The 72,089-nt window shown below is 42.2% G+C and overlaps 1 protein-coding gene across 1 annotated transcript; it reads right to left on the bottom strand.

Annotated features, from left to right (window-relative positions):
• Positions 1–25,794: 25,794 nt before the first annotated feature.
• On the bottom strand, positions 25,795–58,497 carry LOC137301270 (cystathionine beta-synthase-like protein). Its single transcript, XM_067970728.1, has 16 exons — positions 58,412–58,497; positions 52,506–52,674; positions 49,205–49,311; positions 47,989–48,123; positions 46,456–46,535; positions 44,787–44,921; positions 44,416–44,485; positions 42,669–42,760; positions 41,425–41,550; positions 40,548–40,632; positions 38,304–38,409; positions 36,627–36,695; positions 35,981–36,115; positions 33,797–33,905; positions 32,234–32,318; positions 25,795–26,087 (listed from the first exon to the last, which is right to left on the bottom strand). The coding sequence occupies exons 2-16, from the start codon at positions 52,646–52,648 to the stop codon at positions 25,948–25,950; spliced, it is 1,617 nt and encodes a 538-aa protein (XP_067826829.1). The 5' UTR covers positions 52,649–52,674; positions 58,412–58,497; the 3' UTR covers positions 25,795–25,947.
• Between the last annotated feature and the right edge of the window lie 13,592 nt (positions 58,498–72,089).

Genomic DNA, 72,089 nt, shown 5'->3' with positions numbered 1-72,089 from the left:
CTTCCTTAATGTCGCATCTGAAAGGCAGCACCTCTGTACTGAGGAGGTGCTGCACTGAATTGTCAGCCTAAACTATGTGCACAAGACTCTGGATTGGGGTTTGAATCCCTCTGACTCAGAGGCAAGAGTGCTGCCATTGAGCCAAGTCTGAGATCTTAATAGGTTTGTTTTCACCCAAGAGCTTCTGACTCAGAGGCAATAACCAAGGATGGAAATTTTCTATCTTCCTGAATCACCTGGGTTTCTAAGTAGCACTATTTACTCCTTGGGCCCGATTTTACCAGGGGTGCAGGTTGGCAGCGGGTGGTCGGGCGGGCTCGAGGAAAACGCGCCGGCCAAATTGAGTGCGTTGCGCACGCGATCGCGGGATGATTGATGTGATTAGCCGGCAGTTACGGGTTCCGCGCTTCTCAGCTGCGTGCCGGCGGCCTGCGCATGCGCATGCGCATTGACGTCTGAGCGATGGTTGCGCTCTATTTAAAGGGGCAGTCCACCAAAGCCCCTCCAGCCACAAACTACACTCCATCAAGGATAGAGGAGCACAGGGGTAAGGCTGCTCCCCGTTTCACGGACCACGCCCTCCAGGTGCTGCTGGACGGGGTCCGCATGAGGAGGGAGATGCTGTTCCCCACGGATGGAAGGAGGTGCCCTGCCAGCGCCACCAAGAGGGCATGGGAGGAGGTGGCCGCGGAGGTCACAAGCAGGGGAAACACCACCCGCATTTGGATTCAGTGCCGCAAGAGATTCAATGACCTCACCAGGTCCGGAAAAGTGAGTAAACTAACGCACTCTGCGTCACTCCGTCTTCCACATCACCTCAAACACCTCACAACCCCATCTCCACTGACAGCACTGCGCTCCCGCACCAATCCTCACAGCCACCCAACTATCAGCCTCACAGTGCCTGCATGTACCCACCGTCCCTGTCCCCACTCGACCACTACCACACACCCCAATGCCCATACAATGGGATGGCCATGTGGCACACGCATCCTCCCATCCATCTGGCACACGCTCAACCCAATCACACCAATGCTTGAAGCGTCTCACATTGTAATCATCACTCAATAACGTTTTTGTGTTTTGCCCTCACAGGAGAAGAGGGCCAGGAACGCACGCACCGGAGGGGGCCCGCCACACGAGATGGCCCTGACAGACGCCGAGGTCGAGGCACTGGAGATCAGCCGCACGCTGCATTGCCTGTCGATGGCGGATGGCGAGTCTGGTTCTGGCGAAACGGCCGGTAAGGGAAAGCTGGCACTCATCACTCATGATCGTGAATGATCTTAGCATCACATGGCATATGCCGCACCGCCACATTTGGTCACATGCCTGATATTTCCCTCTGTTCTCTTGCAGGACCGTCTGCGATCGACGTCTCGGTTGAGGGCGATTCCTCAGAGGACATGCCCGTCTCTGAGGGTGCATCGTCACACATGAGCCTTGCATCCACCAGCGCAGATACACACACCTCGGTGGGTCCCCCCCCTCAGCTAGTTGGGATTGCACATGGTGAGTCACCGCGCACACGTGAGCATGAGCAGACCCTGGTGGCAGGGTCAGCCGCGGAGTGTCCGCGTCGGTGGGAGCACTCTTCTCCAGGCTTTGCTCAGCCGGACCCAGATGCTGAACCCAGGGGGCCACCTGTCAAAAGGAGAGTCGTCGAGGGGCACCAGAACATTGCTGAGGTACTGGGAGAGGTGCCACGCGCACTCTCCACAATCGCACGGAGGATGGAGGAGTCCAACTCCTGCACGAGGGGAATGGTGGCACAGGTGCAGGAGGGTATCGCCGAGATAGTGTCGCAGGGACGTGAAGGCATCTCTGAGATAGTGTCGCGGGTAGGTGTGGGAACGTCTGCGATGGAGGACAGGCTAGCCTCCCTCGAGCGTCACGCACAGCTCACCAATGAGTCCATCCAGGCCCTCACAACGGCTGTTCGGATACAGGGTGAACAACATTCTGCCGCCATCAACAGGTTGACAGATCCATTGGAGGTGGCCTTGCAATGTCTCACCCACGTCATCCAAACTGCCGTCCAGCAGGGTGGAAGGGGTGATGTGGGCCTTGGCCATGAGAGGGAAGATGGTGAACGGGGAAATGGAAGTGTGGATGCTACTCAAGGCACCCCCAAGTCTCACCCGTTGCCCCCCTCTCAACCAGTGCCCGCAATAGTCCATCCTCTCCAGGTGGCCGAGTCTGCCCCTGCACAGGTGCAGGAAGAGCAGTCTGTGGAGGTGCCCTCACGGGCACCAAAACCCAGGGGGCGTCGGCCCAAAGCATCTACCCGGTCAGGGCACGAACAGAAGCAACCTGCCACCACCTCTGCTGGAGCCACAGGGGTAGCACCACGTAGGGGGTCCTGAAAACGAACGCCTAAAGTTCCGTGAGCACACAGGGATTGCACCAGGGTGTTTGTCGTTTTTAAAAAAATTTTCTACTCTTTGAATGTCACCACAAAATAAACTCACTTTTTCTCACCAATGCTGCCACCTCTTGTCCATAATTCTGCGGCTTGTGCAATATGTCCCTTCCGTGCGCCTCATCATGACGACGACCACCCCGTCCCACCCATTGGGCATAATCCAGTGGGTGCAGGTGTACAGGCACCACTCTTCTGTGGAGGGAGCCTGTATGGACCCTCGTCTGTGCACGTTATGACATGTGAACGCCTCACACAGTGTGATGTTAGGAGAACCGTTGGCATATGAGTGCCTCCCTGGCCTGACGAGCACGCAGGTGAGCCGGTGTTCGGCGCATGGGTCGTTCCTCCTCCTCTCCCTCTTCCTCCTCCTCCTCTTCCTCCTCCACCTCCTCCTCATTGTCGTCCTCAATGTGGGTGGCGGGTGTGCATGGGGCCTCCTCCAGCGGCACCCCTCTCTGTAGTGCCATGTTATGCAGGGCACAGCAGACAACTATAATTCGTCCCACTCTGAATGGAGTGTATTGGAGCGCTCCCCCGGAACGATCAAGGCACCTGAAGCGCATCTTGAGCAGCCCTATAGCCTGCTCAATTGTAGACCTGGTAGCAATGTGGCTGTCATTATACCGACGCTGTGGCTCGGTAATGGGGTTCCTCAGAGGTGTCATAAGCCACGTGTGCAGGGGATATCCCTTGTCGCCGAGGAGCCAGCCGTTGCCGGCGTTTGGTGCGTGGAAGAGGGGCGGGACGGTGGACTCCCTGAGGACGAAGGCATCGTGGCAGCTGCCAGGGTATCTGGCGCACACGTGTAGGAATCTCTGGCGGTGGTCACAAATGAGCTGGGCGTTCATGGAGTGATACCCTTTCCTGTTGATAAACAGCCCTGGCTCATGTGGAGGTGCCCGTATTGCTATGTGGGTGCAATCGATTACACCCTGCACCCGTGGGAAGCCAGCCACAGCATGGAATCCAACCGCCCTCTCCGTCTGGCTGCGCTCATCCATGGTGAAGTTGATGTAGGTCGAGGCCCTGCGGAACAACCCATCGGTGACCTGCCTTATGCACTTGTGTGCAGACGACTGACAGACCCCGGTGATGTCCCCCGTGGCACCCTGGAAGGATCCGGAGGCGAAGAAGTTGAGGGCAGTGGTGACTTTGACGGCGACGGGTAAGAAGATGCTGCTTGGTCCATCCGGGAGCAGCTCGTCATTGAGGAGGCTGCAGATGTCGGCGACTACCTGGCGAGTGACTCTGAGCCTCCGTATGCACTGCTGCTCAGAGAGGTCCATGAAGCTATGCCTCGGTCTGTAGACCCTGTGCGGAGGGTAGTGCCTCCTGCGACGCATCTCTCTCTGCGGATGCCCTCCATCCTGCTGTGCAGGTGGATGTGCCGCAGCACCGTGTTGTGGGGATGCACGTCTCTGAGGCGGACGGCGTGGACTGCGAGGCTGCTGAGGCTGGTCATGCTGTTCGTCCTCCGAGGATGTCAACGCAGCACCCATCTGGCAGGTTTAGGTTTGCGGGGTTGTGCACGCTAGAAAAGTGTGTCCTCGCACAGGGGTTGGACTTCCACGCCGGTGAATCTTCTTGCTTGGAGGAGGGTGGTGGAGGGCAGGCGTTGCCCAATGTTACGGAGTGTCCTCCTGTGTTGGTGAAGGCTCTCCCCCCCCCCCACCTGTGGAATGCACCTTGGCAGCTGCCACAGGCTACTGGCTGCAACACGTCCGTTGAGAGTGTGAGTGTTTCCCCCAGTACGGGAAACAGTCTCATTTCACTGTAAAATCCGACACCTGTTAAATAAACAGCTCAATCAGGTCATTTAATGACCTGAAATACCAAGATAAATACACTCAAGTGGAACCCCGCTGGCTTTAATTGCCTGCGGGATTCCCACCAGCGGGGCCAACGCACGCACCCCCGCACGTCAGCGCGCAACCCGGAAGTGGGCGGGATCGAGGCGCGATCCGGTCCCGCTCCTCGAAACCGGGATTTTAGAGGCCCCCCCGCCGAGAACGCACCCGGAACCGGGTGCTAAAATCGGGCCCCATGTCTCTGAGAATCTCCTTGTTTAATGAGAGAAAGATATTCATCGCCTGCTGTTATTAATGTCCTTTACAGACCCGCTCATACCATTTTCATCTTCTCCCTGCTTCACTCCAATCTTTGATTGCTTTGCATGAAGCAATTTACTTGCAGAATACCCATTGCACCCTGTAGGAATATTTAAATTTCTCTACTTATATACATACGAAGCTCAACCTTTGAGTTCTAGGCGCAGAAAACAGTTAAAAACCAAAGCAAGACTTTGCAGTTGTTTTGATAATTGGAAGATGAAGGGTAAGGCTGTTTTATGCAGCATGTTTACTGTAAATAGGGGCTCTGAATGCAGTGTGGTAGTCAATGGGCAAAGTTGTATTCTCTCTCAATACTGCAGTTAGTAATTGAATACGATAACACATTAACCTTTTAATTTCATTATACTGCAAGAAAAGCATTTCCTACATAAGTATAAGTGTGAAAAGCTATGACTAAATCATATAGCGCTGTAGTTGACCAGAAATAAATGTGTTTGCCCACTGTTCTCACCTGCTGTCGAGTGACAAATTGGCTTTGCTAGTTTTATTCACTGGCCCCCATTATGTTCAGATATAGTGACCCAGGGAGATGAACAGCAGGTTGTAGTATGTAGCCTGTGCATATGCACATACCATTGTTACAATAGTGCACCAGTAAGTGGAAAATCTATCAAGCTCCCAGCTTTCAGGAATCTTAACCTCAACTCGCTTTGTGCTGACTGCAAAGCTCAGTCTAAATCTTGAGCCAACATTGAGTTGTTCACAGTTGTTCATTCTCAGTCTGTCACATCACATGCAGAAGCAGGATTTTTCAGTGTAGGCCACACTGATCAAGGACTGTGCTCCCCACATAATACCATCTAGTTGGACATCAGCACTTCATAGTGGAAGCTTTCTGACTTTTTCTCGGTTATTGCTGCATGCTTCAATTTATACTACTGTTGATTTCTAAATTTTGTTAATATTTATTCTCAGCAATGGTTTAACTTGAATTTTTTTTGCAGAAAACCATCTGTAAAACTTTAAAATAACTATAAAGAAATTTGAAAGAAACTTTAAAAATAGAACAAAAAAAGGAAAAAGTTAAAAACACACCAGCACTACTGAATTTTTAGTCAATCAATTGAGTATTAGTCTGTATTATTTTGGTAGGACAAGTTCCTAATCTAATACCTTTCAATAAGAGGATATCATCTGAGTTTATAAAGTAAAAAATAATAATTTAACCTGTTTACTAAATCCAATATTGGTTAACTCATTTACTTGACTTAGTTGGTAGTACTCTTGCCTGTAAATCAGCAAGTCAGGGGTTCAAGCTGTACCCAAGGTGATTGAATCATTATCTAAGTGGACATTGTCATTTCACAGTGGAAACTTTCTGAGTTTCTTCTCCTGCTGGCATTGCCTTCCAGTACAATAGACACAGAAAACTAAGCACATCTTTGACTGCTGTGCAAGAAGCACTTCATATGCTATATGAATATATATATATATATATACACATATACATACACACACAGCATGTATATCTTCCATTTGATTCATGTCTTCATCTTCATTGTCTTTATCCACTACTCCCACAGGTCGAAAAAGGAACTGAAAGGTAGAGTCATCTGACTCCAGGGCCTGAGCATGTAATTTAAGATTACACTTCAGTGCAATAATGAGGAAGTTTTTATTAATTCATTCTTGGGATATGGGTGACACTGAAAAAGCCAGCATTATTTGCCTAGGGGTTGCATTACTATAGATGCTATCCTTTGGGTGAGATGTTAAATTGAAGCCCTACCTGTCTTTTCAAGGTGCATGTGCACATTAACAATCCCATGATAATTTTTTAGAAGAGAAGAGGGGAGTTCTCCTGTTGTCTTCGCTTAAACCAACACCACCAAAACAAGTTAACTGTTCATTCACCTTATTGCTGTTTGTGGGCTCTTGCTGTTTGCAATATGGCTGCCACATTTGCCCAGCTATAATGGTCACTGCACATTAAAGTTATTAATTGACTGGGGTGTTTGAAAGAGACACAATAAAGTATATTACATAGAATTACATAGAATGTACAGCGCAGAAACAGGTCATTCGGCCCAATTGTTTCATGCCAGTCTTTATGCTGCACACGATCCTTCTCCCACCCTTCTTCCTCTAACCCTATCACCATAACCTTCTATTCCTTTCTCCCTCATGTGTTTATCTAGCTTCCCCTTAAATGCATCTATGCTATTCGCCTCAACTACTCCTTGTGGTAGCGAGATCCACATTCTAACCACTCTCTGGATAAAGAATAAATGCAAGTTCATTCTTGCTACTCGGTTCCAATTTTTTGTTAACTTTGTACATTGCAAGTAACATAGAGGACCAATAATGAAACAAAAGAATATAAGATAATATTTTATTCTAGTGCAGTACAGATTCAATGCAATACTTAATGCATTTTAAAGGGAAAATTGATCACAGGTGTCAAAAATGGCAACTTAGTTGATTGCAACAACATTTAAATCTGAGCCTTTATGTTGAAGAACAAGGAGGGGGGATATTGGGCAGGAGACAGGAAGGGTAAGAAGGTGAAGGAATCAAAGGTATGTTCAAAGAGATAGATTTTTAGAAGGCTTTTGAAAGGAGGGAGGGAGATAGAGAGGCAAAGTGATTTTGGGAAAACATTTTAGAAAGCAGCTTTGCCCATTGGATTTGGCAGAATAAGATAACCTTGACTCTTAATGGAGCCAAACATTCTTAAATGTAACATGAATACTTAGCATGTGGCACCCATCAGCAATGGGCATGTGTCTCTCCTCTGTACCTTGTTCCCATTAACCCTATTTATTAGGAGAGTCATAATGGCAGGAAGGCATTTGGAGGTTTTAGTGGGAGCATCATAAAATGTATTACTTCAGAGATAGATATTCTGTGGCAGTTTTAAACTGACTGCTCCTGGTGTGCTTCCTCCTAGTTTCTGATTGTTCTAGTTTTACAGTTGTTTCTCCAAGGATGTCTGTCTCTGCCAATTCCCGTTTTACTTTTGTTTGAGCTTTTTATAATTAAAATGTGTAAAATATCCCAACAATTTTCAAATTACAAAAGGCTGGCGGGCATGAGGAGACTTTGAGCAAAATAGTTGCCTCTGTTATTTCAATTTACATCATTAGCACATCTTCAATGCAAATGAGCAAGGCTTATATGTTTGAAAATGGCAACTACGAGAAAGTACTTCACTGACTCAGAGCTGTAATTTCTATGTTCCTGAAGGCGTTAATAATGCAGAGACTGCAGAAAGTGCACCGATGACCTTAAATGTCTTATTAACATGAAGAGAATATAAGAAAAGCTATAGATCCCTAAAGATAAGCAATATGTCCCTCACCTCCAACCCTCCCCCTCCCCCCATCACAAAATAAAAAAGCTGACCTGGGTGGAAAAAAGGTGAATAATTCTGTGCAATATTCTAGGTGAAGAGCTCAGCAGATTTTTCTAACTGATATTTAATGGGTTTTTTGTCACAAACAATTTTTTCCTTCAGGAAACAACTCGTTTTAAAAACACACAAAAATTATAGAAAGTCGAAAGTGAATTAATAAAAGCCATCCAGTTCATATCTTCAGAGAAAATTCTTCCACATCTCTGAATTTGCAGCAGAAGACACCATCTTATCTGATGGGTGTAAAATGAGCATGATGATAAGGAGACAATTTACAAAGGGAAGCTCATCCAAATCCTTGCAACAAATGCTGCTCTTAATTGGCCATTTGAAGGTGCACAAATAAGGCTGATGTTGACTCACTGTCCAATTTTGCTTCCACTTGTCCCCCCATAAAAGAAGACATCTAGCTTCTGCTCAACATCTCCTGGGGCAAATGAGCAGCTCAGTTGACCTTAAGAATTTGGTAGAGTGGGATTCAAACCTTCGCTTTCCCACTCTGTGGCATTATCTTCATAGGAACATAGGAACAGCCCCTCAAGCCTGTTCCGCCACTCAATTAGATCATGGCTGATCTGTACCTCAACTCCATTTACCAGCATTTTCTCCATATCCCTAGATATCCCTATCTAACAAAAATCTATCAATCTCAGTCTTGAAAATTTCAATTGACTCAGCATCCACAGTCTTTTGGGGGAGAGTTTCCTCTCCCCTTTGTGTGAAAAAATGCTTCTTGATTTCACTCCTAACTGGCCTAGCTCTGACTTTAACATTATGTCCACTTAAGAACAGAAGAACATAAGAAATAGGAGCAGGAGTTGGCTATCCGGCCCCTCGAGCCTGCTCTGCCATTCAACAAGATCATGGCTGATCTTCTACCTCAATGCCATTTTCCTGCACCATCCCCATATCCCTTGATGCCTTTAATAACTAGAAATCTATCGATCTCTGTTTTGAATGTACTCAATGACTGATCCTCCACAGCTCTCTGGGGTAGAGGATTCCAAAGATTCACCACCCTCTGAGTGAAGAAATTTTTCCTCATCTCAGTCCTCAATGGCCTACACCTTATTCTGAGACTGTGACCCCTGGATCTAGATGCCCCAGCCAGGGGCAACATCCTCCTTGCATCGACCCTGTCGAGCCCTGTCAGAATTTTGTACATTTCAATGAGATCATCTCTCATTCTTCTAAACTCCAGATAATACAGACCTAGTCTAATCAATCTCTCCTCATACGACAATCCCGCCATCCCAGGAATAAGTCTGGTGAAACTTCATTGCAAGTATATCCTTTCTTAGGTAAGGAGACCAAAATTGTACACAATACTCCAGGTGCTGTCTCACCAAGGCCCGATATAATTGCAGGAAGACATCTTTACTCCTGTACTCAAATTCTCTTGAAATAAAGGCCAACAAACCATTTGCCTTCCTAATTGCTTGCTGCACCTGCATGTTAGCTTTCAGTGATTCCTGTACAAGGACACCCAGGTCCCTTTGAACATCAACATTTCCCAATCTCTCACCATTTAAAAAATACTCTGCATTTCTGTTTTTCTTACCAAAGTGGATAACTTCATATTTTTCCACATTATATTCCATCTGCCAGTTCTTGCCCACAAACTAAGCCTGTCTATATCCCCTTGAAGCCTCTTTGCATCCTCCTCACAACTGACATTCCCACCTAGTTTTCAGTCATCAGCAAACTTGGAAATATTACATTTGGTCCCCTCATCCAAATCATTGATATAGATTGTGACTAGCTGGGGCCTAAGCACCGATCCGTGTGATACCCCACTAGTCACAGTCTGCCAACCTGAAAAAGACCCGTTTATTCCTACTCTCTGTTTTCTGTCTGTTAACTAATTCTCAATCCATGCTAGTATATTACCCCCAATTCCATGTGCTCTAACGTTGTTTACCAACCTCCTGGGCCCGATATTACCAGGGCAGCGGGGGGGGGGGGGTGATTGGGGGCATGGGTAACGCGCCCGGTGAAATCAGTCTGCCCCACGTGCAATCGCAGGCTAATTGGATCCACTTACTTGTTCTTCCGGGTTCCCCGCTGCTGAGCTGCGCGTTGGGCGGACTGCGCATGCACAGTAAGGTCTGTCAGCTGGAGGAGCTCTATTTAAAGGGGCAGTCCTCCACTGACTGATGCTCCAAGAAATAGGAAAAATTACAGCATGGAGCAGCCCAGGAGGAAGGCTGCTCCCAGGTTGAATGATGCCTCACTCCAGGTATCATTAGATGGGGTGAGGAGGAGGGGGAGGACAGAGCTCTCCCCCCCGGTGGGCGGGAGAAAGTGGCCTGCCTCTGCCACCAGGAAGGCCTGGCTCAAGGTGGCAGAGGAGGTCACCTGCACCACCAACATATCGCCCACCTGCATACAGTGCAGGAGGCGCTGCAATGACCTAAGTAGGTCAGCCAAAGTGAGTACACTTACTCATTCCCCCACACTCCGTCTGCCACATCACCGCCCCACCCCACATCTCCTTCTGCACTGCCAACACTACTCTGTCACATCACCCCTCATACCCACTCAAACCTCATCCTCATCTTACCTGCACTTACTCACCTCGCCAGTACTCATCCCGCCACTACCACTCAACCCAATCCTCATACAATCTCATGGCTCTATCTCATACTCACCCTCTCAAGCATCTCTTTCACGGTCAGCCTCACTCAACCTGCCACTACCTGTGCTGTAGCCACAGGGCATGCATCACATATGTGCAGTAGGAAGCGTAAGGCAAACATGTCGTGAGCATGAAGGGGATGCACAAGGGTGTTTGAGGGTTTGTCATGGTTTTTAACTATATTTAATTTCTGATCAACTCACATTACATATTATATTGTCACCACTACTGCCATGTCTTTGCGAATCTTGTCTGGTTTGTGCAATAATGCCCTTTCCTGAGGATCACAATGAAGACCCACACCTGATGCCACCCATTGTGTCACTGCAGAGTGGGTGTAGGTGTATTTGCAGGGCTCTTTTGTGCAGACAACTGAGAGACGTTGGCGATGTCCCCGGTGGCACACTGGAAGGATGCGGAGGAGAAGTTGTTGAGGGCAGTGGTAACTTTGACAGCGACAGGTAAGAAGATGGTGCTCGGGCCAGCCGGGAGCAGGTCGGCATGAAGGAGGCTGCAGATGTCCACAACTACATGTTGAGTGACTCTGAGCCTCCGTGCGCACTGCTGCTCAGAGAGGTCCAGGAAGCTGAGCCTCGGTCTGTTGACCCTGTGGCGAGGGTAGTGCCCTCTGCGACGCATCTCTCTCTGCGGTTGCCCTCCCTCCTGCTGTGCAGGTGGATGTGTCACAGCACTGTGTTGTGGAGCTCCACGTGTCAGAGGTGGACGGCGTGGCCGGCGAGGCTGGTGATGCTGTTCGCCCTCCGAGGAGGTCATGACTGCAGCTACGGCGGCCCCCATCCGGAAGATGTACATCTGAGGGGGTCCGCAAGGTAGGTACATGTGTCTGGACCCCGGGGTTAGTGTGCAAGTTGGTGAATTTTGTTATTAGGAGGAGGGTGATGGAGGCCAAACTTTGTCCAAAGCGACAGAGTGGCCTCCTGCAATGAGTGAGGGTCTCCCCCCCACACCTGTCAAATGGACCTTTGCATCTGTCACAGGCTGATGGCTGCAACATGTCCATTTGAACTGGGAGTGTTTCCCCCAGTACGGGAAACAGTCCCGGTTGTTTGTAAAATCCCATCCCTGCTAAAATATCTTGTTAATCAGGTCTGTAAACGACCTGAAATACCAAGATAAATAGCTTAAGTGGCACCCTGCCGGCGGGAGTCCCACATGCGGGGGCTGCGTGCGCATGTCAGCGCGTCTGTGGGAAACCCGGAAGTGGGCGGGATGGAGCCGGGCTCCCGACCCGCTCCGGGAATCCCCAATTTTCGAACCCCCCCCCACCAGGAACGGACCCAATCGTGGGTGCTAAAATAGAGCCCCCTGTATGAGACCTTACCAAAAGCCTTCTGAAAATCTAAATACACCACATCCACTAGTTCACCCTTATCTATTCTATTAGTTCTCCCGCTTCTTCTGGACTCCCCCACAAGAGGAAATAGCTTCTCTGTATCTACCCTGTGGAATCCCTTCATTATTTTGAATATTTGATTAGATCATCCCTCAACCTTGTGCACTCAAGGAAATTCAAACCAAATTTATGCAACCTGTCCTCATAACGTAATCCATTTGGGGATATCAAACTTACTGCTTTGTAATCATTACTAGGTATTCATCATTCCCTAAGTACATCATTCCTAGGGTATCTACCGTTCTTTATGTACTTACTTCCAAGTGAGAATTGACAACACTGCTTGCGTTTATATAATGCCTTTAATGTAGATAAATGTCCCAAGAAGAATTAAATCATTGTATCAAGTGTTTGCTGTAACACCATAAAGATATGGTCAGATGGGGTACTGTTGTCCTAAAGATATATTGAATTCAGTTTCACTGTAAAAATAGAGTCAGCACAGCGGAGATGTCGGTGAGAAAAGGTTTGTGCAGGAATGGGTGCAGCCCAGCAGACACAAACCCACATATCTACCTTCAGTTACCTTTCACCAACTCACCAAGGCTTTGAGATCAAGTATGTGAATGGCGTGACTTGTCACATGGGCGTCTGAATCAAAGCAATTGTATGCATGAGGGATTATGGGTAACTGCAATACCATGGTTACCTTTTGGAAACTTTTGTTAACGTGACAAAACATTTAAAATAATACACTAATAAAAATATTAAAATGTTTTCAGGGAATTGCACCTGTTCTACCTCACCCCCCAACCCCCCCCCCCAAATTACAGAGGGCACACTATTTTGAAGCATCATAGTAATAGCACTGTGAAGGTCATCAGGAAGCTATGATTCTAAAGCTGACCCCAGGGTTACTCTAGCAGATCTATACTTAGATCCTTACGCAGTGAGTTGTTATGATCTGGATTGCACTGCCTGAAAGGGTGGTGGCAGCAGATTCAATAGTAACTATCAAAAGGGAACTGGATAAATACTTCAAGGGGAAAAATTTACAGGGCAATGGGGAAAGAACAGGGTCAGTGGGACTAATTGGATAGCTCTTCCAAAGAGCCGGCACAGGCATAATGGACCAAATGGCCTCCTTCTGTGCTGTACCATATGATACTACTACTACGATACTATGAATTTATATATGTCCTGTGGTTGCAATTGTTAACTTGCAATTGTACTGACATGTGACCTTCAGGCTCAGTGACCAAGGCAAATTAATTTAAAACTGCTTGAAACTTTATAATTAATACTCATTTTTGAGATGCTTCCTCAAATAATGAGCTCCAGGAAAAAAAAATCAGCTTAGTTTCAAAACCATATGTGCAATTAATGGTCCTACTTATCTTAGTTAAGCCCTCCTAAATAAATAGCACGCTGATTGATAGCACAATGTTTTATCATGTGTAAAATAATCATTTTTGTTTCATTCAGCACTCTTATCAATGTATGTAAGATCTAGTTAGGCTTTGTTGTCTTTTGCCACAAATAATTTGATCTAAAAATAATAATGACATTTTATTATTTTAAGATCTTAAATGGATGATTTTCTATCTTGTGATCAATAAGGTCCTTTAGACGTGTTTTTTTTTAAATTGTTTAAAGTGTTGAATTAAAGCCACGGTGGGGCATGTTCTGACAAACAGTAATTTAACTTACTGCCAAAAGCAAATGAGGACATTCGATTGAAACTATCATCTTAATGAGCAGTGAATGAGTCTGCTGGCCCCTACTGACACAGGGCAGCCTGTAATCCTGATATGTTGATAGCAAAGTTTCAAATCAAAAAGGCAAGATTTACCAAGACGGAAGTAGCCCTCACTGTTAAGGTTTGGGAATCTAGTTCTCTAATCCATACACCATGAAGTAGACATGGGAGGAAATAACAAGGTGGTTGAATGCTGTCTCAATCCAATGAAGGACTTTGCAAGAGGCTAGAAAATGTTAAAAAAAAAGACTCGTGAAGGACGACTATCAAGACAACCGATGCTTTTCATAGACCGAGGAAAAGATGTGATCGAACAGTTTGATCTGGAGAAGGTGACAGAGGCCAATGTGGAGTTTTCCACTGATGAATCCAGTGAGTTTCTTTCATTGTAAACAATATTATAACACCACAATTAATATTTAGTTTAGCCCACGGTAATAGTTCAGAAACAAATTATTCCCTAAGATTGCTTGCTTTGTATGCAATATTATCATTAGTATACATGAGCAATCCTTTTGACTGTGAAATAAGATATCTGTGATCCCCTACTAACATATTCCCTTTTCTGCTCCACAATGAACCTGTACTATTGCCCCATGTCCTGCACCAGAATGCATGCACACATTCATCATAACTATGCCAGGTACCAGTGAAGATACTGCGCCAATTATACCTCTAGAGGTTTGTGAATTAGCAGTACGTGAGCACTCACTGAGCATGGAGGGTGTAGCTCTTGCACTGGTTAAGGCTTTATTAGCTCGGTCAGTGAAAGGTCACAGATGTCCTAGAACTAAGCCAAGCAGGAAGACAGGTCAGTACAGAAATTATTGGACCTGTCTTCAAAATTAGATGCTGTAGCACTGAAAGTAAACTGTAGTATCATACCCACTATAATTGATCAGAGGTTTAAAAAAAATGGAAAGATCCACCTCAAGGATGAATAATGTGCTGAACCAAAAAATGGGTGCACTGCAGTCCATCATGGAGAGAATGGCAACCAACAAGGCAGCTGAAATGTGATCTTTTGTAATCTAATGTGTAAATGACTGTAACATGCTGAGATTTTTATCTATATCTCCTAGAAAGCATTTTGTTTGAATTCATCTTATGATATTGCCATAAAGTTAGATTCAGCTTACAGAGGGTTAAATACCAGAGCAGCACAAGCCATTTAGAATGCTAATTTGGATGATTCCTGGGTGGGTAGACCAAACCGGGTAGCCATCGTACACCGTTTATTTTTGCATGTTACATTACTTTTGACACAATGAGATCCATTAAGGTCTGCTCCTTGGTATTTCTTTCCATTATGATAGAATAATTTTCATTCATTGTGACCAGCGGGGTGCCTAGCTGAACCAGGTGTATGGGTATCATAAGTCCCCATAGGAAGCAGAAGTGCTAATTCTTTCAAGGTGGTAATCAAATCCTTGATGTACAGAGTTGAGGGGGGAGTCAGAGGATTGTCTTTGTTTTTCTCTCTCTGTTGTGATCTGTCCCTCTCTCTCTCTCTCGCAGGTGAGAGGGAGACTGAGAGGTGCCAGGCCTAGGTATAAACATGTACAGCCTGTAACAGAACCAGTTAACTTCGGGATAGTCTGTTTGAAAGTGAGGTTCACTTACTGTAATTTGCTTGTAATTATAGAGTCACTTATTTTTATCATTTTAGGGTCATTATCATGATCCTCATAGCTTTTCACTCCAAAATGGCAGCCAGGATCCAGTGTTGTCATTTACCTTGAATAGTTTCTTGGGAGTCCAGGTTGTTGACAAGGGGAACTGCATCGAGCAGTGCTCAAGTGTTTGTCTAGGCTTTGCATTCTGCGATCATTTCACAGCTTCCACGTGGTCATATTCTCAACCCAGTGTAACAGATTCGGAGGTGACACCAATTGGTAATCAATGTCTCATTTATTAATAGCCAAATCAAACATGTAGAGGTATCAAATATTTAGACAACAAAGATCAAACAATATTACCCTGTTTGATCTCTGGGCAGAGGTCATAATTAAGTTGGCGACGTGGCTGTTTCAAGTTTTCCCACAGTGAGGTAATCTTCTGATAGTCAAGTGTTCTTCTGACTGCGGTGTCATCTTCAGACTAAACGCTTTTTCGACAGCTGATGGTCTTCGCTGATTCCTCTGCCCTGAGTTCAAAAGACGTTGGGTTTTTATGCTCCCCCCCAAGCAGGAAACTCCCACCAAATATGGAACAACACTCATAAGACTCTTATTGATTAACAAAGTTGTTTTTGAAAGAATTCCAGATGGTCAGCTTGTTTTAACATTACTCATTTCACCACAAGAACCTTTTGCATACATTTTTCAAAGAATTCAAGATGATCAGTTTGTTTTAACATTAATCGTTTAACCACAAGACCCTTTTTAATGTAGCATTGACTATCTATCTAGCCATGGTCCTGGTCTTATTGCTATCTTTGGATTATTGTTCCTCCTTTTTGGGTCATTGTTCTCTTATATCACGAAGTTGCCATGTCTAGCAAGGAGGGTAACACGGATCAGTCACAAGTCATAGCATCATAGAATCATAGAAAGGTTACAGCATGGAAGGAGGCCATTCAGCTCATCGAGTCTGCACCGGCTCTATGCAAGAGCAATCCAGCTGGTCCCACTCCCCCGCCCTATCCCCGTAGCCCTGCAAATCTTTTCCTTTCAAGTAATTATCCAGTTCCCTTTTGAAGGCCATGATTGAATCTGCCTCCACCACCCCCTCGGGCAGCGCATTCCAGATCCTAACCACTCGCTGTGTAAAAATGTTTTTCCTCATGTCGCCTTTGGTTCTTATGCCAATTGCCTTAAATCTATGTCTTCTGGTTCTTTACCGTTCCGCCATTGGGAATAGTTTCTCTTTATATACTCTGTCTAGACCCTTTTGATAGTCCGTATACACCACATCAACTGCATTGCCCTCATCTACCCTCTCTGTTACCTCATCAAAAAACTCTTACCAGGATCATTAAACACGATGTGCCTTTAACAAATCCGTGCTGGCTTCCCCTAATCAATCCACAGTTGTCCAAGTGACTGTTAATTTTGTCCCAGATTATCATTTCTAAAAGTTTCTCCACCACTGAGGTTAAACTGACTGGCCTATAGTTGCTGGGTTTATCCTTACACCCTTTTTTGAACAAGGGTGTAACATTTGCAATTCTCCAGTCCTCTGACACTACCCCCGTATCTGCAGATGTTTGGAAGATAGAGTCATAGAGTTATACAGCACGGATAGAGGCCCTTCGGCCCATCGTGTCCGCACCGGCCATCAAGCCCTGTCTACTCTAATCCCATATTCCAGCATTTGGTCCGTAGCCTTGTATGCTATGGCATTTCAAGTGCTCATCCAAATGCTTCTTGAATGTTGTGAGGGTTCCTGCCTCCACAACCCTTTCAGGCAGTGAGTTCCAGACTCCAACCACCCTCTGGGTGAAAAAGTTCTTTCTCAAATCCCCTCTAAACCTCCCGCCTTTTGCCTTGAATCTATGTCCCCTTGTTATAGAACCCTCAACGAAGGGAAAAAGCTCCTTAGTATCCATCCTATCTGTGCCCCTCATAATTTTGTACACCTCAATCATGTCCCCCCTCAGCCTCCTCTGCTCCAAGGAAAACAAACCCAATCTTCCCAGTCTCTCTTCATAGCTGAGGCACTCCAGCCCTGGTAACATCCTGGTGAATCTCCTCTGCACCCTCTCCAAAGCGATCACATCCTTCCTGTAGTGTGGCGACCAGAACTGCACACAGTACTCCAGCTGTGGCCTAACCAGTGTTTTATACAGCTCCATCATAACCTCCTTGCTCTTATATTCTATGCCTCGGCTAATAAAGGCAAGTATCCCATATGCCTTCTTTACCACCTTATCTACCTGTTCCGCCGCCTTCAGGGATCTGTGAACTTGCACACCAAGATCCCTCTGACCCTCTGTCTTGCCTAGGGTCCTCCCATTCATTGTGTATTCCCTTGCCTTGTTAGTCCCTCCAAAGTGCATCACCTCGCACTTTTCTGGGTTAAATTCCATTTGCCACTGTTCCGCCCATCTGACCAACCCATCTATATCGTCCTGCAGACTGAGGCTATCCTCCTCGCTATTTACCACCCTACCAATTTTTGTATCATCAGCGAACTTACTGATCATACCTTTTACATTCATATCCAAGTCATTAATGTAGACCACAAACAGCAAGGGACCCAGCACCGTTCCCTGTGGTACCCCACTGGCCACAGGTTTCCAGTCACAAAAACAACCTTCGACCATCACCCTCTGCCTTCTGCCACTAAGCCAGTTTTGTATCCAAAGTGCCAAGGCACCCTGGATTCCATGGGCTCGTACCTTCTTGACCAGTCTCCTGTGGGGGACTTTATCGAAGGCCTTACTGAAATCCATGTATACCACATCCACTGCATTACCCTCATCCACACGCCTAGTCACCCCCTCAAAAAATTCAATCAAATTAGTCAGACATGATCTTCCCTTGACAAAGCCATGTTGACTATCCCTGATTAATCCTTGCTTCTCCAAGTGGAGACTAATTTTGTCCTTCAGAATTTTTTCCAATAATTTTCCTACCACTGATGTTAGGCTCACTGGCCTGTAGTTCCCCGGTTTTTCCCTACTCCCCTTCTTGAATAATGGTACTACATTAGCGGTTCTCCAGTCCTCTGGCACATCCCCTGTGGCCAGAGAGGTTCTGAATATATGTGTTTGAGCCCCCGCAATCTCCTCCTTTGCCTCACACAGTAGCCTGGGATACATTTCGTCCGGGCCTGGGGATTTATCCATTTTTAGGCCTGCTAAAACCGCCAATACCTCCTCCCGTTCGATGTTAATATGTTCGAGTATATCACAGTCCCCCTGCCGTATTTCTATGTCTACATCGTCCTTCTCCATAGTGAAAACAGATGCAAAAAATTCATTTAGAACCCCTCCTACATCTGCCGGCTCCACACACAGATTGCCATTTTTGTCCCTAATGTGCCCTATTTTTTCCCTAGTCATCCTCTTACCCTTAATATACTTATAAAACATCTTAGGATTTTCCTTTATTTTGCTCGCCAGTGTTATTTCATGGCCCCTCCTTGATCTCCTAATTTCTTTTTTAAGTATCCCCCTGCACTTTTTGTACTCCTCTAGGGCTTCCTCCATCTTTAGCCTTTTGTATCTGCCAAAAGCCCTCCTCTGGCCATTACCTCTGCAATTTCTACCCTTACTTTCCTCAGCAACCTAGAATGCATCCCATCCGGACCAGGTGACTTTTCTACTTTCAGTACAGCTAGCCTTTCAAGTATATCTTCTTTATCAATTTTTTGCCCATCCAGTATCTCAACTATATCTTCCTTTACTGAGACTCTGGCAGCATCTTCTTCCTCGATCAAGACATATGCAAAGTACTCATTTAGTACCTCGGCCATCCCCTCTGCCTCCATGAGTAGATGTCCTTTATGGTCCCTAATCGGCCTCACCACCCCTTTTACTACCCATTTACTGTTTACATGCCTGTAGAAGACTTTTGGATTCCCTTTTATACTGGCCACCAGTCTATTCTCATACTCTCTCTTTGCCCCTCATATTTCCTTTTTCACTCCCCCTCTGAACTTTCTATATTCTGCCTGGTTCTCACTTGCGTTATCAACCTGACATCTGTCATACGCCCCTTTTTTCCATTTCATCTTACTCACTATCTCTTTTGTCATGCAGGAAGCTCTGGCTTTAGTTGCCCTACCTTTCTGCCTTGTGGGAATGTACCTAGACTGTACCCGAACCATCTCCTCTTTAAAGGCCGCCCACTGTTCAATTACAGTTTTGCCTGCCAATCTTTGATTCCAATTTACCCGGGCCAGATCTGTTCTCATCCCATTGAAATTGGCCCTCCTCCAATTGAGTATTTTTACTTTAGAGTGGTCCATGTCCTTTTCCAAAGCTATTCTAAACCTTATGATATTATGGTTAACAGTTTACAATTCAGCAAAATAAGTTGTATACTCAGCAAAATACGCAGCATAGCCTGCGGAGCATGATGGTTAGTAGCTTTAAGAAAAAGATGTCAATTTTTTCCTTATTTCCAATATTCTTGCACCAGCTCGTGCTCAATTTAGAGTACACTAGTGTTTGAGGTCAGTGCCTGGAAAGAGTTGTTCTGAAGGAAACAGGTTCTCCAAGATCATCAGCATTTTGTTACTCTGTAGCCTTCGACGATGGTATTTTGGGGTAAGGAATTTTCAGAGGCAAAACTTTTTCTTGGCAGCAGCCTCTTAGCCGGTGGAATATGTCCATGCAATGGATCCATACAGTGGATGTCTAGGATCATATGTCTGTTTTTGTCTCTCCTTTTTATTGAAGGTATCCCACTGATGGTGGTCAATCCCCACGAGGCAGTATAGCAACAGTGCGGAACTGGGTTTCAAAGTCCCTGTGTTGATCCTACAGGATTGAATGTTCAGTTTAGATTTTCTGTGCATGACTCAAACATGACCATACTGGGGCACAGTAGCACAGTAACACAGAGTGAGACTGGTTGCTCAGAATGTTTTGGGGTCAGCTTCCTATCTTTTGTTGGCCAGTTTCTAGAGTACACAGTTCCTGGAGTTCAGTTTCTTTTTCAACATTTAGATGTGCGCTTTGAATGTCAGTGTTTGGTCTATTGTGACCCCAAGGTACAATGGATACTCATAATGCTCAAGAATTGTACCATTCCACATTATCTGGAGTGTTTGCTCGGTCTGACTGTGTATCAGGTGGAAGGCACACACATGCGTTGGCATTCAAGAACAACGTGCAATAGAATTCTCCAAGGAAATTCAGGGAGTCCGTTCGAATGTGCTGGATGTCCTCAAATCTGTCCAATTCATGGCAATGCAGAGATCATTTGCATAGATGAATCTTTGCACATTGGGGAATTCTGGTTCGTCATCTCTGATAATACAGGCAACTTCGAAAGGAGGGCCATTGGAGCAATCCTGAGCTCACAGCATAGACCAGTGCATCGAGTACATCGAATCTACAGCACAGCAACAGGCCATTCAGCCCAACTGGTCAATGCCGGTGTTTATGCTCCACACAAGCCTCCTCCCACCCTACTTCATCTAACCCTGTCAACATAACCTTCTATTCCTTTCACCCGCATGTGTTTATCTAGCTTCCTCTTTAATGCGTCTATGCTATTTGCCTCAACCCCTCCGAGTGGTAGCAAGTTCCACATTCTAACCACTCTCTGGATAAAAAAGTTTCTCCTGAATTCTGCATTGGATTTATTAGTGACTATCTTATACTTATGGCCCCTAGCTCTGGTCTCCCTCACAAGTGGAAACATCTTCTCTATGTCTATCCTATCAAACCCTTTCATAATCTTAAAGACCTGTATCTGGTCACCCCTCAGCCTTCTCTTTTCTAGATAAAGGTGCCCCAGCCTGTTCAGCCATTCCTGATAATGTGACAACAGAGGCTGCAGTTCAACCCAGGAAAACAAAGTACCTGCTGAGATTCAACTTCAGAAAGGCTGACTGGGAAGGCCTTATCTCTAAATTGGATAAATCCATCTGTAATATTGCTCCGCCGCCAGAACACTATGGAGAATTTGTCTCCATGGTGTGCGAGATTGTCCAAAAGCACATCCCGGGGAATGTCAGACACTATTTGTACCTGGACTTCCAGAACGAACAAGGCAACAATCTAAAGGTTATTCAGAAGTGTTTGACCCGGATCCCTTCATTGAAGAAACCATTAGGCTTGGGGAAATTCAGAATGGAGAGACATCAGAAAGGAGTGACATGACCGCTGATTGAAACTACAAATCTGTGCTACAATAGCAAAAAAAGCCTGGGTCACCATTTGCAAGTTGAACACTTGCCAGGGCCATCATGGTGCTATGAGGAGTGTGGAATCTGGACTGAAGGCATTCAAACAGGAAATTTGGGGGAAGGTGGGTACAAAGCAGATTGACAACATATTCAAAGACTCTAGAGAGGAAAGGAAGGTTAGAGAAAGAGTGGTAGTTGGAGAGGATAGATAGAGTTGGGGTTTTTGAGAAGAAGCTGCTGATGGCAGTTTTGAAAGGGAGAGGAATGATACCTGAATAAAATGAGCCATTAACTATGTTGCCTGGTGAAAATACAATGAATGGGAATTTCCTTGGAGCTGCTTTTGCTGCACTGATGTAACGTCAGTGGAAGTGTAGCGCAAACTCTGTTTCCACACGTAAATGGGGTTTCCACCACTCTTTGGGTGAAGTTATGGCAGTGGAGTGGGAGAAGCTTCGAAGAAATTCCCTGTTGATGCATCTAAAATTTATTGAATCTGTCGAAGCAGTAATTTACCAGCTTGCTATTTTTGATGCACCCAGTGGTAAAGCTTCACTGCTGCTTTAAACTCATGCTGTAAAATGAAAACATTTCCACCAACACGTCTTAAGTGAGAATTTATATCTCATTTACTTTCATTTTCCACTGATGGAAAATCATCAATATCTAAAAAAAACTACCCTGGATCTTTTCATATTGTTTTGAGTTCATTGTGATGATGATATGATGTTATCTTTGTTATTGGCTGAGATCTAGGCCACGATAATGGTAACCAGGAGTTTTGAATATTACCTACTGAGTTGGTAACAAAGACCTAGCTCAGTTATGAAGGGGGTCGAATTTGAGTGCCCTCGCCTGGCGTACTCGGGACAGTAACAGCCTCAAAATGGGATCGGTAGCCTTACTGTCCCATTAAGAACATAAGAACATAAGAAATAGGAGCAGGAGTAGGCCAATCGGCCCCTCGAGCCTGCTCCGCCATTCAATAAGATCATGGCTGATCTGATCCTAACCTCAAATCTAAATTCATGTCCAATTTCCTGCCTGCTCCCCATAGCCCCTAATTCCCTTTACTTCTAGGAAACTGTCGATTTCTGTTTTAAATTTATTTAATGATGTAGCTTCCACAGCTTCCTGGGGCAGCAAATTCCACAGACCTACTACCCTCTGAGTGAAGAAGTTTCTCCTCATCTCAGTTTTGAAAGAGCAGCCCCTTATTCTAAGATTATGCCCCCTAGTTCTAGTTTCACCCATTCTTGGGAACATCCTTACCGCATCCACCCGATCAAGCCCCTTCACAATCTTATATGTTTCAATAAGATCGCCTCTCATTCTTCTGAACTCCAATGAGGAGAGTCCCAATCTCAACCTCTCCTCATATGTCCGCCCCTTCATCCCCGGGATTAACCGAGTGAACCTTCTTTGTACTGCCTCGAGATCAAGTATGTCTTTTCTTAAGTATGGACACCAAAACTGTATGCAGTATTCCAGGTGCGGTCTCACCAATACCTTATATAACTGCAGCAATACCTCCCTGTTTTTATATTCTATCCCCCGAGCAATAAAAGCCAACATTCCATTGGCCTTCTTGATCACCTGCTGCACCTGCATACTAATTTTTTGATTTTCTTGCACTAGGACCCCCAGATCCCTTTGTACTGCAGTACTTTCCAGTTTCTCACCATTTAGATAATAACTTGCTCTCTGATTTTTCCTGCCAAAGTGCATAACCTCACATTTTCTAATATTGTATTGCATCTGCCAAATCTCCACCCACTCACCCAGCCTGTCTATATCCCCCTGTAGGTTTTTTATGTCCTCCTCACTCTCCACTTTCCCTCCCATCTTTGTATCATCTGCAAACTTTGATATGTTACACTCGGTCCCCTCCTCCAAATTGTTAATATAGATTGTAAAGAGTTGGGGACCCAGCACCGACCCCTGCGGAACACCACTGGCTACTGGTTGCCAGTCCGAGAATGAACCATTTATCCCAACTCTCTGCTTCCTGTTAGATAACCAATCCTCCACCCATGCCAGAATATTACCCCCAATCCAGTGATTTCTTATCTTGAGCAATAATCTTTTCTGTGGCACCTTGTCGAATGCCTTCTGGAAGTCTAAATACACTACGTCCACTGGTTCCCCTTTATCCACCCTGTACGTTATGTCCTCAAAGAACTCAAGCAAATTTGTCAGACATGACTTCCCCTTCGTAAAGCCATGCTGACTTTGTCCTATTAAATTGTGTTTATCCAAATGCTCTGCTACTGTCTCCTTAATAATAGATTCCAAAATTTTACCCACCACAGATGTTAGGCTAACTGGTCTATAATTTCCAGCCTTCTGCCTACTACCCTTTTTAAATAAGGGTGTTACATTAGCAGTTTTCCAATCTGCCGGGACCTTTGCCGAGTCCAGAGAATTTTGGAAAATTATTACCAAAGCATCCACAACCCCTACTGCCACTTCCCTCAAGACCCTAGGATGTAAGCCATTAGGTCCAGGGGATTTATCCACCTTGAGTCCCATTAATTTACTGAGTACCAATTCCTTAGTGATTTTAATCGTATTTAGCTCCTCCCCCCTTAGAGCCCCCTGTTTGTCCAGTGTTGGGATATTCTTAGTGTCCTCTACCGTAAAGACTGAAACAAAATATTTGTTCAGCATTTTTGCCATCTCCATGTTTCCCACCATTAATTTCCTGGTCTCATCCTCTAAGGGACCTACGTTTGCCTTAGCCACCCTTTTTCTTTTTATATAACTGTAGAAACTCTTGCTATCTGTTTTTATATTTTTGCTAGTTTATTTTCATAATCTATCTTCCCTTTCTTAATCAATCCTTCAGTTACTTTTTGCTGTCTTTTGAAGACTTCCAAATCTTCTATCCTCCCACTAAGTTTGGCTACCTTATATGTCCTTGTTTTAACACCAGTAATGCGGCTGGCTCCATTTTAAAATGGGCCTGATTCAGGCAAGAGGCTTTTTGAACATGGAAATCGGGGTCCAATGACGTAAATTGTCATTTTAGGTTGGAGCAGGTTGGATCCTGCACTTTGCAGGCTCCGATAAGTTCCATGGGCGATAGAAGAGAAGAGGCCCAGCTTAGTTAAATGTTCATTTATCTTGTAGGCTCCAGGAGGAGCAGGTTCTAGCCGGGCAGAAACGTGTGTGCACTGCTTGGCTCCTAAGTGGTTGGAGCCTTAATCATCCTGCCCAAGAGAGAGCTCTGTCTGTGCCTGGATAAAAGCAAATGTAGAGTTTTCTCCCAACAGTTAATTTGCTTTTAATGTTCAGAGAACGGGGGGTGAATTAAGATCTGGGAAATTTAAAAGGTGCCACTAGGGAGTCTCATTCCACTTTGCTATGAGGTCAGGTTGGACCCTGACTTTGGATTTACATTGCAAATTTAACATTGATGCAAAATGATTGCTTCACACTGACACGAAACTTACAGTTTAAATGCACCCGAAGTTAACGTCACAGATAAATAGGTGTGGCTGTTCAGTGACCTTTGTTCTGTCTGATTCAGAATAAATACTTACCCACAGAATGATCTATTAAGTGTTCTAATTGACTCAGCAATGACCCCCCCAACTGTCCCACAACATAGTAAAAGTAAAGTAGAAGATAAATGTGTCTGCGAATGTGAAAGACGGTTTTATTATAGAGTTTTTGATCAGCTCCTGGTCTCCTCCCAAATCTCTACTTAAAGTCCACAACGTTGGCCGCTGAGGTTGAGTTCACACTGAAGCAGTTGTTATATATGCAAGGAAAAGTTATACCAGGCATGCTCAAATTGGTTAGTGCAGTGATGCTGAGTATTAGCATGCTGACCCTCCATATCACGGATGGAGATTTGCAGGGTGGGTCATACCTGGGTCGTCCCTGGCACCCTCTTATAGCTGGCCATTGTCCCCACTGACTTCATTTCACCATACAAGCTCTAGTTCTGCCTAGACTACTAATGTCCTGTGTATTGTTCATGTCTGCGTGTGAAGTGAATGGGGGACAGTGGGAAGGAGGAAGGAATAGAGGCAGGACAGCTGATCTTGTTGCATTTAAATGATCATTCATAAAGCCTTTCATTGGTGATATCAAAATAGAGGTTTTTAGTCAATGGTAATGAATTGATCAGGGTATAAAGGTGATAAACATCATGGCTGGAAATAAAATAAGGGAAGTTTGTGTTATTGGTGATAGCTGGGATGATATTCTTGTACATTCTTGTACTGTTTGCAGATGTTTTATAATAGTTGGCTCATGTTGCACAAAGTATTGAAATACTCTTAAGTCTCAGAGACACTTTTATTAGTTACAATGGGTTCAAGTTGTGATTTGCTGGATGTGCTGATAACATGCAACCACATGTTACAATTATTTTATATTAAAACAAAATTGGTGCAAGATTCGTGCAAGAAAGAATAACCTGAATTAAGAACAAAATCCAGCACATTGCTGATGCTATCGATATCCTATCAGTTTTTAAAATCTGTGGCTTGATTTTCTTCTGCTGTTGCCATTCTTTTCTTCTTGGCTCTGAGAAAGGTTATCAGATCAGTAAATGTTACCACACCGTGCATCATCTCTCTCTTCTCACATTCACCACTGCCGTTACCTAAAACATAAACAGAAAAAATAAATGTAGTTTAGGTCTTCAGTGGTGTAAGCATTGACGATATCATGGTGAAACTCTATACCTTAGACCATTCCCAGCCAAGCGGATGGGTGGGTGACTTCTGCCAGTGTCACTAATTTTCCTTCCAATTTTCCCTCTTCCTCAAGGTACCATTCCACATGAACTAGCGGGCCTTTGGTAACTCACTTAAGTGCCCATTCTTCATGAGCTGAGATATTGGCCCTGATATTAGCGGGGAGGCGGGATGGCAGTGGGTGAGGGGGCGATTGGATGAGTGGCCAAACCACATGAACCAAACTTACCATTTCCGATGCGTTCACACGTTGATTGATAAAGGTTAATGTCCTCTCCAGGTTTCGCGCCCGGCAGCTAGCCTGATTGACAGGCTGGCTGCCATCAGGAGCTGCAACGCGAAGTTGGGGGGTGCGGTGAGAAGGAGAGAGAGCAGGATGTCATCCGGCACTGGACTGGAAGATCGGCGGGGGGGGGGGGGGGGGGGGCGGTAGTAGAGGGGAAGATCGGGGTGGGGGGGGGGGAAGAGGGGAAGATTGGGGGGGGAGAGAGGGGAACATCTGGGGGGAGAGGGGAACATCGGGGCAACATCGGGAGGGTGAAGAGGGTGACATGGGGGGACATTGGGGGAGGTGAAGAAGGGGACATCAGAATGGGAGACATCGGACATCGGAGCAGGTTTCAAAAGTAGGTGCAATTAGTGTTTTCACTTCCTTGCATGGTTTTTTATTTATTTTATTTACTTTCCTTTTGCCTGATCCGGCCCTTCATGCCTGGTTTCACCAGACCTGAATCAGAAGCGGTGGGCAAGCCGCCCAGTTAAGTTAAAAACCTTTCTAACTACTTAATCTGTCACAGGTAAAGTACCTTAAGTACCTCAATGAGGTACATTTGGCTCTTTAACTGTCATCCCATCGTCTTTAATGCCGGCGGGACTTCCGATTTTGGGTTGCCTGTGCGCAGACAGGTGGGTCCCTGGGAAACTCGGAAGCCGGCGGGTTGGAGCCAGCATCCATATCCGAGCAGAATTTATGCGATTTTCGGAGCCCCCCCACCCCCCGCCCCCAATGCACTCGCATTTACCTCTTAAAATCACCCCCTTTGAGCACCAACAGGTTATTTGGCAATATAGAGCATTGCAGCCAAGCCTAATCGTGTTCTCACTCAACATGCACTCTTTCTAGTAGAAGTCACTGGACAGCTATCAGGAGTGGGAACTCTCATTGAATTTTTTTGCTTCCAGGGGCACTGAGGTCAACTATAGTACCCTGTCTTCACTGAGGTCAGCTAACAGAGCATAGATCAAGAATTTAACCTGGGAATTTTTGATGTGCATGGCTTTGTCCAACACCGTGAGGTGCATCTGCCCATTAAACCATTGTAGCGGGGTGGGGGGCAGTGTCATTTTCTAAATTGGTTGCTGGGATCCCTTTTCTTTCTTCAGTGGTCTTCATCTCCAATCCAGAATTGACCTAAATTCCACCACTAAGCTATTACTTTTGTCTAAGCCATTTTATTTTTCTTTTGGACTCTTGTCTGAAGGAAAACAAGTAGGAAGGATTCTATGAATTTTTTTTTAAAAGATCTAAAGTGGATATGTGATGGTTTGAACAGGAAATTATTTTAACTCCTACCATAGGCGAAACTGTGGCAAAACTGTCAGTGATACCAAGGTAGCCAAAGAATATTTATAGAAAAGAATATAAAAATGGTCCAGTAGCATGAGTGAAAGTCAATTATGCTTCAGTAAAATATAGCTTATGAAGATGAATGAAAAGGTTAAAAGAAGTCTTATTCAGGCATTCATTTTCACCCTATGTTGTACTCCAATACTTGCTCAATATTTGAATAAAGGGGGTATCCATTAAGAGGTTCTATTAGAATCATAAAAAAGTTACTAAGGGAATTAGGTTACACTGTGGGTTACAATGTCTGTCACCTCTGGGGCCTGGATTTAAATCCATTCTCGACTGTTGGAATTGAAGTCATGTCTCTCTCTCAAGCTGTAAGGATCTTAAATGAAATGAGTTTGGGTGGACTCAACCAAGCTTCTGCTTGGCATAAGTCCACAACACAGAATTGCTCACAACACATTAATTGGTATTAAATTTGAAGTCTCACTCAATCATAAACTTGGGGTTATGAGAGACAGAGATGGTATACACTGGGCAGTAAACATTGCTCTTCTGAAATTGGGGTTATGCATCTAATTTGTCCTGTACAAGGCTTTGGAATAAAAAGTGTGAAAATTATTTCCACTTTGTCAATTTTGTATAAGGATTTTAAAAAATATACTTTGGAGAGCAACACAAAGGGCAAGTGTGTAAATATATTGAGTTGTGTGGATGTGAGCCATATTGATCAGAAAGATCGAAGTTTCAATCTATAGTTTATGCTGTGGTGGAGGTGGAAGGAGATTCAGTTGGGGGAGATTTTCATCTTCACTGCCTGGTCAGTAACCTGGTGGGATAGATCACCTGCCCTTTATAGAACCTGTCTGATTTTCATTCCATTGAAATGCACCCTAGTGTGTCCCAGGAGAGTGAAGGTTACCTGCCACTGATTACAGTTCTGTGACTTCGAGACATTGGATGAGGACCAACATGAAGAACGACCATTTGGGTGAAGTCCAGAAGGACTAACATCCTAAACTCGAGTCATTGCCTTCACAAGACCAGCGATAAAAGAAGAAAATTTAGGAGGGAAAAAATCTCTTTGGATTATATGTAAAAATGTTCAGTAAGATTGAAGTTATGAAATGAAGCTTATTTACTGGACATGGAAATGCTTTTTTTCCCTCTGTCAACCCCAACAAGATATTCTTTTTGGTCAGGAAGGTATGATGGTTCAATCTGCAGATATCTGCACACAGTCATGCCTGCAGATGCTCTTGGGTATGGTAGGAACAGATTTCCTCTTATTCCACTGATGGATCTAACAAATAAAAAACTCTAGTTCTTTAAGGGAGACCTTGAGTGCTGTTATCACTTGAGGGTGTAATTCAAACTCTGCTCATCAAGCTGAGAGACTAATATTCATGTTGTAGGTGTTAGTTCACTGAATTTAAATGCTTTCTACATTCATACAAGATCTTTTGATACACAATAAATCACACTAGTATGGATGGACATACAATTGTCAGACCAAAGTGGATATATTGTGGTAGAATTTATGTACCTTTTAACACCCACAGGTAACAGTGAGCACCTATGTGGTGGCATGAGATTGTTATACTCTGCATTCTATTTGCACAAGTTCATTTTAAAGGTCCATAGGACAGCAAAAGTGAATGAGATTTTCATTTATCTAATTTGTCGGCAGAAACATGTGTATCCCGCTGAAGTAGATTTGCTGCAAAATTTCAAGAGAGATTGGAATGATGTCATGTTACTTTACCATGTTCTGAATTTCATACACCATGTGCCATTTAGACACATAGAAACATAGAAAATAGGAGCAGGAGTAGGTCATTCGGCCTTCGAGCCTGCTCCGCCATTCAATATGATCATATCTCAATACCATATTCCCACTCTCTCCCCATACCCCTTGATGCCCTTTGTGTCTAGAAATCTATCTAGCTCCTTCTTAAATATATTCAGTGACTTGGCCTCCACAACCTTTTGAGGTAGAGAATTCCACAGGTTCACCACCCTCTGAGTGAAGAAATTTCTCCTCATCTTAGTCCTAAATGTCCTATCCTGTATCCTGAGACTGTGACCCCTTGTTCTGGACCCCCCAGCCAGGGGAAACATCCTCCCTGCATCCAATCTGTCTCGCCCTGTGAGAGTTTTAGATGTTTCAATGAGATCCCCTCTCATTCTTCTGAACTCGAGTGAATACAGGCCGAGTCGACCCAATCTCTCCTCATACGACGGTCCTGCCATCCCAGGAATCAATCTGGAGAACCTTCGCTGAACTCCCTCTGTGGCAAGTATATCCTTTCTTAGGTAAGGAGACCAAAACTGCACACAATACTCCAGGTGTGGTCTCACCAAGGCCCTGTATAACTGCAGTAAGACATGCTTGCTCCTGTACTCAAATCCTCTTGCAATGAATGCCAACATATAATTTGCTTCCTAACTGGTTGCTGCACCTGCATGTTTGCTTTCAATGACTGGTGTACAAGGACACCCAGGTCCCTTTGTACATCAACATTTCCCAATCTATCACCATTTAAATAACACTCTGCCTTTCTGTTTTTCCTTCCGAAGTGGATAACTTCACATTTATTCATATTATACTGCATCTGCCATGTGTTTGCCCACTCACTCAACTTGTCTATATCACCTTGAAGCCTCTTTGCATCCTCCTCACAACTTAGAATCCCACCTAGTTTTGTGTCGTCAGCAAACTTGGAAATATTACATTTGGTTCCCTCATCCAAATCATTGATATATATTGTGAATAGCTGGGGCCCAAGCACTGATCCCCGTGGTACCCCACTAATCACTGCCTGCCACCCCAAAAAAAAACATTTATTCCCAATCTCTGTTTCCTGTCTGTTAACCAATTTTCAATCCATGCCAGTATATTCCCCCCAATCCCATGTGCTTTAATTTTGCACACTAACCTCTTATGTGGGACTTTATCAAAGACCTTCTGAAAATCCAAATAAACCACATTCACTGGTTCTCCCTTATCTATTATACCAATTACATCCTCAAAAAACTCCAGTACGTTTGTCAAACATGATTTCCCTTTCATAAACCCATGCTGACTTTGTCCAATCCCGTTAGTGCCTTCTAAGTGTCCTATTATTACATCCTTTATAATTGACTCTAGCATTTTCCCCACTACTGATGTTAGGCTAACTGGTCTGTAGTTCTCTGTTTTCTATCTTCCCTCCTTTTTCAAATAGTGGAGTTACATTTGCCACCCTCCAATCTGCAGGAACTGTTCCATTATCCATAGAATTTTGGAAGATGACAACTAATGCATCCACTATTTCCATGGCTACCTCTTTTAGTCCTCCGGGATGCAGATTATCAGGCCCTGGGGATTTATCGGCTTTCAGAATCATTAATTTCTCCAGCACTATTGTTTTACTAATACTAATTTCCTTTAATTCCTCCTCCTCACTAGTCCCTTGGTTTCCTAGCATTTCTGGGCAGTTATTTGTGTCCTCTTCCGTGAAGACAGAACCAAAATATTTGTTTAATTGCTCTGCGATTTCCTTGTTCCCCAATATAAATTCTCCCGTTTCTGACTGTAAGGGACCTACATTTGTCTTCACTAATGTTTTTCTTTTTACATACTTGTAGAAGATTTTACATTCCACTTTTATGTTCCTTGCAAGTTTACTCTCATACTCTATTTTTCCCCTCTTAATCAATCTCTTGGTCCTTTTTTGCTGAATTCTAAACTGCTTCCAATCCTCAAGCTTGCTACTTTCTCTGGCAACTTTATATGACTCCTCTTTGGATCTAATACTATCCTTAATTTCTTATGTTAGCCATGGTTGGGCCGCTTTTCCTTTTATGTTTCTGTGCTGGAAAGGAATGTATAATTGTTGCAATTCATGCATTCGCTCCTTAAATGTTAGCCATTGCCTATCCACCGTCATGTCTTTTAATGAAGCTTCCCAATCTATCATAGCCAGCTCACTCCTCATACCTTCATAGTTTCCTTTTTTTAGATTTAGGACCCTGGTTTCAGATTGGACTACTTCACTTCCTAAAGGACCCCGCACAACAAGATTATTAATTAACCCTTTCTCATTGCACAATATCCAATCTAGGATAGCCTGTTCCCTGGTTGGCTTCTCACTGTAGTGGTCTAAAAAACTATCTCGTACACACTCCAGGAATTCATTCTCCAGGGTATTATTGCTAATTTGGTTTGGCCAGTCTATATGTAGATTAAAGTCACCCATGATTACTGTAGTACCCTTGTTACATGCATCTCTAATTTCCTATTTGATGTCGTTCCCTATATTACCACTACTGTTTGGAAGCCTATAGACAATTCCCACCAGTGTTTTCTGCCCCTTGGTGCTTCTTAACTCCACCCAGACTGATTCTACATCTTGATTTGTTGACAAATGACACATTTGTTATGCAGTGGTTTTTATGGCTGTATTTATAACCAACTCGATGAAACCAACCACAACTTACAGTGAATTTGTTCGTGAACGATTAAGACAAAGTGATTCAGCTCCAAAATCTGAGAGATTTTTCCAAGAGTGTCATTTAAACTCACCTATTGAAAAAACAAATAGTTAAACAGAGGCAAAATCAAAATACTGCAGATGCTGGAAATCTGAAATAAAGACAGCAAATGCTGGAAAACACTCAGCAGGTCAGGCAGCATCGGTGGAGAGAGAAACATAGTCCTCTCCACAGTTAAACAGAGGCAGTGTATTGAATATTATCATTATATGAGAAGTTGTGACAAGTCACAATATTATCAGCTACCTTTATTAAATAATTTAAATGTGGAAAACCTTTTCTTGTCTCGTGTAGGTACTATTCTTCTGCAGATTATAGACTTTTCTGATTGAACTGTTATATTAACCCATTGAGTGACAATGATACCAATAGTGAATACCCATCACCGATTAGCTCCCGCCTGAAAATAAAAGGATAAATAAAGGTGTATTGATTAGGTGACACCAAGCTTGAGTTGTATAGATTGTAAGAAGAAAGAAAAACTGAGAGGCAAGAAGGTCCTCAACTTTCTTTGGAAAGAATGAGTTAGAGTAGTCAAGTAGCCAGAGAAATAAAAAAACAAAATAAAAATGACCAAAGCATTTTCTCAACATTAATTTGCTCAGTCAGTAAGTCGGCCAATTTTTAAAAATGTTTTCAACTTATGTAATTGTGTCACTGTACCACACTCTAATATTATAGCAACAAAGACACTCAAATATCAAGAGTGATTTTATTACTGTAAGATGAGCCTTAGGATGTCAGTGGTAGCCCTCTCATGTGTTACAATGTCACAATTACATGAGTACATCTCAAGCCAAGAAAAGAAATGCAATAAATATTTTAAATTATTCAAACTAATGTAAAGAAAACAGCAGCAGAATCTTCAAACATTGAGACCCTTCCCAAAATACTGTTTACATGCTCCACCTGGTGGTAAAATGATAGAAATGATTTAAAAACATTAAAATAATAATGATGCACAAACACAGCACTGTATCCACATCTCAAATGTCTACTGGGGCTGCATCTATAGAATTGTTGGATCTATTCATTGATAACCCATCCAGTGTAGCCACTTCATATTAGAGAAAGAATGGGGTTTATTTTTGGACTATCAGCGATTTTTATGTAAACTCATTGTAACATGGCAAATGACTGCCCAGACATTGATGCAAGCTCATTAGCTGCTTAAAGAACCTTAACCTACAAAAAAACAGAATGTCTTAGAGCAAAGGTCAGACTCACTTAATTTGTGATTCAAGAGATATCTTTTCATTGAAGAGCTTTAAATTGATGTTACCTTAATTTTTTAAGGAACACTAATTCTTTCATATGTCACAAATGTGTCAAGTTTTAAATCCTAATGTCATTTTCTAATCATATCCAGTGATAGATAAATCAGCATTAAAACAATAGTTTATAGTTATTTCAGAAGGAGTACTGATTTCCTAAATATACAGTTAAGTTAAACTAATGAGGCGCCAACCTCACAGAATGCACATGCGAGTTATAAGGAGAATTGCCTACCTTTTTGAACTGCTTGTAAATGATTTTAGACACTGGATCGGTGAGCTGCAGTTTCCCATCATGAACTGATGACGTGATATTTCCCAGAGTTACTATACCCAGCACTACGCTGCAGACAAATTAAAAACAATGATTACCCATTTACATGTCTATCAAAATACCAACCATAGTGATAATCTGTCTGTAACAGGCTTATATTTCAGAAATAATCCAGCTGTGTAGAGTCATACTGCAGAACTACTTGGAGTGTTAAAGTGATTTCCAACTAGCTCAAACTGTGCTTTGTGATTAGAATTAGAAAACTAGAATTGGCAAACACCAGGCAATAGAATCCATTCCACTGGGTGTCCCTGGTATTTTCACAATCAATCAGTGTATTATTTCATGTCAATCGTATAATGGATGTCCAGAATAAATCGTATGAGCCTCGCTCTGTGTTTTTGATCAAGGCTAGAAACCAGCCTCAAATTCAATTGTTTCTATTTAGAATATGTGCTGAAGAGTTTAATTTTGGCTGCTGTCTTGAGAACTATGTGATAAGAAAGTTGTGCACAAGCTGCAGAGTTGATAGTCAATTTTAGGAAGTCTGCAGTTGAGAGAGCAATAAATACCTTGAAGGTAACGGGAATGGTTGTGTGAAGTCATCTTGGCAATTACTCAGGAATGCAGAATTTTTCCCACACATTCTTTTTCTGGTCAGTCAGATGTTTGACGTGTGAGAAATTCTACTGAAAAATTGCAGTGCAATATCTTTATCTATCTATATATCTATCTATCTACATATTATAAATCCAACTGTAGATAAAATATGATAAAAATACAGCGCACATTTCTCGCTCATCATACCTTTTAGGCCTTCTCATTTGGCACTTCAAGTGCAAACTTTAATTTCTGTGTTACACTTCAAAAATATGAAGAAACAAAGGCAGTAATTTGACACAGGAGACAGAATGTCCAACTTTTGAATAATCTTGCTAAATATACTTAAAAAATCATGCAGCCTAAACAGCAATTAAACTCTGACTTAATCCAATGTTCACTTAACAATAATTAGATTATAGCCTTGATTTTCTGATTGGTATTGTTTCAATGCTGGTGTTAACCCATTTAAAATAAATGAGTTAACAGTGGGGTTAAAATAACATCGATTAGAAAATATCCGCTTTTGTGCGCTTAAAGTATTATAGTTACAACTTAGCAGCAGAATAATACATGGATACACAGAGTATCATCCAATTTACTGGGGTCAGTTCCACGGAACATCTGTTAGTAATATATTAAAAACAGTACATCTAGTAAATGCAAACATTGCATCCTAGACATCAAACTCTGTTACAGACGCTAAACAATCTTTAAAAAAAGGAAGAGAAACCCATAATTGACCAGGAGCCTGAAATTTACAAGCAGTTGTAAGTCCCCTCATGAGTTTACTACTTGAACGGAAGCAAAAAAGGGGCAGGCCAGATTAGCAACTAAACATTCAACAACAAGTTGCATTTATACAGTGCCTATAACGTAGTAAAATATCCTAAGGCCTGATTTTCCTTTCCACTGAAGATCACTCAATGACTGTTTCTGTCGGGCAAATTTCCTGCCCAACAGAAACAGTTACGATCGACCCCCTTGCTCCAGACTAACCACAAGTAATGCCACAAAAGATCTGCTGGTCTAAATAAGTGTTTCAATCAGTTGGGTATTTTATGTAATTAAAATATAAGTCGCCAATTCAATTTTGTAAATAGCTGCAACAAAAAAAATGTATTTATAATTTAATAGTGAGGGGAATTCATCACTCTAGCTGCAACGTATTCTGTTTGGGCTTCAATTATTCAATGAATTTAATTTTGAACCAATACTAAATCGAGTTCTAGCTTGGTGGCCAGTCTCCAGTGATTGTAAGGTGTCTCACATGACTTATTAGCCATTCTGCATGCTCCTAATAGTCTTCATTCTTAATCGATTCCATTTGAAAAAGCATTTAAAAATTCTTGTTAAACCAAAATGGTGAAAATAATTACATACAGTAATAGGGAACTGAACTAAAGATTTTATTCCATTTGCTTGTGAATTCTATATCCACAGTTATCATTGAATATCCTTTGGCTACTTATGTGATGCAATTAATTATTCCTTAGTAGAAAATTGGCTCTTTCACCAGAAATGAATACTTGGGACAGTACCTACCCACTGGAGTCAATGACCACTGCATTGTCCAAGCTTTTCGCTTTGAGAATCTGGATAGTATCCTGGCAGGTGAGTGTGGGAAGGACAGTCAGAGCTGTGGGAAGCTTCATCTGATTGATCGACATATTCCGCCAACTACATAAACCAAAAGACACCACAAATCAATTCCATTAACAAAAGACTTGAGATACCACAATGCTTCTTACCACCCCAATCTCATCAGTCTGGTAGTCTCTTGTTCATGGTAGAAATCTTCATTATGGCCACAAATATGAAGCTTTTAGTTGGGGCAGATGACTTTTTCTAAGTGGTCTTGTCATAGTTTTAAGACTGACTAAAATGCCCACATTTCGAACATTTAGCACCCATTGCTATTCGTGATATTCTGATTGTCACATCAGTCGAACACTTACACCTCGAAACCAGAGTTGAAGTATATCTAGTAAAGCCACCGATATTTTATCCAGATTCACCATTAATATAATTTATCTATAATCTTACGGTGAAGGTTGTGCTTTCTAAGAAGTAGAGTTATTCCTGTGTATGAAAATCTCATGTTTACAATCGTTACCTGATAAGTGAGACAGAGAATCTTTTGATTATATCAGCACATCGGAGAAGCAGTCAGTTAACTTTGATTCTGTACCTTTCTTGGTCACAGTCTGCACGCAGAAACCCCTTCTGTGCCATCCAATTGTCACTGAGAAATTTTGACCTACATCAGCACAGGGTAAAGAATGAATAAATAGAGATACTCAGTTAAATTACAGAAATCCAAACACTATGTAAAGAAAGTTCAATCCTGGATGATTAGTCCATAGATTGTTCTTGGTGCGCACAACAAACAGGTATCTAAAGTCTTCCTAAATTTCAATAACTTTGTCTAATTTTTTATTAAAATATGTTTACCGGCCCTTATAACCTTCCCAATATACACCATTGGTTTCATTCATATTCTTTCTCCTGTCTGAATCCTCATTGTGTTGGAATTAGGATTGCCAACTCCGGTTGGACATATTCCGGGAGTTGCATCATGTGACTTCCCGCAGCTGGTGAGAGTGACAGTGTTTGGGAGAAAGTCGCTGGGAAAATCCGCCAGGAGCCATGTGGAACCGGGTCATGGAGGACCTGATCCCTCTGGTCAACAAAACCGCAGGATGAGTTCACCGCCATCGGGCAGACCTGCAGCCTCGACCTGTTGCAAATCGCGGTGGTGGGCGGACAGAGTGTCGATGCTCGAGAACTTAGTCGGCAGGGATTTCCTTCCTCATGGGTCAGTGATTGTCAACGGGCGCCAGCTCGTTCTGCAGCTTACCAATGCAAAAACGGAATGTGCTAAGATTTTGTATGGTAAAGGGAAGTATTGTACACTTTTGAGGCACAAGGGGACCAGCAGTACTTGGAGTGCAGCGGGTGGATTATCGGACAATCTCTCGGGGTCCTTGTACCAGTATCTAGGAGATTAATCTTTAATTCCTGGAGAGCCCAGAACAATCCTGGGCGATTCGCAACCCTAGTTAAAATTAAGGCTCAATGCACAATCTCCTACTCCAACTCCCTCTTCCCTAGGACCTCAGAATTATCTCAATTAGTCTTCCCTTCTTCCTACAGTTTTTAAGATCAAAGCTTGGTGTCAACTGGGCTAAAAGTTCCACTTCTTTGCTCCTGGCTTGCTCATGGGTTACTCTCAGTAATGGTCCAACAGGCTTCATTGCAGACTGGTGATATGTCTGCACTTGTGACTCCCTACACTTTGGAAGTATAAATACAATCAGGTCACTTGGACAACTGGCAAGAGTTGGCCAGGCATCTCCCTACAGATAGTGGTGAAAAACTATTGGGGTAGTTTTCTGCTATTTCACTCCTGGGACAGAGCAGCACAAGCTGGGAACACATAACATAAATTGGTCACAGAGGATTAATTTAAATGGTTGAAAAATCAGGCAGGATGTGTACAAGTGCACTATCCTCTGCACTCCAATATTATAATATGTGCTCTTGACATGTACTACTCAAGGCTGGGAGCTCAAAAAACTTATCTTCGTGGTACCAATAGTTATAATAGAGCCATCCACTTGTTCTGGGATGGTGATGTAGCCAATCCATATTCTTTTTGGCTTCTCTTGCTCAACGGTAAGAATAGGAGAGGGAACAACATTAAATTCCACTAAAATCCCACAGCAGGGCTGGCATCAATGGAGGCTTGGAGGTGCTTGGAACAGCACCGAGGCCTTTAGGTAAGGGGCAAGTGCATTACTAGTGCTCCTGTCTTAGGTAGATCAGTATGAAGGGTTAACCATTTCAGTGCTGTTTAATGACTTGCATGTAATTTCGGATCGAGTCTGGGAGGATCACGACACAGCGCTGCCCTTCTTTCAGATCTTTCGCCACGGTCACAGCTGCATGCATGGCACTGCCAGAACTTCCACCTACACACCAGGAAAGGTGTAAACAAATGATCAGCTCATGTTAGTCATATGTTGACACCAATTACCACTAGTGACATTTAAAGGTAAAAACATTGGCACTTGTTATTGGCTTCAATCCAACACTAGGCTGCACCGTATTGAAGCTTTTTACTACAAATAGTGCTTTCAGCATTCAAATTAATCTTCTGTTTCATATTGTCTGTAAAAATATTCTAAATGTTGAACAGTAGTTCAACGATACTGTGGCAAGAAATGTAACTGATCTGAGAACAGCCGTGTCATGTTGACTGTAAGAAAACTGTTTGCATAAAAATATCAAGGGCCTTTTCTGCTGTGTGGGTCATAGCAGATTTAGTGCTGGAGGTGCTGCCAAAAATGGAAGTTCTTCAAAGTTTTTTATGCACCTCCAATATCTGACACAGTAGCAACATGTATGAAATTTCAAAAGAGCTGATAAGGAGGATCATTTCAAACCAAAATGAATTCAATGAATGGATGATATGTACGATTGAATGGGTCATTGTACTTGATTTTTGCCTCCCCTAGGAATTAATGGGGGTAAAATTAATCTTCGGTGGGAACGCAGTGAAGTTGATGGAAAGAACAACTGGGCGAGGTGTATAACGGTTGGCCGTTCCGCTACTGCCCGTTTTGCATCCCCACCGAGGTTAAATTTTACCCCCACTGTTACTAATGGATGGGGATGAGCATTGATGAGTCTCATGGTCTTTTCTCGCCTTACCTTTCATACGCTTGTATGTATATATACTTTGTTTGAATTTGGGCTTGGAAAGCTTAATGTTTTCAAAATGAATATCAATTATGCAACATTGATAGATGAAACACTGATGTCATCAGAATTCACACGATCAGTTTCTACCAAGAGCTTTTAAGTGGCTTTTAAATTGGTATCCTGATCTTTCCAGTCCCACCCTGCAAGTTCCACTGCTCAAAGTAAACCAGAAGAACCAAGTTTTACAAAAGGTTTTGCATAATGATGGTACCGGTTTGTCATTTTTGAATAAGATTACGCATCTTAATTTTTATTATGACTCTGAAAACTCTAGTTTTGTCACAATTCTGTCAGACAGTAGTCTTGTCAGCAATAGTTGACTCAGATGTTGAGGTGACTGACAGGAGACTAGCAAATCTTCAGTTTCCTCACTCGTCCCATTTTTTGTTCTTTCCCAGAACTACAAGAAGAATTGATATATTCAAAACTTTGGAGAAGATACTTTTGTTGATGTACAATTATCTTGTGAGGCACCCTCTTTAATCTATTTAATTTTATAAACTAAATAGCATGACATTAAGGATACATTTTGTGAGGCTCTGTAGGACTCCAACACATTGATTTCAATGAGAGGACAATCGCAGATAGTGCACCTGCGATTTTTCAATATCCACTGGCTGTTTGCAAAATTTACCCCTAAATTTAAACAAAATTTGTTTAGTTATAAAGGCAACCATCCCTTTGATTTGGTGATCAGTTTAATTTGGTAATGACGAGGATGTAAAGCCAAAAGCATTTCTCTCAAACTAAGTGTTCTATAATTTCTTTCATGATAACTGTAGGGTAGATTTACCCTTTATGTGGTGGCACTGAACTATTGTTGAGGGAATTTAACCTGTAATCAGGGGGGAAACTGTATTGCATTTTTAGGCAGCAGCAAAGGCAGTGCCTTCTTTGGTGGGCCATTTAATTAATGATAATTAATTATCGTTGGCTTCCTGCTCAGCATTACATAGATTGGGATATGAATGCTGTTACATGTAATGCAATGTGACACCAATACCGAACCACGCTTTAAAATCATTACCATCATTAAGGCTCAATTATCCCTCATTTACATGCCAGGCAACTTTTCTCTTACAAGATCTGCTTTTAAAGATCGTATAAAATATGAATAACACCAGTAATACCAAAGAGCTGCTTCGGTCAAAAATAGCATAATGCGAGAGATCACTCATCTACCCTTCCAGTTGTGCTTAAGCCTGATTTCAGAACATCGTTATTAAGCATATTATAACCATTCATTTAAGATTCAGCAACAATAATTCCCACTGCATGTTGTGAATCTCATTTCAGGTAAACACAGAAAAAAAGTCATGTTAATATTTTCTGAAGCACTGTTTACCGCACAGTAATCCTTCCTTTTTGATCAAATTCCGAGCCATTGCAAAGCTTTCCACATCGTCAGTCTTCATCCATTTGTCAATCGCCTGATTGAGAAAGAAAAGTCTTTGTTACTATTACATGGAACAACCTTGCTTTGAACAATTAACTTAAAGATCAAATTAAAATTTTCTTAGCCCTTCAGTCTAATCAGTTCTGTGAGAAATTGTCAATTTGCCACATGAAGCATTTTATAAAAAGCAAAGATTATTGGCTGTAGTTGACTGTATCTTTAATGAATATGCTATGATTGGGCAGAGGAATGCTATGGGCAGGGTTTGTGCCTGCATTTCCGACATCACTGAGTTGTGATAAGAGCCAGCTATTTTCCTACAGATAGGAGGAAAATCAAAGGGAGAGCAATCACCATGCTATCCTCATTCTACCAAGCAGAAGCAGAGGTTCTGGAGCAAGTTGCCGACCAGCCCTGTAGCTCATTTTTCAAGAGTGCGATTGAAAATTATACATGGTCTGTTGGAAGGAGCAGGCTCACTTAGCTGAATATTTACATTGCACTCTTGCAAGTTTGAAGCTCGAATTGGTGGTGTGTGCTGCCTGCTGAAAGAATCTATGCAGTGTTTAATTCCTAAAATAAAATACAAGGCAGAAACAAAAACTGTCCTTCCCCAGTTCATCCTTACCTTAAACAATTTTGGATTTATTTTCAAATGGAAAACTTTTTATAATGAACTCAGTGTTAAATATTGTAGATTTTTAATCAAAGCTCAAGCTGAGCCAACCCTAACTGTCATATTGTCCTCATTTTATAAGAAACTGTGAGCAATGAGACAGTTCAAAAATTATAACCAATTTCACAGTTCAGGGATGCAAGGACGTACCTTTCTGTCCAGTACTGTGGGTATAAAGTTATGGCCAATTCCTTCCACTTCATATGAAGTTTCGTTTGTTAGGTTCAGTTCTTTTGGTTCAGCCATGTTTGAACCTTCAGGGTCAACACCAACAATCTAACAATAATAAAGAAAAAAATGTAAATTTTCCAGACATACTTGCATAACTTTTTTATTTGTAGAGTTCCGGTTAGGCAAAGGGGCCATTTTTCTCCATTCTGACCTTGAAATTAGGTCAGTGAGCTCTCAATCAGATTTGATGGAGTTTTATAGTACCCTTATGCTGCCATTATACTGCATATTTTACACTAATGTACTGCTTAGATTTTTGTGATGTTTGTGCCTTAAGTGCAGTATAATGCTGGCAGGGCAGAGCTATGTCGTTGCAAGTGAGACAAGTAAAACTTCAAAGAGGTGGTCTTTCATCACTGTCCCATTAACTCGTCTCAATCACAGTCCGCAGCAGGTAAGCGGTGCTCTGTGCATGTGTTTGAGTATGTACACGGCCAGCTCTGTCACTCCCCTCTCACTTCATAACAATGTCAGAGGGGCAGTATAACTGCAGCTCTTCCTTGTAATGCTTCACAAGTATTAGTGGTGCTATACCACTAACGGTAATATAAGACAGAATTAGAATATATTTATTGGTAATAGCTTGGTAGCCGACTGCACACTCCTGGCATGGAACCAAAGTATAAAACTGATGCAAAATTGGCAGTCTCACTCAGTTGGGCCGACGAATGGGCAACGTGGGAAATGGAAAATGTTACATTAGTGTAGTAGGATAGGGTTGAGATGAGGTGAGCAGCATCTACATCTGCTGTACAGACCTGGAAATGTTTGATGATGACATTCGAGAGTGTTTCACTTTCCTGGCTTAATATTTCTCCTTTTGATGAGCATAAAGTTCAACCCTCCCCCACCCCACTGCACCCCATCCCCCCCCAAAAAATTGACAATTAGCTATCTTGGATTCAGGCATATATACTAGACGATAGCTTCAGTTCCTCCATGAATCTGAATCAATCACTCTAACATCAATAATTACAGCTATTTGGTAGGCAGACGTCAAGCCATTTATTACATCAACACTGTCACACTTTATGCAGTAAAGAAATCAATAGGAAGTCAGTCTTTTCAAATATCACTTTCATCTTGAAGAACAATGGACAATTCAATATAGTTGGAAGGCTTTACTCTATCAGTATTCATTTGCACTCTATAATATGAAATACCTGGCAGTTGGGACATTTTTCCTTGAATTTCCTTGCTAGGCCAGTGATGGTACCACCAGTTCCAACACCTGCCACCAAAACATCAATTTGTCCTGAGGAGATAAAACAAAATAGAATCTCAACCTCAGGGTTGCAAACTCTTAAATGATGGAATTAGAAATGAACCAGTGATTTAATTGGAAAGACTCCTTCAATGATTTTTTAGTGTTGTATTCCATTCTGAATGTAGGGCAAGCTTGTAACAGTAGTTATGCTCAAATCATCAGCAAACAGTCACCTCAGCAAAGTTGAATTTCAGTAAGGTTACAGAGCTGTTTGATCTATGCTAAGAACCATGGGTGAGCACTGATACTATTTTGATTAATCTAGTGTGCAAGAACTACCTGCATTACCACAAATGCTTTACGCCTTGTAAACACCTAGCAGGAAATAAAGGAATTAACAGGGCGTAAAGGGTAAGAATGGACCAAAGTCATAGATAAGTGGTTAGAAGGTTTTGAAAGTAAGGAGAGAGGCTGAAAGGCAAAGTGAATTGGAAGAGGGGCTGAAAAGTTGCCATTCATTGGTGGAGCAGAGGAGTTGAAGAATAATCCAGAGACAGAGGAACACAGGATGGGGACTGGGGCATAGGGCTAGAGAAGATTAATTAAATAGGGTGGGGCAAGACTGGAATGCAGAAGAGAATCTTGAAGTCTATGAGTCAGGATACAAATTGCTAGGCGAAGACTTGGAAATATATGTCTGGGACTTTGAATGGGAGAAGACTCAGGCTGTGAAGTTTTGGATTAACTTAAGTTTGTGAAGTGTGGAGGTGGGAGGCCAGCAAGGAAGGTATTTGAGAAGTCATTATTCTGTGTCATATAGGTGTTACTATAAATTTCAGCACCAGAGATATGACATAAGGATGTGGCTGGCAAATGTTCCAGAGTTAGGAGTGGACCAAATATGGCATAGAAAGTTCAGTTCTGGGTTAAACAGAATGCTGAGGCTGTGTACCACTGGGATTAGCCTGAGCAAACAGCCAGGTAGATTGATGGAGTCAATGGCAGAGACACATAGGTACTGGCAAGAACCAAGTGGGATGACTTCAGTTTTGCTAACACTGAGCTGTAGGAAGTTAGGGCTCATCCAGCACTTGATGTTGGACAGGCAGTCATTTGGTACAACAACAGCCCTAAAGTCATTGGCGATGGCAGAGAGGTTGAATTGGGTGTCCTCAATGTACATGTGGAAGCTGGCCCCAGTGCTTGTAGGTAATGAATAGGAGAGACCTTGGAATGACTCTGGGTTACACCAGAGGTGAGTGCATGGGCATGGAGGAAGAAACCCACTGAGGGGATGTATTAACCATCTACCGAATTCAAAGGAATAAAATTAAGCCCTCCCTCCCCCCGTTAAAGTTTGCTGTTTATATGCAAGTACACCTGAACCAGCTAACTGATTGTGGCAGTGATAATGTAGTAAGGCGCCAATGCAAATACTCCTGGAATCTCATCCCAGGTTTCATTAGACCTCAGGTTTAGTGAGGGGAGGGGTGTGAAGACCTCTATCCACTTGGCAGCTACATTGTGACTTGTCTTGTTTTTTGACCAACATCGGAAACTAGTATGGAATCACAAAGGTAACCTCTGGCTTCCTGTTCATTCAGTATAACAACCTACAAAACTACTGGGACAACCTGTGCTTTATGTGTTCTTAAGTAAATGATGAATAGTTCCTACAAGGAATTGCTATCCATTGTACTTACCATCACACTGATCCAGAATTTCCTCTGCTGTAATGTCATAATGTGCTAACGGATTGCCAGCATTTTGATACTGAGGATAAAACAAATATTGACATTAGCTTTTCTATTTAAATCAAAGCAACAAATTCATAGCCAAACCATACAATTTCCAGGGGTGAAATAGGACCAAATTTCAGAGATCAAGTTGAAGCTCTCTAAAAGTTTCACTGTAATTTATTGGAAATAAAATAGCCTGTCCTCCCACCATGGGGGAATCAAAAATCAAAGTTCTGTTAGATGTACTTTGTTTTATATATATTGCACAATCTACTGTTGTAATGTGTAGGGATGTAGCAGAATTACAGTGGTTATACCGAAAGATGAGTTTTTACCTGATCCAACACATGTGAGTTTGGGATCTCATTCTTCAGTTTCCAGGCCATTCCGATGTGAGAGTCAGGGCTATTGAGATTTGCAGCATTTGGTGTTCTCACAACTTCAACTCCCAGGGCTTTTAACACATCGACCTACATGAAATGAAAACATTTGGAAAATTGTTGCTAATCAGTTCAATATTAAAAAATAATTGATGAAAGTTGGAAGGAACACTGCTTCCACAATAAAAACATACTCTCATAACAAAACACATGAATGGGCTAAAAATTCCATGCCATTTTTGGAGTAATTTTAGTATATAATCGGGACAAGTATCTTTTTTTGGCAGCAAATTTTTTTAAATCAATTTTGTTTGTCATTTTACCTACACTGACCAATCTGCTTCTCACAGCTTCTAGCAGAGTGAGACCACTGGGAGATTTTAACCCTCTCTCCTCCCCCAATATGAAGGCTTCTCAGGAGCAGGTATGATGTTTCCTTGTATACCACCATCATGGAGGAGGAAAAATAGGTGCACAGGATAGAGCCAAGGAGAATCAGACAGCATTTAAGAAGGATGGACACCACCAGATATCCCCCCCTCCCTGTAGAATATACAAGTAACACATCATTTCAAATAACCTTATTGAGGGGATGTGAATAAGAAGAGTGCTTTTCACCACAGAGGCAATAAAGGAGCTGTTCCATCTACTGCATGACAACCAGCAGCCGCAGTTATCTGTCCACTCTCTCTGTGGCTATGAAGGTAATGACTGCACTCAACTTTTATGACAGAGGTACATTTCAGGCAGTCATGAGAGGCCTTTAACTTATCAGTCAGTTGGGAGTATGAGCAGTCATTTGTCAGGTGACTGACATACTTTATAAGAGAGCTGGAGAAGTCATTGCCTTTGGTATCACATTTGGACCAACTAGTTTAACAAGGTTTCTCGCCCAGTGTCCAATTGATGGCACCCACATTGGGTGAGCTCCTACAGAAAATCGCCTGAACTTCCCCAACAGGAAGACCTTACACACCCTGAATGTACAGATTGTGTGTGATAACATGCAATTTGTTGCGAGTTGTCATGATGTATTCATCCTTCTCAATTCAGCCCGGACTGAGAGAAAATAATTATGTCAGCAGATGCTTGTCTGAAACATGAGACATCCAGTCAAATTAGCTGGCAACTCAATTCCAATGAGCCAGGCACTGTTCCTTACTGGCCCGCTGCTACTGCAATTCTCAGCCACTAGGCTTTTTAAAGGCTGCCCACCACATTGCTCCCATTTTACATGGGTTTTATGCAAGTCACCAATGGATATGCAAAGAGATAGCCCACGAAATGCTGGTGTAAATACCTCTCCAGACAATCGCCGGGCACAGCTCATTTACCATTGGTGTAAAAATATTGCAGCTCACCGTGTGGAATCTCTAGACCATCGGACTGGAACTGACAGTGACAGTGAGAGAAACCTTAAGAACATATATAAAGATTAGAGATTTGTATTGTCCCAATAGAATTGTAGGCAGGCTTTGCTGTTTTATTCAACACTGCAAGGCCAATTCACAAACAGAAGAATTACTGCCACTGAAACATGTAGAAATTGAGCCCCAATATTGGGTATTTCTGAACAGGGACGTTTCTCCCATTGAGATTCAGAGTTTCCTAGAGCTGTTATTACCTTTTCTAAGCTCATCTTCTCCGGCATGACAATAATGCAGCGATATCCTCTCACGGCAGCCACTAACCCTAGGCCAATTCCTGTGGAAACATGAGTTGATGAGAATACTTAAGTCACTTAGGACAGACAGTGCCTCCCAAACCTGCGACCTCTACCATCTAGAAGGACAAGAGCAGCAGGCACATGGGAACAACACCACCTGCACGTTCCCCTCCAAGTCACACACCATCCCGACTTGGAAATATATTGCCGTTCCTTCATCATCGCTGGTTCAAAATCCTGGAACTCCCTTCCTAACAGCACTGTGGGAGAACCTTCACCACATGGACTGCAGCGGTTCAAGAAGGTGGCTCACCACCACCTTCTCAAGGGCAATTAGGGACGGGCAATAAATGCTGGCCTCGCCAGCGACGTCCACATCCCATGAACGAATAATAAAAAAAGAATCCAGTACTCAACATCCAAAATGATTAACCCTTCTAATCTAATCACTTATCTTCTGGAATGTTAGGGCTGATTTGGCCCCCTGATTTCCCACCACTGATTCTTGCTGGGGCTGTGGAATCTGCTTCTTATATCAATGCATGAAGTAGAAGTACACAACTCACTAAAGTGGAAGACATTTAATTCAAAATCTACCTATTTTGTTGCAGCCAATATTCAACATTTAGTGCAAGGGCATGTTTTGGAATCCTTAGGTCTCGAATAAAAATAATGCTTACTCTTCTATAGTGCCTTTCCCATGAACACATCTCAAAGAATTAGTTTTCGAACTGTGGTAACAGCGTTATATGGAAAAATATGGCAACCACTTTGTGCCAGCAATATCCCATTATGATGTTGGCCAAGACAGTGGGTGGTCTGGGACAGAGTCCAAATGCAAAGCTGAAACATTGCATATCTGGAAACATGACCACTTGTTGCTACTCCAGTTCCAGTTTCCTCTTCATTATATCCTCAATTAGGTTCACTTGGATTACTTTCTGTGAGCTGGATGAATATCTGATAACAGAAGTCAGTGTACAATGAAATTGTGGGAAAGATGTTTCGGGATCTTTTGACCATTTTACCACTGAAAAGTTTTGGAACAGGTTATTTTTATTGTTGTGTTTTAAAGCATGGCGGCATGGAGTTTCCACTAGGGGCACAATCGGCAAAATGCGCCCAGAACGCGCTGGGCACTGAGCCGGTTTTACCACTTAGGATGCCTAAAAAATGGTCCCCACAAATTTAGCAGTGAGACCAATGCTTGCACAGATTGGGCGCAGGCCATCCCATGGCTAAATTTGTCTGCTTTGTGCCCATTTTACTCCCAAGAAATGGGTGCAACGCATACCAATTTCTATCCCACTGGCTCCAAAAATGTGCAGGCATTCAGGCGCAGTCCTGCAAATTCAGCGGAAGGCCCAGGAAATGGGACAGAACCTGGATGCACCGCTGAAGAAGGTTTATTCTGGAAACTGTTAAGATGAAGTGCTGTCTTCTATTGCGTTTAGACGCAAGTCTTTAGACCGATATCATAACAATTCTTACCTGTGTTACCTGAGGTTGGTTCAATGATGACGTCACCTGGTTTTAGAATCCCTTGCTTCTCAGCATCCTCGATCATCCTTAAAGCAATCCGGTCCTTAGTACTCCCACCAGCACTAAAGAACTCACACTTCGCCACTAGAAAAGGTGTTAGAAAAGTAGCCTTAGGGAGGTTGAGTTTCCAGTTAGTTTCTGTTCCAATATTTTATCAATATCTGACACTAAGAATTAAAATGATGGGAGATAATTATAAATAAAAAGTAGCATAAAAATATTGAGTTGGGATTGTATTGGAAGTTGCTGGTGGTAGTGTTATATTTGAAGAATAACCTTGTTGTAAAACATGCTCTAATACAAGTCAAGTAGTTCAGGCAGATAAAATTATAGAGAATTAAAAGGTGTCAGTGAAGGATAAAAACTTTAGGCTATTAGATAAGGAGCATTATGTTTATGTAACCACAGAATATTTTTAAAAATAACAAACTTCTGCAGCAGTTGTCTGTGACAATATAGGGGCAATTTTAACTAGGATTTGGGTGGGCGGGGACCAGATGGAGCACCAAACATGTCTGCAGCATGAGGCTTGGGTGATTCTAACTCCCGGGCCTCATCTGAATGCTCGCCAGCATGAAGGTAAATCAAGGGGCTGGATTTCAGATGGGTCTTGTGGGAAGTAAATGGGGAGTCCTGGGCAGGGGAGGCTGCAACTTTACTTGTGGGACCTGAAGGAGCACTCCTGCTCCTTCTGACCCCACAAGGAACGTAAAAAAAAATTATCTTCAATGGCTTCTTCTGGTTCCAGATCCTCTTCTTTCTGTCTTTACCTGGATATTAATTATTATTCTAAGGTTAATAAAATATTTTTATATTAACTTTCATTCTACAGAATAGCAAAAAATCTGACAAAATACATTTTCCTATGAAATTTATTGACAAATTGAAGATTGTTTGATTGAAGGGTAATCCTTCAAATTTTGATCTAAGTATAACCAATATAACTTTTGCCTCTAATGTGCAAATACTTGGATTGTACCAATCGGCCACAATGCTGGAACTGACTGAAAGCAACACAACCATAATAGCTAAACTACAGCTCTGCAATGTCTATATGCTATAACCCCAAAAATAAATATTTGAGAGACCCTATTAAAAGCTACAAGTCTATAATATGGAAGGATTTGAGCTCATTCATGGGAGACAGAAACATAATGTTACTTACATAGCTCACATTTGAGTCCATACTCCTTTGCAATATTATTGATTCGGATAAGGGGAGTGTTACCAATTTTATAAAGGACAGTTGGCAAAATCTTAGGTGAATTCTTCCTGCAAAAAAAATCAAAGACATGTAAATTAACACAATGCTGTAATACATGGTCAAAACTATATTGAGGAGCCTGGCCAATAGTAAATGCATCACATTGTGTGGTACTAGGTCAAATATAACAGGAAGATTCTATGTTTTATCTCTGGTCCATGATGATATTCTCTAGCCATGATCTGTTTTGAAAAATGCCTGCGTATGGATATCAGGTGAAGGCAGGGTCAGGATTGGGATTGGGATTCCCAAATTCAGTTCCAATCTGATCAGGTGCAGAGTTCAACTGCCTGCCAACACTCGCTAACTAGGTTCATACATTAGGAATTGCCAGTGGGTGAGTTACTGCTGCTGCTTGTAACATTGTATCCCAACACAAATATCTGTCTTGAAGAAGGGAACCAACAAACATGAGTTTGGCAATAATCAATTTATTAACTGCTCATCAGCCCACTCCAAGACTTGAATGCATAATGTAGGCCGACATTCCAGTGCAGCACTGAGAGGCTGCTGCATTATCAGAGGCGACATCCTTCAAATGACATGTCAAAGATGTCTGCTGGGTCCAGTAGTTCAGGTGGATGCTAAAGATCCCATAGCATTATTTGGAGAGTTCTTTTTCTTCAATGTCCAGGCCAATATCTCTCCCTCAACCAATATCTCCAAAAACTAACTGTTCATTTATCTCATTGATGTTTGTAGGAATTGTTGCCGTACGCAAAATAGCTTCTGTGTTCACCTACATAGGTGTGGAGATGCCGGTGATGGACTGGGGTGGACAAATGTAAGGAATCTTACAACACCAGGTTATAGTCCAACAAATTTATTTTAAAATCACAAGCTTTCGGAAATTATCCCCTTCGTCAGATGAATGAGTGAAAAGGTTCTCAAATCGCATATCTTATACTAGGCTGGGACAGCATCACACCAATCAAAAGGTGTCGTCGTTATTCAAACAGGCCAGTCACGGAGAACAGCACGTCCCAGTACACTGGATATACATTGTGTCAATTACACAGACAGGCAGAAAGAAACCCAAAATGGCAGAGAGGATCTTGGGTTCATGTCACGCTACACGTAACCCCACCAGCAAAAAGGGGGAAAAAAATTATGTTTTTTAATATTCTCTCTCTCTCTCTCTCTCTGCCATTTTGGGTTTCTTTCTGCCTGTCTGTGTAATTGACACAACGTATATCCAATGTACTGGGACGTGCTGTTCTCCGTGACTGGCCTGTTTGAATAACAACGACACCTTTTGATTGGTGTGATGCTGTCCCAGCCTAGTATAAGATATGCGATTTGAGAACCTTTTCACTCATTCATCTGACGAAGGGGATAATCTCCAAAACCTTGTGATTTTAAAATAAATTTGTTGGACTATAACCTGGTGTTGTAAGATTCCTTACACCTACATAGGAACAGTCACTGGGTTAAATTTTGACTGCTGGTAGGTTTTGGTGGCCGGCCTGCAGAGCGCTGCCCACTGCCCACTTGATGGGGGGCCCAGTCCATTTGAGGGTCGGGCCTCGTTAGCATAGGGCTGGAGAGCTGCAAGTGGAAAACGAGCACCTTGTGGCAGCCTGCCTGCTCTGGGCCACCGCAATATTGGGGGCAACCTGGTCGGCCTCTGAGCCAGAAGATAGTAGGTCCCGGATGGGGGACCATTTTCGAGAGGCACGGAGATCCGTTGCATCAGCAGCCTAGGTTGTTTTTGTGGCGTCTGAAGGAGCACTTCTGCTCCTCCTGGCCTATGAAAAGTGAATTAAAACTTACCTTCTGGCCTCCTCTTCCGCTGGACGACCAGCTGATATTGTGCAGATCCTACACTGCCCACACTCAGCACAGTACTGTCCTAAAATGGCAATCGGGGTCTTGTGTTTGTCATAGGACCCTAATTTACATATTAAAATGGCCTTCCATCTGACTCAGGCGCTGCTCCGGCCACCCAGCTGGTGCCAGAAGTTATACTAAGATCACACAGCAAGCTAAATATGTGTGCTTTTTTCCCCTACAAATTTGCGATTTCCTGTACTGGAACGATAAAGTGGCATTACAGTCCTGCTCAAAAGAAGTGTTGGGAAATATCATTCAAGTTTTGAGTAATTGTAACGTGCTAAATTTTTGGTCTTTGTAATTTACTAGATAATTAATTGCCACAGAGGAAGTTAATACCTCTCATGAACATTAAGGCAATTCTACAAATAGAATCATAGACTCATAGAAAGGTTACAGCATGGAAGGAGGCCATTCGGCCCATTGGTCCACGCCGGCTCTATGCAAGAGCAATCCAGCTAGTCCCACTCCCTGCCTTATCCCCGTAGCCCTGCAAATTTTTTTCCTTTTAAGTACTTATCCAGTTCCTGTTTGAAGGCCATGAGTGAATCTGCCTCCACCGCTCCCTCAGGCAGTGCATTCCAGATCCTAACCACTCGATGTGTAAAAAAAAAGTTTTTCCTCATGTCACCTTTGGTTCTTTTGACAATCACCTTAAATCTATGCCCTCTAGTTCTTGACCCTTCTGCAAATGGGAACGGTTTCTCTCTGTCTACTCTGTCTAAATAAAAGCTGCTTCTATTTTTAAAAAGAAAATGTAACGGGCAATGAGTTCATGATTGTGATACTGTAACATCTGCTTTCAGATGATGACTACAAGCCATCCAGGCTAGACTCTTCTGGTTTATGTCTGCCGGACCCCTCGATTAGATTCCAGTCTCATAATCCATTCTGTATTTACTCTATGGGTGTTGGTGATGATTCCACTGGTTGAAGTAATTGCAGGTAATAGATTACATTCTTACTCAAAAGAGTTAGTTGAATAAACAGAATAATTCACCAGAACAGTTAATCCAGTGTCCTTCTCTTTTATAAATGACCTACATAACTTACTCAGCTCTGCGTTGAGTGCGGCTGGACTTTAATAGTTCAAATAGAATCGTCATGCTAATCTCTGTTGTTTACATATAAGGCCACTGGTTTTCAGTTTTCACAGAAAAATAAATGGAATAACTGAATATGATCCCCTAAAACAGGACTATAAATCCATCATAAAATTGAGTATTTGACTTTTACAACTATAATGTCATATACTTGAGTGTATGACATTATAGTTTTAATGTCATTTAAAACTATATAAAAAGAAGTTTTAAATGACATGTTTCTTTTTGCTCTGATGCTACCTCCCCTGGTCGTATATAATACTCACAGCTCGTTGTGGGTATGTGGGGATTTGGACGGTGGCGATCCCAGATTCCAGGTGCAGCGCGATGGGAAGTCTGGCATTCTCAGCTGAGGTGTTGCCTGCATTTGGAGCTCATTCATTTCTGTGCTCTGTTCGTAGGTTGCCATGTCAACAGTTGAAAAACTGCTTTAATCTTAAGAGAAAATCAAAAAGCTTTTATTAGTACTTTTTATGCTTCTGATTTTGATTAATGATTCATTTGACAATAATACTGTCCAGTGTAGAACTGAGTCATGCAGACCAGCAAAGTCCCCAATTTAATTTCCACAGTGTCCTGAGTTAGCCGGCAACACCTGGAGTGGTGGTGATGATACAATCGACTTCAGTGCCCTAGTTTAAGAAGGGGAAAACTCTGACAGTGATTCTTATCGTATGATCCCTGTTGCAAAGTGTGGGACCGATTTTCATCTTTACTGCCTCGGCGTTAATCATCGTCTGAGTGGAGAGCAGGAGAGATAATCTTGTTAGGGAGGATTGTGCATCAATAACAGAACCCACCTGATATTCCTTCCACTTAAAGTAATGCGGGGGAAATGAGACGGGTTCTGTAAGGGATGTGCGACCCTCCCCACCAGATCCACACATACCACTCCACTCAAGAGACACTTACCTTTTAATGCAGGGTTTTAAAAACAAGTTCAAAAGAAAAGACACCCTGACGAAATGTAATTAATATGATAAACAGAAGTTGTTTTTCCCATACACTAAACAATAAACGATTCATTGGCTTATCTGGATAATCAGAAAGCACCTCTCATCCATTGTGTTGGAAAACCCTCTGTCCATCTGTGAAGCAGGAGATAAGAATATCAACACAAATATCTAAATGGCAATCTAGCTTTCTCAGCCAGGAAGCTGCTGAAACAAAAAAATCCTAAAAGAGGCAGCTTCAATGGGGATTATATTGGGTAACGCCCGAAACTGGGCGCAGGGTCGCAGTGCTTGATTAACCTGTGCCCGGTCGTTGAGATGCAGGCAGCATGCAACATTCGTGCTACCTGGTGATTTCTATGATTGCTGCATGCAGCCAGCCCTATATCCTTAATACCTTTGGTAAACAAAAATCTATCATTCTCAGATTTAAAATTAACAATTGAGCTAGCATTAACTGCCATTTGCAGAAGAGCATTCTAAACTTCTACCACCCTTTGCATATAGAAGCGTTTCCTAACTTCACTCCCGCAAGTCCTGGCCCTAATTTTTAGGCTATGCCCCATAGTCCTAGTGTTCAAGTATAGGAGACCTCCAAAAACAGGTACAAATGCATCAGCAGCCAGAAGCAATAATCCAGCAACTAACCTGTAACTCCTGCATGATCCCTTTAAATAGCATTGGTAGGGGGTCCTCTATGCTGTTTTCAACTTGTTCAGCTGTGCGAGGTTAAGGCAGTGTGTTCGTTGGCTGGAGCATTGAGTTCCAAAATCGTATCTTTCCCTTTAAATCAGCATTGCGCACTGATCTATCACATATTCTCCCTACTTTACATGGTGCCGGCATTCGTTACCTATGCATGTGCATATTTACCAATATGGCGTCAGGCAGACTTCACGCTAGAAGTGTGCGCGCATTCCGCCATTTTGGGGTCTGCGTAGCACCGACACAACAGGCGCTACGCGGCCCAATTTAGACCCCATAAATTCAGAATGCAGAGGAATTAGCCTGTTTAAGTCAAGCAAGACAACCACTGAAGTGGGGTGGGGTAGATTGTTCATTATTTTTATATTATTATGTGGAGGTGACTTGCATCAATTGAACTAAATGAATTTGATCATAACTAATGCTCTGTACATTCACTGACCTGTGAAATAAAGCAGCTTAATGATTTGAACCAAGCCTTGCCTCATCTAATGTTAACTCAGACTGCCTTTGGAGAGAATTGCATGTGCAAATAGCACAGATATCCATTTCAGGTCATACTGGGGTTTCATTGCTACACTCTGGGTCCTGCCATTATGCAAGTAGTTAAAGGGCAGTGTGAGTCACCACCCATAAAAATACAAATGTTCAAACTGTTTAAGGGAGCAGCTGACGTCACTGAACCCGAGAAGGTATCCAGACAAACCTAATTTGTTGAGATCAGGAGCTCATTAGTATGAGGAATCCCATGGTGAATCTGACAGAAAACAAACAAATTAGCCTTTAAGAATGTTTTCAGCAATTTTCAGAAACATGCTCTTTCATAATTTCTTCAGCAGGAATGGTCAGTTGGTGAAGAATTCTTTCATTTAGTCAAAGGTTGCAGAAACATAAATTCTTACAGATCGCCATAAGCTGTGTGAATAAGGGATTTAGATGGGCAAAGCGTTAGGCTTTCAGTTGGATGTCTTCATATATGAATGGTTTTACTGTAAGTATCAAATTCATAGTGATCACTCATCTTAATGTGGAATTTACAAGTCACTTTGTCATCTTTCCATGTGGTGACTTCTGTCACAAAGTAATGTAGAACCCAAATGAGCTGAGATAGGCTGCGAGCTTCGCGTGTTACTGTTGTCATATCAGCTTCACATAAAATCAGCAGCTTTTTGGATTAATCAATGATTCTTTGGGTTAGATTTTCAATTTGCCACCATTTCATGGAAATGAAAATGGTTTGTATACCGGGCGGTTTTACACCAGTTTCACACCCAGGTGGCAAGTTGAAAATCTACCCCCATATTTCTGTTTTGCTGTTATTCCCATTTTACGTAGTAAATTTTCCTGTGGTATGGATGGATTCTTTTCTCCAGAATTATCTCTACTTCTCTCTTGAAGGCACTCTTTCTCGCTAAGGTAGTCTACCATGGGTGCTGAGGTCACTCCGGTCAAGTGATATTCCTCATTTGTCAGGGAGGGAGGAAATTTCCACGATCCAACGCACCCGCTGCGCCTCGCACAGCGCAAGCGGCTTACTGGAAGTCGCAGGTGCCTTGCCAATTTCCTGCGACAGCACTGAAACGGCCCCAATCAAAGTCATAAATGACATCCTCTGTGACAATGACCGCGGAGCTCTATCCCTCTTCATCCTTTTCGATCTCTCTTCAGTCTTTGACATGGTTGACCACACCATCCTCCTGCAACGCTTTTCCTCTGTTGTCCAGCTGAGTGGGACTGCCCTCACCTGGTTCTACTCTTATCTATCCAGTCGTTGCCAGAGAATCTCCTGCGATGGCTTCTCTTCCTGCCCCGCAGCGTTACCTCTGGAGTCCCCCAAGGATCTATGCTTGATTCCACTTCTATTTCTCATCTATATGCTGCCCCTCGGCGACATCATCCGAAGACACAATGTCAGGTTCCACAAGTACACTGGTGACACCCAGCTGCACTCAACCCCTCCACTGCCTCTGTACTGTCAGACCGCTTGTCCGACAGCCAGTCCTGGGTGAGCCGCAACTTCCTCCAATTAAACATTGGGAAGCCCAAAGCCATTGTATTTGGACGCCGTCACAAACTCCGTTTCCTCGCCACCAAATCCATCCACTGCAGCCACTGTCTCAGCCTGAACCAGACTGTTCGCAACCTTGGCATCCTATTTGACCCTGAGCTGAGCTTCCAACCCCGTATGTTCACAAAGGTTGCCTACCTCCACCTCCGTGACATTGTCTATTTCCACCTCTGCTTCAGCCCATCTGCTGCTGAAACCCCCATCTATGCTTATATTACTGCCAAACCCAACAATTCCAATGCTCTCCTGGCAGGCCAAGCTTTTAGTCACATCTCCTAACATCCATTCTTTTAGCTCGGTGTCGATTTTTGTCTAATTATGTTCCTTTGAAGCGCCTTGGGACGTTTTACTACGTTAAAGGCGCTATAAAAATGTATGTTGTTGTGGCTGATGATCTTCCATCTGTTAAAGTGAATGGACAGAAAATTATGGCCAGTACATTAATGATTTCCCAGCAAGCTGCCTGCTGCATGCAAGCCCGCCCTGGGTAAGCTGGGTCTTGGAGTGTCAGCAGGCTATTGTACAGTGGAGGAAACCTCAGCCAAGCTGACCCAACATCTATACTGGTGGGCTTTCTGGCATAGAGCACTGAATAGCGAACAGGACTAAAAACTTTGGCACATTTTCACCTCCTTTGCCTGGGGAACCTGAAGCAAATTGTATCACCTTAGCTGCACATTTAGGTATGTTCTTTTCCAACAGCCAGTTCCAAATTATTCAGATCTGGCACAATTCCACATTCCTTGCCTCGGTGATCTGAAACAAGTTTTACCACCTTGGCTGGGAGTTTACAGATCTAAAATAGCCAGTCCTGAATTATGCAGCACCATTGGTTTTGAAACCTGGGACCTTCTATTTTATGTTTTTCAATCCAGTGCATTTACCCACTAGGCCAACAAGGGGGCCTACTTTAGATTAGATTTTAAGAAGTCTTGACATGGCACATGACATAACATGAAATTAGATTTTTCCCTGATATAATTGGATAAGATCTCTCACAGGATAATCCAATTTGATGTTTGAAGAATATACAAGGATTATCTTGCAAAATTTTTTCCTTCATGTTTTTCCGTCGAATAATTTCAGACACCAAGAGATCATTTTAACATGAGAGGTACAACAGCAGAGCAATTCCAGTCATTATCTCACATACTGATTATGTCAAAAACAGTCACTTTCTCGAGCTTCTGATTGATCAGAATACCCACATTGTCATAATGAAAGCTGAGACGTTCAATTGTTTTTCAATTTAATTGTTAATTGCTCTGTCCAGTTATTATTATATATACTACTAAAAGTCCATGTTGCTACCATTTAAAAAATTAAATGCAGTCATTAAGAAATAGATGATACAAATCATGTTCAGTCTAACCATACCTGTGGCCAAATGCTGATGTGTTGCTTCTGAAGAAGATACAGGGTTATGAACAGAGAACAGGGAAATCCAAACAAGGCACTCGTAGATAGGAAGGGCTAAGTGCCTACCTTCTGCATTATATGGTTTATGGCTTGTAAACCCTCCTACTTTTCCTTGATCCTCATTGTTAACACTTGCAGTATTTTTGACATTAGCAGCAAAACCTGATAGAAAAATATACTGTGCAAATTATTTGCAGCCTGAGGGGAGATGAGGAGAATTTTTTTTTTAACACGGTGATTCGTTATAATCTGGAATGCACTGCCTGAAAGGGTGGTGGATTCAAATTCATCAGTAACTGTCAAAAAGGAATTAGTTTTATACTTGAAAAGGAAACATTTGCAGGTCAATGGGAAAAGAGCAGGGGAGTGGGACTAATTGGATAGCTCTTTCAAAGAGCTGGCACAGGCACAAAGGGCCAAATGGCCGTCTTCTATGCTGTATGATTCTATAATTCAATAAGCATACCAACTAAGCCAAATTGACCTCCTTGAATTAACAGCAATGCAGTCAACTCTACTCAGACAGATGCCCCAGCACTAGAGTTCCAGTTATCATCCCTTTTTTATTTCCATTGCACAGAATGCATCAAGTGTAATGGTATCAGTAAGATTTGAGGACCATCTGTCATATTTCATAATTTACTGCTAGTCGAGAATCAAACACCATATAAAGAGTCACAGTTTCTTTGTAAATAACAGCAAATCAGTAGCATCTGAGATCTCTGTTTATAACACATTGGTGGCCTGTTACTGGAAATGGCCACATTAGTGACATTATTATAACAGCTGAATAATGTGCCTGACTGCTCAAATTCAAGGAAAGGCCAAACACTTGGAACAGAAAACCACTAATGGGGTTATCAATAGAATACTATTCCCCACATGTTATTACAGTTTTTATTTCTGAGCATTTTATAACTTTATCACCCATGGATTATAAAATCAGATTCATTCAAGGAATCAATATGCATTGCACATTTAAAATATATATCTATATATAACATGCAATAAAGGATTTGGCACTTACCTATCTGCACAAATTCCAAATGCCACTAAGTGCCACGGCATGGAATGTATTCTGTTTTGTATTCACAAGTAAAGTTGGGATGTTTAATATCCAGGAGAATTGAAGTTACCCCTTTTTTTATAAAGTTCGAGACAAAGCTCCTCCTTTCTAGCCAAAGGAATGCAGCAATGGAAAGGGAGTTCCCTGCTCAAATGTCTCTGGCATTTCTCTGCAGCAGTTCCCAGTCACTTGTAATGGAGATGAAGGGGAATGGCTTCCTCCAATGAAGACTGCTGTTTTGATATTAGGAATGCCTGTGAGAATATAGAGTAATGGGGAAATCTGAGGAGACAAGCTGTTAAAGGCCATCAGCACGAGACGGGACTGACAGCTACACATTTGTCTGACTATTAACCCTTTAAGAAAGACACATTTTCTAAATGGTGAGAAGCTAGGAATTCAGCAGGAGCAGAAAGATTTTAGGGTTCCATGTACAGCTAGTGGACAGGTACAAAAAATAATTACAAAGGCGAATGGAATGTTAGCCTTTATCTCAAGGAAGCTGGAATACAAAGGGGTGGAATTTATGCTATTGTTGTATAAAGCTTTAGTTAGACGGCATTTTTTTTTTATTCGTTCATGGGATGTGGGCGTCGCTGGCAAGGCCAGCATTTATTGCCCATCCCTAATTGCCCTTGAGAAGGTGGTGGTGAGCCGTCTTCTTGAACCGCTGCAGTCCATGATGTGAAGGTTCTCCCACAGTGCTGTTAGGCAGGGAGTTCCAGGATTTTGACCCAGTGACGATGAAGGAACGGCAATATATTTCCAAGTCGGGATGGTGTATGACTTGGAGGGGAACGTGAAGGTGGTGTTGTTCCCACATGCCTGCTGCCCTTGTCCTTCTAGGTGGTAGAGGTCACGGGTTTGGGAGGTGCTGTCATAGAAGTCTTGGCGAGTTGCTGCAGTGCATCCTATGGTGAAGGGAGTGAATGTTTAGGGTGGTGGATCGGGTGCCAATCAAGCAGGCTGCTTTGTCCTGGATGGTATCAAGCTTCTTGAGTGTTGTTGGAGCTGCACTTATCCAGGCAAGTGGAGAGTATTCCATCACACTCCTGACTTGTGCCTTGTAGATGGTGGAAAGGCTTTGGGGAGTCAGGAGGTGAGTCATTCACCACAGAATACCCAGCCTCTGACCTGCACTTGTAGCCACAGTATTTATGTGGCTGGTCCAGTTAAGTTTCTGGTCAATGGTGACCCCCAGGATGTTGATGGTGGGGGATTCAGTGATGATAATGCCATTGAATGTCAAGGGGAGGTGGTTAGACTCTCTCTTGCAAGAGATGGTCATTGCCTGGCACTTGTCTGGTGCAAATGTTACTTGCCACTTATCAGCCCAAGCCTGGATGTTGTCCAGGTCTTGCTGCATGCGGGCACAGACTGCTTCATTATTTGAAGGGTTGCGAATGGAACAGAACACTGTGCAATCATCAGCGAACATCCCCATTTCTGACCTTATGATGGAGGTAAGGTCATTGATGAAGCAGCTGAAGATGGTTGGGCCTAGGGCACTGCCCTGAGGAACTCCTGCAGCAATGTCCTGGGGCTGAGATGATTGACCTCCAACAACCACTACCATCTTCCTTTGTGCTAGGTATGACTCCAGCCACTGGAGAGTTTTCCCCCTGATTCCCATTGACTTCAATTTTACTAGGGCTCCTTGGTGCCATACTCGGTCAAATGCTGCCTTGATGTCAAGTGCAGTTACTAATCTGGAGTACTGCATTCAGTTCTGGGCACTGCACCTCAGGAAGGATATATTGGCCTTGGAGGGGGTGAAGCATAGATTCACCAGAATGATACCAAGACTAAAAGGGTTAAATTACGAGGACAGGTTGCATAGAGCAGGCTTGTATTCCCTTGAATATAAAAGATTAAGGGGTGATCTAATTGAGGTGTTAAAGGTGATTAAAGGATTTGATAGGGTAGATAGAGAGAAACTATTTCATCTGGTGGGAGAGTCCAGAACAAGGGAGCATGGCATTAAAATTAGAGCTAGGCCGTTCAAAGGTGATGTCAACAAACACTTCTTCACACAAAGGGTAGTAAAATCTGGAACTCTCTCCCCCAAAAAGCTCTTGAGGCTAGGTCCATTGAAATTTCAAAACTGAGATTGATAGATTTTTGTGAGGCAAGGATATTAAGGGATATGGAACCAAGACGGGTAAATGGAGTTGAGATACAGATCAGCCATGATCTAATTGAATGGCAGAACAGGCTTGAGGGGCTAAATGGCCTCCTCCTGTTCCTATGTTCCTTTATCTCTTTATCTGTTCATACTCGCCCTTCTGTAGAATAAAAGGTTCCAAGTTTGAGTCCTGGTCTGAGTTAGCTCATCTCAGGCAAGGCAGTAGCTGGGATGTTGCAACTAGTCTCACTGCCCCACTCAACACAACCAGAGTAGTTTCATTCTATTGTTATAAATTATAATTCCAGTTGTTTGCCAAATATGATTTTCCATACTTACAATTCCTATTTACATAGGTGAGGGCAGTAAGGAGGGAATAATATTCTTTCCATACACACTGCCTATCTTCACACACAACATTAAACATTACGGCCCAGAATTTGCTGTCAAAATAACGGTGAGGGTAATGGTGCTCGCAAATGATACAGCAACTTCAGGTGAGGGCAGATGCGCAGTTAAACGCGAAATTCCCAAAGTTGCTGTTCAAGATGCGCTGTTCCACCGTTACCTTCATGAAAATAGAATCTCTCTGTCTCACCATTCAAATGCGTTGAATGTCATGAAGTTTCCGTATTTGCATAGTAGATACGAACCAAACTCGCCACAGGAAATTAAGTCTAGTCATTTCAAATCTAAGTACCCTTTTAACAACATGATAAGTGTTAATTACTGCCAGCCAACGTCTCCGTCACTGAAAATTAACTATTACAAGTGTGGAGTCTCATTCCTTCAGGTTTTAATTGTAAACTTTTTTTAAAATTGTAAATAATTTTTTTTTCCTTTTCCTTTCTGTCTCTTTTTTCTCTCTCTCTTAATCCAATCTTTCTTTCCCTCTCGTTATTTCTCTTTCTGTACTGGATTTGACATTGAATTCACCCACTCTAACTTAGATTTCCTTCTCAGTCCTTGCGCTTTTAATTTCACCATCCTTCAATCTGATTAAGGAGATACACAGTTGCTTCCCCTGTTCAATCAGATCCCAGATGCCCTGTTTCCCTCATTGCAGCGTTATCAGCTCACACTTCCAGCAACTTGCAGCTCAAAATGTCATCGAGATTAAACGGGCAAAGGCAAGTCGAACTAATGACAGGCTCCATTCGTTGCCCTACAACAGCAAATTGTGGTGGAGCCCTGCACTGTCGGAGGTGCCATCTTTCGAATGAGACGTTAAACTGACCTCTCAGGTGGACATAAAAGATCCCATGGCACTATTTTGAAGAAGAGCTGGGTAGTTCCCCCCGGTGTCTTGGCCAATATTTGTTCCTCAACCAACATCACTAAACTGTGTCGGTGTTTGTGCTCCACACGATGCTCCTCCCTCCCTACTTCATCTAATCCTATCTGCATATCCTTCGATTCCTTTCTCCCTCATGTACTTATCTAGCTTATGTAATTAATGGCATCTATGCTTTTCACCTCAACTACTCCATGTCGTTTAACTATATAACAGTGACCTTAATTTATTGCATGTGGTGTGCTAACAGCTGTTGACTAAATAAAGCTTTGGAATACTTCATTAAAGGCCACCTGCCCAGCCTCTTCAAACTTTTCAGGACCAAACCGTACACTTTTTTTTGAGGAATGGGGAAATAGAAAAAAATTGCAAATGTCAGAAATCTGAAATAAAAACAGAAAATACTGGCGATACACAGCAAGTGATTTGTACGTGAAGGAGAAAAAATAATTCAACATTTTGGATAGAAACCCTTCCTCAGAACCGTGACAAAGAGTCTCTGTCTGAAACGCTTTCAGAATCTAGCAGATCTCTTGCCGTAGGAGGCAAAGAGAGACTATGAGAATAGACTGGCGGCTAACATGAAAGGGAATCCAAAAGTCTTCTATAGGTATATAAATAGTAAACGGGTAGTAAGAGGAGGGGTGGGCCGATTAGGGACCAAAAAGGAGATCTAGCCATGGAGGCAGAGAGCATGGCTGAGGTACTAAATGAGTACTTTGCATCTGTCTTTACCAAGGAAGAATGCTGCCAAAGTCACAGTAAAATAGGAGGTAGTTGAGATACTGGATGGGCTAAAAATTGATAAAGAGAAGATACTAAAAAGGCTGGCTGTACTTAAAATAGATAAGCCACCTGGTCCAGATGGGATGCATTCTAGGTTGCTGAGGGAGGTAAGGGTGGAAATTGCAGAGGTGCTGGCCATAATCTTCCAATCCTCTTTACATATGGGGGTGGTGCCAGAGGGCTAGAGAATCGCAAATGTTACCCCTTGTTCAAAAAAAGGGTGTAAGGATAAACCCGGCAACTGCAGGCCAGTCAGTTTAACTTCGGCGGTTGGGAAGCTTTTAGAAACAATAATCCAGGACAAAATTAATAGTCACTTGAACGAGTATGGACTAATAAAGGAAAGCTAGCACGGATTTGTTAAAGACAAATCGTGTTTTACTAACTCGATTGAGTTTTTTGATGAGGTATCAGAGAGGGTTGATGAGGGCAATGCGGTTGATGTGTATATGGTCTTTCAAAAGACGTTTGATAAAGTGCCACATAATAGGCTTGTCAGCAGAATTGAAGCCCATGGAATAAAAGGGGCAGTGGCAGCATGGATTACAATTGGCTAAGTGACAGGAAACAGAGTAGTGGTGAACAGTTGTTTCTCGGACTGGAGTAAGGTATGCAGTGGTGTTCCCCAGGGATCGGTACTAGGACCACTGCTTTTCTTGATATATATTAATGACTTGGACTTGGGTGTACAATTTCAAAATTTGCGGATGACACAAAACTTAGAAACGTAATAAACAGTGAGGAGGATAGACTTCAAGAGGACATAGACAGGCTGGTGGAATGAGCGGACACGTGGCAGATGAAATTTAATGCAGAGAAGTGTGAAGTAATACATTTTGGCAGGAAGAACAAGGACAGGCATTATAAACTAAATGGTACAATTCTAAAGGGGGTGCAGGAACAGAGAGACCTGGGAGTATATGTGCACAAATCTTTCAAAGTAGCAGGGCAGGTTGAGAAAGTGGTTAAAAAAAAATACGGGATCCTGGGCTTTATAAATAGAGGTATAGAGTACAAAAGCAAGGAAGTTATGTTGAACCTTTATAAAACACTGGTTTGGCCACAACTGGAGTATTGTGTCCAAGTCTGGGCACTGCACATTAGGAAGGATGTGAAGGCCTTAGAGGGGGTGCAGGAAAGATTTACTAGAATGGTTCCAGAGATGAGGGATTTTAGTTACGTGGATAGACTGGAGATGCTGGGGTTGTTCTCCTTAGAGCAGAGAAGGTTGAGAGGAGATTTGACAGAAGTATTCAAAATCATGAAGTGTTTAGATAAAGTAAATAAAGAGAAACTGTTCCCATTGACGGAAGGGTCGAGAACCAGAGGATACAGATTTAAGGTGATTGGCAAAAGAACCAAAGGCGACATGAGGAAAAACATTTTTACGCAGCGAGTGACAAAGGTAGAACATGTGTTAAAGTTCTCAACTGGGGAAAAGCCAATTTTACTAAGTCAAGAAATGATTTAGTAAAAGTGGACTGGAAACAGCTACTTGAAGGTAAATCAATGTCCGAGCAGTGGGAGGCATTCAAGGGGAAGATTCAAGGAATGCATTGTAAACATGTTCCCACAAAGAAAAAGGGTGGGGCTGCCAAATCTAGAGCCCCCTGGATGTCAAGGATCATACAGGGTAAGATAAAGCAGAAAAGGAAAGCTTATGTCAGATACCGAGAACTTAATACTACAGAAAGCCTAGAAGAGTATAAAAAGTGGAGGGGTGAAATTAAAAAGGAAATTAGGACAGTAAAGAGAGGGCATGAAAAAATATTGGCAAGTAAAATCACAGAAAATCCAAAGATGTTTTATAAATACATTAAGAGGAAGAGGATAACTAAGGAAGGAGTAGGTCCTATTAGAGACCAAAAAGGTAACCTATGTGTGGAGGCAAAAGATATTGGTATGGTTCTTAATGAATACTTTGCATTTGTCTTCACATAAGAGAGGGACAATGCAGACATTGTAGTTAAGGAGGAGGAGTGTGAAATATTAGATGGGGTAAACTTAGTGAGAGAAGACGTATTAAGGAGATTAGCATCTTTGAAAGTAGATAAATCACCAGGGCCAGATGAAATGTATCCAGGCTGTTAAAAGAAGCAAGGGAGGAAATAGCGGAGGTTCTGACCATCATTTTCCAATCCTCACTGAATACAGGCGTGGTGCCGGAGGATTGGAGGACTGCTAATGTTGTACCATTGTTTAAAAAGGAAGCGAGAGCTCGCTACACAAGGTGACCAAAAGCCTGTTGATGCTTAATAACAGAGAACAGAAAGCCTTGTTCACAGGAAAAGCCAATATAATGCTTTTCCTAGCTAGGTTAGCAATATTATATAGAAAGCTTGTGTAATGCTTCTCTTACAGTGTGAAATTCCCGCAATCCTATTCTCAGAGGTGCCACTTGTGTAAAGCTAAATATATCAAGTAGATGGATGATTTCCATCTGTCCCTTTCTGACTTCTCAGATTGGTACGTTTTAGAGACAATAGTAGAAAATGGCTAACATTGGAATCATGGGTAAGTGAAGTTAGCCTAAATGATTTCTGGTGGTACAGGAAGAGATATCCTTGAGCAGTTCGGGCTGGGTGAGATAAGATAGAAAGCAGGAGACCAGACAACTGTGACAGTTTATAGTTAACCACAATACAAGCTAAAGTAAGAATCAACAATAGAATAGATTAGATGAGTCTAAAATATATGGGCCTACAAACAGAGGCTAGCATGAACTGGGCACAGTGAACGATTTAAAATAAATTAGAACCAAAGTAAAGATTAAATAATAAAAACAGGACTAATAGGAGAATCAGGAAGAGAGAAGGGGGAACAGCATTGGTGTGTTTGAATTTCTTATTTTAATTTAAAATTGTTCTCAATTGTTTTAACAGGTTAATATTACAGTAATAAAGCTCCTCTTGATATAGTTTATTGATTCAATATTAGGGTTTGTTTAAATATCACAGAAAGCTTAAAAGTCCAGGAAGCCTGGATTGATTGTTCCCCTTTTGCTTCTCTTGCCTTTCCAAATCTGAGCAGAACACTTGCTCACAATTCCATCCAGCACTTAGAACAGAAGAAACTCATTCAATGTGAAGGCAGGTGAGTTATAGCAACAGTCAAGCTAGGATTCAATTCTGATCTTCTTGAACAACTGAAAATAACACAGAGAGGAATTTTGTGCAAGCACATTCTTAAAAGAACGGCTCTGATTTAATTTCTTTCCTACTGTCATCTGACAGCCTGATAAAATGGTGCACTTTGGGGAGCCCTCTGCTGGCAGAACTAAAGAAAATCAGTATTCCTAAGTAAAATTGTATGAACAGACACAGTTAACTAGTTAATTCATTAAAATGCTAATGTCATTATACTTTACAAAATCAAGTTGAATTTATCAAAACTAGATGGTAGGCTTATATAAAAGATATAGAATGTTCTTCACTAAATCTAATCCCAGATGTGCTGTCACTGCACACCGTGCACTTGTTTGTGCTAGACCTGTCCATTATTATAGCCTCTTGTAAAACAAAGGGAGCAAAGGCCACAGGGTAATTGCAGGAGAAAACTAGACATCATCAGAACATAAGGACAATAACAAAGAGTAAACGACAATCTATAATCTGGTTGTTATAGTGAGTTGCTAATTATTACATACTCTAATTTGACATTCATCTGTGTTTTTTATTCCCTTTTCAAACAAAAAAGCATTCTGGCACTCTTAAACAAAAAGCATAGCAATCTCCTGAAATGACTGTAATGAAATGATAGGACTGACTGGCCAGAACTGCTCAGTTCCACTCTTCACATCAATCCGTGTTCCAATCCCTGTTGACGGAGCCAATAGTAGAGGCCTGTGTTTTCTGCATCTTTGATGGCCACTGTTGGGATCCACAAGAAAAATTAGGACCCAGATACCTCCTTTTATTATAATTCACCTCCTTTATGTTACTGTGTGCTGTCAATGGAGGGAGAAACATTTGTTAAGGAATCACTAATACAATAGGGTTCATCTATCATTGTCTGGGCCGTCTACAAATGAACATAGCCCTTTAAGGGGGGCTCAAATTAAAGAGTTAATCCTTGTAATACAGAGGGGAGAATTTTAACTTAATCCACCCATCAGGCAATTGATGTGATTGGATTGGCTGTCCGTTTTGCACCTGGCCTGATTTTAGTTTCCAGTGAAATGAACAGAAAGTAATATCGGGGAGGGGGGGTGTAAAACCGACAGCCAATCCAATCCTGTTAGTTTTCCACTGGGCAGGTTAGGTTAAAATGACCCCCAATGAAACATTCTGATTTAGCCAGGTACAACTAATTAAGTACATCTTATACCAGCTCAAGCTTAGGACCTGTCAATAATGAAGAAACAAGGTAGATTGATGTGTCATGGTCCTCACATTAATAATTTCTTGATGAGGCCTTAAGAATTATTATCATTATGATGTTAACCTCTGTGAATGAAAAGAGGGAGGAATGAATTTGAATATGAGAGTAAACTCGCAAGAAATATAAAAACAGATTGTAAGAGCTTCTACAAGTATGTAAAAAGGAAGAGATCAGCAAAAGTAAATGTGGGTCCCTTAGAGGCAGAGACAGGAGAAATTATAATGGGGAATAAGGAAATGGCAGAGAGATTAAACAAATATTTTGTATCTGTCTTTATAGCAGAAAACACAAAAAACACACCGTAAATAGTGGGGAACCAATGGTCTAACGAGAGTGAGGAACTTAAAGTAATAAGATTAGTAAAGAAAAAGTACTGGAGAAATTAATAGGACTAAAAGACAACAAAATCCCTGGACCTGATAGCCTACATCATAGGGTTTTAAAAGAGGTGTCTGCAGAGATAGTGGATGCATTGGTTTTGATCTTTCTGAATTCCCTAGATTATAGAACGCGACCTGTGGATTGAAAGATAACAAGTGTAACCCTTCTATTCAAGAAAGGAAGGAGAGAGAAAACAGGGAACTATAGGCCAGTTAGTCAGTAGTAGGGAAAATGCTAGAATCTATTGTTAAGGACGTAGTAACAGGGCACTTAGAAAATCATAATATGATTAGGCAGAGTCAACACTGTTTTATGAAAGGGATGTTGTGTTTGACAAATCTATTAGAGTTTTTTGAGGGTGTAACTAGCAGGTTAGATAAAGGGGAACCAGTGGATGTAGTATATTTGGATTTTCAAAAGGCATTTGATAAGGTGCCACACAAGAGGTTGTTACACAAGATTAGGGCTCATGGGATTAGGGGTAATATATTACTTGGATTGAGGATTGGTTAATGGACAGAAAACAGGGAGCAGGAATAAACGGGTCATTTTCGGATTGGCACGTTGTAACTAATGGGGTGCCGCAAGGATCAGTGCTTGGGCCTCAGCTATTTACAATATATATCAATGACTGAGATGAGGGGACCGAGTGTAATGTATCCAAGTTTGCTGACGATATTAAGCTAGGTGGGAAAATAAGCTGTGAGGAGGACGCAAAGAGGCTGCAAAGGAATGTAGACAGGTTAAGTGAGTGGGCGAGAAGATGGCAGATGGAGTATAATGTGGGGAAATGTGAAATTATCCACTTTGGTAGGAGGAATAGAAAAGCAGAATATTTTCTAAAAGGTGAGAGATTAAGAAATGTTAGTCAGAGGGATTTGGGTGTCCGTGTGCGTGAATCACAGAAAGTTAACAGGCATGTACAAAAAGCAATTAGGAAGGCAAATGGTACATTAGCCTTTATTGCAAGGGGGTTAGAGTATAAGAGTAAGGAGGTTTTGCTGCAATTATATAGAGCTCTGGTGAGACCACACCTGGAGTACAGTATACAGTTTTGGTCTCTTTACCTAAGGAAAGATATACATGCCTTAGAGAAGGTGCAGCAAAGGTTCACTAGATTGATTCCTGAGATGAGACGGTTGTTCTATGAGGAGAGATTGAGTAGAATAGGCTTATATTCTCTGGAGTTTAGAAGAATGAGAGGTGATCTCATTCAAACATGTAAAATTCTTAGAGGGCTTGACAGGGTAGATGCTGAGAGGCTGTTTCCCCTGGCAGGACAGTCTAGAAATGGGGGGGTCATAGTTTCAAGATAAGGGGTCGGCCATTTAGGTCTGGGATGAGGAAAAATGTCTTCACTCAAAGGGTTATGAATCTTTGGAATTCTCTATCGCTGAAGGCTGTGGATGCTCAGTCGTTGAGTATATTCAAGACTGAGATCGATAGATTTGTGGACACTAAGGGAATCAAGGGACATGGGGATAGAGCGGGAAAGTGGAGTTGAGGTAGAAGATTAGCCATGATCTTATTGAATGGCAGAGCAGGCTTGAGGGGTGGTACGGCCTACTCCTGCTCTGATTTCTTATGTTCTTATGAAATAATTGGAAATATGATTTTTGTAGAAGTAATTAAAAGGGGCCTACACGATTGAGTTGATCACTTTGACTTCAATGGAAATAAGAATCGTGAGAGATGTAAAACGGGTTGCCGATTTGCTATCACCCATTTTACACCATCGCACAAAGTCAAAGTTACCCCTGATGAACCCATGTCTGGTGTAATGCTTGCATTTTGCTGTCTCTATTTTAAAAAGAAGGATATTAAGTCACTGGAGGGAGTGCAAAAGATGACTATTAGATTAATTTCATAATTAAGGGGAAGGAGGTTATGAAGAGAGGCTAGCTCTTTTGTAGTTTTGAATAAGGACTAGACCAGTTTTTCTCAGTGAATAGGATTCAGGATAATTAGACATAGAATTTGATTATGCTAATATGTGGGAGGTTGGGTGGGTAGGTTTGATGGCTATTCCTGTCTGAAATTGTTACTATGTTCTCTAATCAAAATCTTTTACATTGTGTTTGAAGCAAATTCATCTTGGCTTTGCATATGAAACTCCAGTCAGAGATGGTGAATCCCAATTTAACATATATATTGTTGAAGGCAGAGATTTGTCTTAATTCATTCAACTGATATAGGTTATACATTGAAATTATTCAATGCAATATTACCCACAGATTGTGGGTATTCTATGAGATGTAGCACTTCACATTTCCTACTCACTGTTCTCTTGTAAACTGTGATTTGGACTTCCCAACATTTTGGGCCAATGTTAAGCTGGGATTTGACAGAGATACCAACTTAATAGCAACATTGATACAGAAAATCTGGGATATTCTTGGAGCAAAAAGAAAACTCCATTGGCTTATCAGTCCCAATCTTCAAGGCCAGTAAAGTGTGCCAAATGCATTATGGTAAATATGTTAAAGAAATACATATCCTCTAATGTAAAGGATTGGGATGTCAAATTACCCTTTACACAGATAGCTATTAGATCTACTCCCAGCAAGTCTACCAGAATGACCCCATTCAAGGTGATGACAAGTAGAAAAATGGTATTACCCATTTACCTCTTGTAAAGTATGACAGAGGGAAAAACTGACTCCTCTGTTAAAGGACCCCAATATCTAAAACTTACAGCAAAAACTAAAGAAGTTTTTGCATTTTCAAGTGAAAACTAGGGGAAGAAAATGTACCATAATAGAAAAGCCTATCAAAAAGAATATCAGGAAGGGGTGAAGCTCTTGATTGTAATTGCAGTTGCAATGGCAATGTAGTTTAAATGTTCCTACCTAGTTGGCAAGAACCTTACATATTTTTTCGTAAGATGTCACCACATTATGGCAAAACTGATACAGAAAATGTGGGGTACGTTTGGAGTAAAAAGAAAACTCCATATAAATTGTCATCCCCCAAACACTGTGGCTGTGGTAAAAACTCTTCTGATTGCTGCCTGCCACAACTAGCATCCAGGACAGTATTAATTCTCAATTAGTATATGTGTGAGAGACCTAAGGATATTAGTTATATCCAATAAAACCATTTCTCAAAAAGGTAGCCAAGATATTGTGGAGACTTAGCATGGTTACATCAGTTTAAACATTCAAGTTAGGCTTGCATAGGTTAAAGGACATAATGGAGACAAAAAGTTTGGACATATAGGTTGCCATAGAGAATGCCCAGAGAGCAATAGTACTCCCAAAAGGGAGGGAAGGTGGTTAAGAAATAAGACATAAAATCCAAAGATACTAAAAACAACAAAAAGGAGAGGCTGGTTATGAATTGTGGTGTAACATTTGCAAATACTGTGAATGATAATATTGCATATAGCAGGTGCAAGCATTTTAAAATTCAGTATAAGCAAATAGAAAATATAATGGGCCTATGATTAACATGGACGAATATAGAGAGAGTGTTCCTGGCTATGCTTGAAGATTGACAATGTAATAGTGCAGTGGTCAAGGCCAGACAGCAGGTCAAACCATAACCCCCATTTTATAAACAAAGAGAATAGAATTGTTACAGGTTGGGATGTAGTTCTTACTGAATTAGTGTTTTAAAATGCAAGCACTTTATTATATCCCACAGGGTCCATCTACAATATGAACATTCAGTCACGCTAAAGAGCACAAGTCAAGTCTCCTATGTTGTACAGTAATAAGTCCTGCCGTTCTATAATGCTTCAACAAAACATTCATAAAATCATAAGTGTTGTTTAAATGTCACCATCAATCAACTCGATATTTATTTTGGCAAGGAAATTCATTTTTATGCTTTTTGAGGTAAGGAATGTCACCACTGGAGATTGGAACGCATTTTAGGGGCAATTGTTTCTGTGGATTCACACTGTCCAAACAATTTCATGTTGTACCCTTATAATTGGCAGCCTGAGAAAGATTGAGATCCAGATCCCAAAATTGAAAACAGTATACTAACGTTATCCCCAAATACTGGCTTGTCAACATCTCAGCTGCTGGTTCTGAACACCAGCCTGCCTGATGTACCAAACTAACTTTCCATTCCTATATCACATTCCTGAAGCAAAAGTACCTGTTCATTTTTTGAAAGGTTACTCATTCCAACACTTGTTCTTCTCTCGAGCCTTTCTGGTTTCTATCCTCCTTGGCACGAGCAAGGAGAATATCCTCCTTGAAACTAAAATTTGGTCGCAAATGTCATTACAGCTGTGGCATAATCTCACTAACTAATGGATAGAAGGGACAACCTAACTGTACTCAGTAAAACCACAATGGGTTTAGCCATATCAGGCTCCTTTGCAGGTAAGTAATATGAACATATGAAATATACGGAAATGACTGGCAAGAAAAGACCAGCTGGTCCATCAAACCTGCCGCAAACTCCTGATGGCTGGAGCATCGTGACTAGACCCCCCCCCCCCCCCCACTCCCCAACCACCCTCCTACAGCCATGTAATCTACTGGGAGAGGCAAGAAAAATCCCAGAAAAACTCCAGGGTCAATAAGGGAAAAGAAAACTCAGAAAAATTCCTCTCTGACTTCCTCAGGTGATCAAAATCAGTCCAGAATTTCACATAATCGCTTATTCCATTAACATGATCTCCTTCCAAGGCATGGGAGAATTTTGTCCCATGGGAC

Source organism: Heptranchias perlo, chromosome 33 (genome assembly GCF_035084215.1).
Source record: "Heptranchias perlo isolate sHepPer1 chromosome 33, sHepPer1.hap1, whole genome shotgun sequence".
Lineage (NCBI taxonomy): Eukaryota > Metazoa > Chordata > Chondrichthyes > Hexanchiformes > Hexanchidae > Heptranchias > Heptranchias perlo.
The sequence above is the reverse complement of the archived record's forward strand: the minus strand, read 5'-3'. Positions and strand labels throughout refer to the sequence as shown.

Coding starts and splice junctions, on each gene's coding strand:
- LOC137301270 (XM_067970728.1), bottom strand. CDS start 52,648: ATGGCAACCTACGAACAGAGCACAGAAATGAATGAGCTCCAAATGCAG. Junction 44,922..46,455: donor AGAAGATGAGCTTAGAAAAG/GTAATAACAGCT, acceptor CATTTCATGTAG/GTCGATGTGTTAAAAGCCCT. Junction 42,761..44,415: donor AATTCTGGATCAGTGTGATG/GTAAGTACAATG, acceptor TTATCTCCTCAG/GACAAATTGATGTTTTGGTG.